Raw genomic sequence first — 72089 nt, forward strand, 5'->3', positions numbered from 1 at the left:
AGTGTGAGTGACTGGGTGATAGACTTTGGTGCTACTAGGCATATTTGTGCCAATAAAACTGATTTAATGTTGTATGAGAGCTCAAAACTGATTTAATGTCTTACACCCAAGTCAATGAGGGAGAAGAAGTGGTGTATCTTGGTGATTCAAGAACTGCTCAAGTTCTTGAAAAAGGAAAAGTGTTTCTCAAACTCACATCTGGAAAAACTTTGGTCTTAACTGAAGTGTTGCATGTTCCTAATATCCGAACCAATTTGGTTTCAGTGGGATTATTAGGAAAAGTGGGGTTGAAAGTTTCGTTTGAATCTGATAAGGTTGTGTTAACCAAGAACAATGTTTTGTGGGCAAAGGATATTGTAATCATGATTTATTTGTGCTCAATGTTTCTCAAGTTATGAGTGAAAATACTAGTACTTGATTGTTTTTTTTTTAAGGCATGTTAGAGTTGGAATCATGTGGAACAAATGTTTTCTTTTATGATAGAGTTGAAAACATATGGAATAAATAAGAACTTTCTTCCTTGTCTCTCTTCGTTGTTTGATATTTGTTAATGAATTTTTACGATATTAGTTTATTTTAGACTACAGTAACTTTAGACTTTAAAAGTTGTATTTGACCAAATGAATGGCTTTCATATAACAGCAACCAAAACTTTGGAGCATTGTATGTTATGCCTTTGAAATAATTTATTTGTTATAAATGTTTTTTTTTATGAGTAACGTTATAATAGGTTATTGAATCTGCAATCGTCACTACTAAAGAACTGCCAAATATCGATGGATAAAAAACCGACGGGCTGCGTCGGTTTGAAAAACCGACTCACTGCGTCGGTTTTTTGCATTTCTATTTTTTTTTAATTATTTTAATTAGAAAACCGACGGCGACGTCGGTTTTTTTGGCAGAATTTTGAAAATATATTTTCGCCAAAAAAAAACCGAAGTCCCACATCGGTTTTATTAAAAAAAATAAAAAATAATTAATATAAAACTGACGGACAATGTCGGTTTTATTTTTAGAAATATTTTAAATAATTTGCAATTCATTTTGTTTTTTAAAAAATTAATAAACAATTTTTTTAAGAAACCAATGGACAGGGTCGGTTTCTATTTTTTTCAATTTTTTTTGGTCAAAATCTGGTCAACATTTTAAAAAAACTGACGGACAGGGTCGCCTTTGTCCGTCGGTTTTTTTTTTTTTAACAAAATGGGCAGATGGGTTTATTTCCCATTTCTTCTCCTCTTCCCAAACAAAACTCCCCATTCCCCTAAAACCCTACCCGCCGCCCCAGCCCCGCCGCCCATTTCCCCGCCTCCCAGCCCCGCCGCCTGCGCAGCCCGCTCCGACCTACCTTAGACCCGTTTTTAACTTAATAAATTGAGGTTAGTTTCTTTTAAATTAGGGCTTTTAAAATTCTTTCAATTTTAGTTTTATTTGTAGATTTTAGGCCTAATGTTAGTCTATTTAGCTTTGTTAAACATCATTTGCAATGTTATTAATGTTGAATTTGTGAAAAAATATAAACTTTATTTGACTAGTTTACTTTTCATTTTTTTTTTTGCTTGAGATTGTGCTATATTTTATGTCCATTGTCAATGTATTTGTGTTAACTTAGTTATCATTGTTTGTAATATTATTGATGTTGAATATGTGCAAAAATGTATACTTTAATTATTTGACTAGTTTATTTTTTTTGGATTGTGCTTTTTGTTAGAATCCATAAGTTATTAGAATTGTTATTGATCATTTCAAATTAGAATTGGTTGAGATTGTGCTTTTCAAAGTTAGAATTGTTAAGTTATAGTATTTCTATAACCTAAAAACTAAAATGTAGACTTTATTTCACTAGATTTACTTTTCAATTTTTAGAATTGGTTGGGATTGTGCTTTTCAAAGTTAGAATTATTAAGTTATGTCAGAATTACTAAGTTATAATATTTCTATAACCTCAAAACTAAAATGTAGACTTTATTTGACTAGATTTACTTTTCAATTTTTAGAATTAAAGTTAGCATCCATAAGTTATTAAAGTTAGAATTGTTATTGAGAATTCAAAGTTAGAATTGGTTGGGATTATGCTTTTCAAAATTATATTAAAGTTAGAATCCATAAGTTATTAAAGTTAGAATTGTTATTGAGAATTCAAAGTTAGAATCGGTAGGTATTGTGCTTTCTTAAGTTATTGATGTTCAATTTGTGAAAAAATGTAAACTTTATTTGACTAGTTTATATATATATATATATAAATATATTTGCTTGCGATTGTGCTATTTTTTATGTTCATTGTCAATGTATTTGTGTTAGCTTAGTTAGAATTGATTGGGATTGTGCTTTTCCAAGTTATGTTAAAGTTAGAATCCATAAATTATTAAAGTTAGAATTGTTATTGAGAATTCAAAGTTAGAAATGGTTGGGATTGTGTTTTCTTAAGTTATATTTTAAATTAGAATTCTTAAGTTATAATATATTTCTATAACCTCAATAATTTGTGGGTATATTTTTGTAGATGGATCGTATGTGGATGTATAATATGAATAATAGTAATCGTGTGGGTGTACATGATAAATTTGTTGAAGGTGTTGATGGGTTTATCACATATGCAATGTCACTTCACCCTTTTCAAAATGAAGGGGTAATTAGGTATCCTTATTCTCGTTGTCGGTGTATGAAGTATTTGAAACCGGAAGCGGTTAGGGTTCATTTATATAGTCGTGGGTTTAAGCAGAAATATTATGTTTGGACTGATCATGGAGAGACTGATGGGGTCAATGGTATATTTTATAATATGGTTGTTGGTGAAAGTAGTGTGTCGCATAAATATAGTCATGTCCAATATGATAGAGTTAATGATATGGTTAATGATGCTTTTAGCATACAGTCTGGGTTTGAACTTGAGCAAATTTTTTAGGAACCTCCTAATGAAGAAGCAATGCGCTTCTATCAAGAATTAGAAGAGGCTAGTCGTCCACTTTGGGTAGGGAGTCAGCATTCTAAGTTGTCTGTTGCAGTTAGAATGATTAACATCAAATCAGATTGGACTGTTGCTAAAGCTGCTGTGGACTCAATGATTAAGCTTGTGGGGGAACTAGTTAGTCCGGAATTCGACATACCTAAGAGTTACTATGAAGCAAAGAGATTGGTTTCCAAATTAGGATTGTCGTATGATAGAATTCATTTTTGTCCAAACGGTTGTATGTTGTTCTATAAGCAAGTTGCTGATCTAAATGAATGTAAATTATGTGGACATGCGCGTTATAAGCTAACAGCTAGTGGGAAGATGGTTCCAATTAAGGCGATGCATTATTTACCTATTATACTTAGGTTAAAGAGGTTGTTTGCATCGCCGAGTTCTGATTATCTATTCTTATATATCATTTTTGGCAGTCGTGAGGGCTTATGGATGTTTACGTTCTGTCTTGGAGTTTATATGTGTTCAGGATGAGTATGATGACTAGCGTAATGAGTGGTGCTCAGTAGTCTGCTCCGGGTACCCATCATGGCCCCCTAGTCGGGTCGTGACAAAAGTGGTATCAGAGCAGTTCCGTCCTAGGGTGTGTCTACGAGCCGTGTCGAGTAGAGTTTCGTTTATGCGTGTGAAGCGCGCCACACTTATAAACAAGAGGATGCGGGGCATTTAGGAAAAATGAACATTCTTCTTCTTATTAGATCGTGCCACAGAGCCATGTTATAAGATTTTCTCCTCCCTAATTGTGCGTTATGATTTCAGCGATGCCAGTAAAGAGAAAAGCTGCAGCCGCCCAGAAGGGCCGGGCTACGACAGAAAAACGGATGGAAAGGGAGCCACCAACAAATGTAGAAGAGGGTAAGTATCATAATGAGGCTCTATCTAATACCTCTCACACTCCGCCTATTCTAGAAGAACAAGAGGGGACTTCAGCTCCGGCTCCTATGCCTCCAGTTCCTCCACCGGGTGCTTCGGGTCAACAAATGACCGAAGCTAGAGCTAGAGCCCATGATTTTATGAGTTTAAATCCTCCAGAATTTTTTGGGTCAAAGCCAGATGAAGACCCGCAAGGTTTTATTGATAAGATGCTGAGAACGTTGAGAATCATCCACGCCTCCGATACTGAATCTGTGGAGCTGGCATCTTATAGACTCCGGGATGTGGCGATTCTTTGGTATAATAACTGGATATCTTCATAAAAGGAAAATGCATCTCCCCCGATTTGGCAAGAGTCTGGCCCGACGGACCTCGTGAAAGCTTTTATTGGTCATTATTTGCCACCCGAGGTCCGTCGGGCCAGAGCTGATAAATTTTTGAATCTTAAGCAAGGGAATATAAGTGCTCGAGAGTATAGCATTCACTTTAATTCATTGGCTAGGTATGCTCTGACTATGGTGACGGAGATGGGAGATAGGGTACATCGATTCGTGAGTGGCTTAGGGCCGTATTTGTTCAAAGATTGCTTGACAACTTCATTGCAGGAGGGGATGGATATTTCTCGTATTCAGGCCCATGCCCAGAACTTAGAAGAGCAACAACATCCGCGCCGAGGCGAGCGTGATGTTGATAGAGGACAGAGCAAGAGGGCCAGATCTGCTAGCGGTGAGTATAGAGGGGGTCAACAACAGTATTCCAGATATTTGGGTTATTCCGCGACTAGTGCACCTCCTCGGTTTGCGGGCAGGAGATTTGATCGCCCTATTTATTCTAGTTTGGGTCAGAGTTCGAGAGTCTCAGGTTCTCAGTTTGGAGGTAATCCTATCCAGCGGAGACCACCGGTGCTGTGATGTAGTTAGTGCGGTAGATTACATTCCGGTCAGTGTCGCCGAGGTTCAGATGCTTGCTATGCCTGTGGTCAGGTTGGGCATATGACGTGAGATTGTCCATCGGTGAGTGGTAGAGTTGGGGTTCATCCCACAGGGTCAGCAACGTCTTCTTCGTCTGTGCGCCCGATAGGGCAGACTTCCCCGATTCCAGCAGGCCGTGGTAGGGGCAGAGGGGGAGCATCCAGTTTAGGTGGCACCCAGCCCCGTATTTATGCTTTAGCCGGACGCCAGGATCTTGTGTCCTCCCCGGATGTGGGTACAGGTATATTATCCATATTCTCTCATGACGTCTATGCATTGATTGATCCGGGTTTTACGCTGTCTTATATTACTCCTTATATTGGTGGTCGTATTGGGGTGAAACCCGAGCAAATTAAAACTTTTGAGGCATCCATTCCCGTTGGTGATCCCATAATAGCTAAACAAGTATACAAGAATTGTGTAATTATGGTATGCGATCGTCAGACTAAAGTTGATTTATTTGAGCTGGAAATGTTAGATTTCGATGTGATAATGGGTATGGATTGGTTGGCTTCTTGTTATGCTAATGTTGATTATAGAATGAAAACAGTCCGATTCCAATTCCCGGGAGAACCCGTACTTAAACGGAAAGGTAATACAGCGTCTCCCAGAGGTAGGTTTATTTCCTACCTTAAGGCAAGGAAGATGATAGCTAAAGGCTATATTTATCACCTAGTCCGAGTTCATGACAACGAAGCAAAGCCACCGACTTTTTAATCCGTTCCGGTAGTGAATGAATTTCCGCAGATGAACTTCCAGGCCTTTCTCCGGAAAGAGAGATTGATTTTACTATTGATGTGTTGCCGGACACCAAGCCTATATCTATTCCCCCTTACCGAATGGCTCCTACAGAATTGAAAGAGTTGAAGGCTCGATTGAAAGATTTGCTTGAGAAGGGATTCATTAGGCCCAGTTCGTCACCGTGGGGAGCACTTGTTCTATCTGTAAGAAAGAAAGATGGTTCCCTACGAATGTGCATTGATTATAGACAGCTGAATAAGGTGACGGTAAAGAATAAATATCCGCTTCCAAGAATCAATGATCTGTTTGACCAATTACAGGGTGCCAAATGGTTTTCCAAAATTGATCTGAGATCGGGGTATCATCAAGTGAGAGTTAGAGAAGAAGATATTCCCAAAACAGCTTTCAGAATGAGATATGGCCATTATGAATTTTGGGCTATGTCATTCGGGTTAACTAATGCTCCGACGGTGTTTATGAATCTGATGAATAATGTATTCAGGCCTCTCTTAGATTTGTTCGTGATCGTGTTCATTGATGATATTCTAGTATACTCTCGGACCGAAGCAGAGCATGCAGACCATTTACGCATTGTCCTTGGGATTCTTCGGGCTCATGTTGTATGCTAAATTTTTGAAATGCGAATTTTAGCTGAATTCTGTGACTTTTCTGGGCCATATCATTTCAACTGACGACATTCGAGTTGATACTCAGAAAATAGAGGCTGTGAAGACTTGGCCAAGGCCTACAACGCCTACAGAAATCCGTAGTTTTCTGGAATTGGTAGGTTACTATAGAAGATTTGTGGAAGGGTTTTCCTCTAGAGGAAGCTAACTCAGAAATCAGCGCCATTAACGAAGCTAACTCAGAAATCAGCAAAATTTCAGTGGACTGATGTTTGTGAACGCAGTTTCCAAGAATTGAAGGATAGATTGACTTCAGCCCCAGTTCTAACACTCTCAGAAGGTCCAGATGGTTATGTTATGTATTGTGATGCCTCCGGTATTGGGTTAGGCTGTGTGTTGATGCAGCACAGTAAGGTCATTGCCTATGCTTCCCGGCAATTGCGAAAATATGAAAAGAACTATCCAACCCATGATCTTGAATTGGCCGCGGTTGTTCATGCGCTAAAAATGTGGAGACATTACTTGTACGGTGTACATGTCGACATTTATACAGATCACTAGAGTCTCCAATATATTTTCAAGCAGAATGAGTTAAACCTACGACAAAGGCGGCGGTTAGAACTGCTGAAGGATTATGATGTGCGTATTTTATATCATCCAGGGAAGGCAAATGTAGTAGCTGATGCACTTAGCCGCAAATCAATGGGTAATCTATGTGAGGTTCCTCCAGAGAAGAAAGAATTAATTCGTCAGCTCCACCAGTTAGCCAGCCTCGGAGTTCGTTTAATTGGTTCAGGCAATGCAGGAATCGGTATTCACAACCCAACTGTTTCATCCTTAGATATGGAGGTGAGGGAGCACCAATACGAAGATCCCTAGTTGAGATACTATAGGGATACATTGTATGAGAAAGAGAAGTCACCATTTGAAGTTTCTATAGATGGAGTTCTTAGGTACCGAGATAGGCTATGTGTTCCAAATGTTGCAGGATTACATCATCGGATTCTAGAAGAAGCTCATTACTCTCGATATTCTATTTACCCAGGAGCGACAAAGATGTATCACGACCTTAAGCTAATGTATTGGTGGGATGGAATGAAGAAAGACATAGCAGAATTTGTAGCTCGATGTCCAAATTTCCAACAAGTGAAAATTGAGCATAAAAAACGAGAAGGGTTGTTACAAGCCATGGATATTCCAGCCTGGAAATGGGAAACGATCAACATGGGTTTCATTGTAGGTTTTCCTGGCTCCCGAAGCAAGTATGACTCCATATGGGTGATCGTGGACAGACTGACGAAATCAGCTCACTTTCTTCCAGTCAGAACCACATATTCAGCAGAAGATTATGCAAGGTTATATCTTAAAGAGATAGTGCGATTTCATGGTTTCCCGATATCTATTATTACAGATAGAGGAGCACAATTTATAGCTAAATTCTGGAAGTCCTTTCAAGAAGGTTTGGGTACTCAGGTAAGGCTTAGCACAGCGTTTCATCCATAAATTGATAGGCAATCCAAACATACTATCCAGACCGTGGAAGATATATTGCGGGCATGTGTGCTAGATTTCGGTGGTAGTTGGGATGACTAGTTGCCCCTTATTGAATTTGCATACAATAATAATTATCATTCCAGTATTCAGATGGTCTCGTATGAAGCTCTATATGGGAGGAAGTGTAAATCCCCAATTGGGTGGTTTGAAGTAGGATAAGTACAGCTAATAGGTCCCGAGTTGATTCAACAAACGGTGAAAAAGGTTAAGGTTATCCGAGATTGATTAGTGACAGCCCAAAGTCGCCAGAAATATTATGCGGATAACCGTCGGTGAGACTTAGAATTCAAAGTCGATGATTGGGTATTCTTAAAGGTATCACCGATGAAAGGCGTGATGAGATTTGGTAAGAAGGGAAAGTTAAGTCCTCGATATATTGGACCTTATAAGATTACCCGCAAGGTGGGTCAAGCAGCTTATGAGCTGGACTTACCTCCAGAACTTAAATTAGGCCACCCAGTCTTTCATGTGTCAATGCTCCGCAAATGTGTTGGAGATCCTACTAGAATCGTGTCAGTTAATGACATTCAAGTTACAGAAAAGTTAGCTTATGAGGAGGTACCCACTTCCATACTAGATCAGGCAAGTGCGGAAGCTCAGAAATAAAGAGGTAGCTTCAGTCAAAGTCTTATGGAGAAATAATAACCGAGAAGAAATGACTTGGAAAGCCGAAGATAACATGAAGTCTAAGTACCCACACTTGTTTCCACCCCCGGAAGATATCCAAGATGAGACGTCAATATTATGAGGTATGTATGCTTTCTTTTCATGCTTTTGGTCGTGTGTGGCCATAATTTCTTGCTAGTTTGTTGTAGCCCTGTGAGGCATTGTTATTGTGGGTTGTTGTGACAGGATGGCAGCGCCATATTACAGGGAAAACTCTGGGGAAATTTTTGTAAAATTCCCGAGAACCTAACATTCGAGGACAAATGTTTTTAAAGGGGGAAGAGTGTTATACCTCAAAAATTTCATGTCGTCATATAGTAGATAGACTAACTCAGGGTAAGATGTGGATGATGTTCCTATGAGTAAGAAGTAGTGCGTAACGGTTCTAATTAAGATTCCAAAGACATTTGAGGCAAGAGGAGAAAGTTCGTTGAAGAATGTCAAGCATAAGTCGTGTTTTCAAAAACAAAGATTTGCAAAGTACCGAACTAATGTGGACTTAATGATGTCTTAAAGAAGAGTTATGATGCCCCTTAGTGTCACACCTCTATCAGGAGTATGACGGGCTCCGACCCGTAGGCCGGGAACCACCTGACTTATCCGTAACTTTGAACATTATAAACATAACTCAAGGAACACCTGCATGAAAAGGCCCAGCATAGAAATATTCGATCACTCAGCGCATATGTTCATATGCGGACCGGCAAGGTTTCCATAACATAACGTATATCATAAAGCCGACAAGGCTAACAGTAAAGTAGTAAGAGCTCAAAATAAGGCCGCCAAGGCCACCAACACATTATACAAAAATATGAACCGGTGGAGCTATAAAATATTTAACTGTACACACACGTCTACGAGCCTCTACATAGAACACAAGTGATCATAAAGACAATACCAAATAGAATGCAGCTCCGAAGTAAGTGGAGTGCTCCTGAGAATCCGCTGATAGGACACATACGGGTCAGATCCGTCTCCCTGCCTACCTGCGGGCATGAGCGCAGCGTCCACAAGAAGGGACATCAGTACGAATAATGTACTGAGTATGTAAGGCATGAATACCAACATAATATAGATATGAAAGGTAACATGGAATCAGAGAGATAACCTGTACATCTGAATGCCTCATAAGATGGATGTCATGCATGCTTAGCCTTTTAAAAAAACATTTCTATACATATACATAGTACCATGCTCGGCCATTAAGGCTCGGTGTCATATATATAGTATCATGCCTGGCCATTAAGGCTCGGTGTTATCATCATTAGCCCGCGTCCGGGACAATATCATAACATGCCCACTGCAGTGGTGTGCACATCTACGTGCCATGCCCGGCTGACTATAGCGCTGCGCGGTGTGAGAAAATACATACATATATATAAAGCATGCATGAGAGCCAAATAAAAGCTATAAGTACATCGGAGTGACGTAAGGTCGGTAACCTCCGATTATATTATGGAATAATCATCATCGCTCTATCTCACCTTGAAGGAACAATTATTATAAGGCGAGTTCAACAACAATGAATAAAAATCAAGAAAATCACGAAAATAACTCAACATTTTCATATTCACATTGAAATCATAAGCTTGGGACTTTTAAACATGAAATCATCATCATCGTCGTAATCATCATAGAAACATTCTCATCTTTAACATCGTCATTCATATTGTAAAAACATGTCCGTTGTTGTTGTCATAAAAGCTTATAGAATCATAAATCTTTGATTCGAAAGATAGGGACATTTTGGAAAATATTTATGGATTATCAAGAAAGAAGTCATGCCTTTGACTCATAAACTCTATGAATCATGAATTTCTACCTTTTGGGAATAAAAATATTCTTGGAAAACATTTATGGATTCACATAAAGGGATCAGGGGACATTTGGAAAACACCTATTGGATTCATATGAAAGGAATCATGCCTTTAGAAGAAAGGGAATAGCCTTAACATACCTGTTCAACCTCCAGTTATCCACACTTATTCGTCCGAATTCGAGACTCTACATTTAAGAGGATTCACACTATCATTAGACTCATCATAGTATACTTACAATAATCTTTCAAGTCAAACTACTCTATATTTTGCCGAAAATCGGGCAGCATCTCCCCTGTTTATATGCCTAGCCCGAAATTCTAATTCAGCAACCAACAACACCAACAACAATACCAATAGTAATAACATCATTTCCAACACCAACATATGCCATAAAACATTCCACACGCTGTTTTGCAACTTCTATAACTAACCAACTTACTATACAATTATTTAACCATTCTATCTTCGCGAATAAACCGGTATTAACGTAATTAGAAGGAGATTCATACCTTATTCTCGTTGAAATAGCAATATCTCCAACATCCTCTTTGAATCCATGCTAGAATCCACCACACAACAATGCTAGAATCACGACCACGCGCTATCCGAACCTAAACTAATACTCCGTCAATTAAAAATCACTCAATTTTATGATAGACTCACCTCCCTCATATGTTTTCTGGGTTTTTTCTAGAAAAATCTGAGCAGAATCTGGTGAAAAAAAGGAGTTTTACCCTTTATATAGGGTCAATTTCGGGTCGGGTTCACTGTAGCATTTTACTATAGCAGTATTGTAGCACGCGTTTCTGCTTTATCAGCTGAACTTGTAACATCCATAATTTCTCTACTCCGATGTCCTATCGATGAGCGATTTATTGCGTTGGAAACTAGACTCGACGAACTTCATTTTAGGCTTTTGAAACACCTTAAAACTCCTAATATACCTGGAGATATATCCCTCCAAATTTGACCCAAAATTTTATCCTTAATTCTGCCAACTTTTTTTAAATTTTTGACAAACTTATTTTCTTTGATTTGCTTGGTCCTGGAATCTTTTAAAACTCCCCCTACATGATATTTATCATTTGTTATACTTGATAATGGTCATGTTCTTGTGTTTTCAAGATTTATGTTTTCAAGATTTCCCTTCCCGGTTACGACTTACAAGATCATAATTCATCCTTTACTTAAACAATATACTTAATAATGCTTCGTTCCTCACACTTCAAAGTTGTTTTACCTAGCCATAGCTCGACATACTTACATTCAAATTTAACTAGTGCTTCTCCGAGGTACGGGGTGTAACACTGAAAGTGCAGGGTGTAACACTTAGATTGTTAATGAAGTATTAAATTAAACAAGTGCCAACAAGGTTCCATAAGAATTGGAGGCAAAATGGGTCGATGAGGACAAGTTTCGAGAAATTGTGGATTGTACGGTCCTTTATACGGACCGTATAATTTATACGGCCCTGTAACGACCCATTTGGTCGTCTAGCAATTTTAGACCTAATATTCCTAAATACATCCTTTCCGTGGCCCTATTTTGGTGTTTATAGCTTGCGGTGATGGGTGACTCGGTCATTTAATTGACGGGTAAATTTTTGTATATATACTTACTTAATGTGTGTGAATAGTTTATTCATAGGAATATTATTTACACCCATATAAGGTATAAGTTGGTAAATATATTATTTGAATTTTAAAGTAAACAAAGTGGTTAAGGGAATAAATGAATTAAGGAAGCTACTGTGATAAATAATCAGATTAGGCCCACACAACTTCTCCTTGGTGGCCCATCCATGGAAGACCTACTACATAGAGTCTAAATTCATTAACTGCATAGAAAAGAAAGAAGCCTAGGAGCAGTTGAAAAATAAAAGACTGCGCACAAACTCTGCACAACAAGGGAAAACATAACCAATTGCAGGTAAATTATTCAACCCAATTCCCGTGACCATGGAATTAAATTGCTGTACTCGTAGTATTTTGAAAAAAGGTAATCATTAGGTTGATGAGTAGGCTACACGTTTGGCTGAAAATTGAGAAAATAGTAGTGGAATGTTGTAATTATTATGGGTAGTACGTGTATGCAGTGTACTATTGTGGAAAGATATTATTTTAATACTATTTAGGGGATTGAATTCATTATTTACCTTGGGTTCTACTGGTTTCAAAATTTTACGGAGGGAGTAATAATTTTGGATAAATAATTGATAGTAATTATGAGGTAGTAATGACTAATGATTATGGTTTCATGTATAATGGCTTAAGGGTTGATAAATAATGTTCTTAAAAATTGTCTCTGGTTTCGCGAAGACTGCTCTCAAAATTGCTTATGGTTTCGTCTTCGGTCATAGTTATTAGGTTAGCAAGTTCCATTTTCTTTTTTTCTTATATATTTTGGATATAAGTAATTGAATATTCGACTATTGGATTCTATGTACACCTTTAAACTCATGGTATTTGCGTCATGGAAAGTGAGATGTTAATCCTATATTAAGATTTTGGGGTAATTGAAGGTTTCGAGTCCTAGTCCTATATATATATATATATATGAGAGTTTATGAATTGTGAGCCCATTTGTGGATGGAATTGTAATTTATTAAATAGAATATTTAATCGTTAGATTTCGATCGTTCGGAAGCATTCCGGAAGGGTAAAGCTCAAGTTTGATTATTCGTGGATCTCGTTCGGCTTCGAGGTAGGTTATGGCTTACCTTTTTTGTTAGACTTCGATTAGCGAAACATATGTATAGTTAGATACTGTCGGAGAAAGCATGTACGGTTTCGGGTACGAAGTTGGGATGGACTAGGTTGGTATTGTTGACTGATTTATGGGCTTGTAGCCTTATATGGTTGTGTTGTGACTTGATTGGAAGTGATGATGAGGAATAGAGTATACGAGGCCCGAGGTCCTTACCGGAATCGTGAGAGTACACGAGGCTCGAGGTTCTTACCGGAATCGTGAGAGTAAACGAGGCCCGAGGTCCTTACCGAGATCGTGAGAGTGGTACATGGACTTCGCGGGTCCCCCATGGGTCATGGCTGTTGGGCGACGATCTACACTACCATAGCATGTGTGTACGAGCATTGCATTACATTGTATTATATTGTATTGCCTTGCGTTGTGTATTCATTCTTCATACCATCCTTTTATGCCTTGGATTCTGTATATGTCTTTCTATATTTGGACTGATATAGTGGATTGTGATTTGTACTTGTACTTGATTGCGAGCATGTCTATCCTTCGGTTTCTTCTTGTGTATATGTTAGCTAGTTGTTGTCGGCCTATGATACCTACCAGTACTTGTGTTTGTACTGACCCTACCTTGCTACATTCTTTTTTAGTGCAGAGTACGAGATCGGTACCACTTCTGCACCTCGACATTGATCCCGAGGCTATTTGCGGAGTTTGCTAGGGTGAGCTTATTGGACGAGTCCGCCACCCCTGGGACTCTTTCTTTACTACTTGTCTTACTTTGATCCTTAGACAATATTTCTAGTTTTGAGTCTCATGTATTATTCAGACACGTTGATCAGTGGCCCTTGTACTATTTCTGACCATTTTCCTTGGGTGGTATTTAGAATCGGGAATTCCGCACTTGGTATTTATAATATATGTTAGACTCTTCATTAATTTCGCTTTATTTAGTAATTATTGTTGTGTAACTGATTAAGGGAAAGGTTCTTCTATTGAGGTGGGATATGGTAGGTGCCCGCACGACTTAGCGGCATTTGGGTCGTGACAGGCCTATATATCTGTCCGTAGAACCCTCCCAGAGGAGGATGAGATTCTGGAGGAAATATACGGTCCAATTAGACGGACCGTATAATTAATACGGTTCGTATAATAGGCCGTAGATTTCGAGTCGGGCCAGATTTTATTTTCCATATATGCACCCACACAGCGCTTGGTTTAACGTCACAGCTCGACGTGATACCTCATTGGATGCTAAGGTCCGGTGCCATGTTTTAACCAGTGAGCATCAACAATTTTGTCACCATCAACCATCCAATGGTAGTGCTTGACCCGACGACCATTGACTCTGAAAGTACGCGTCCCGTCATCGGAATTTAACTCCATTGACCCATTGGGTGACACACTCACCAAAGTGAAAGGGCCGGACCACTTCAATTTCAACTTGCCCGGAAAGAGTTTCAACCTCGAATTGAACAGCAACACCGAATCACCCGGTTGAAAATCTCGCTTCAGAAGTTTGACATCATGATAGTGTTTCATCCTTTCCTTATACAAACTAGCACTCTCATAGGCATGATGCTGAAACTCATCCATTTCATTCATTTGAAACAACCGCAGCTTGGTTGCTTCGTCCCTGTTGACACCCAATTTTTGTCCCTTTTTTATTTAATTTACTCGGATTTCTAAATTTACCGACGAGCTAAATACTTTATTTTATTGCTACTACTATTAATATCATTACTTTTATTTTTAACATTATTAGCATTACTTTGTCACAAATTTTAAACGGTTAGTCATCGTTTCACTTTGTGGGTTTGAAACTCGTTAAATTAATTACAAGACAATGCTTTGTTAAATCATTATTTTTCTATATATTAATTGTCTTCACCTAATATATTTTTGTACTAGTTAAAAGCCCAAGAATAACTAAATAGAGGAGGAAGGATCAACAATTTTCAGCTAGATTATTGGCCCAAAATACAAATACAATATTATTCCCCTACCCAAATAATCACTCCACTAACCCATATTTTCGGATCAACATCTGAGCCCAAATCAGTCCATTACCCGACTCAATCTAGCCCACTAATTACCCAACCCATCTGGCCCAAATCATTTACCTCACTACCCGGCCCAATCCCTTATCTTTACCCTAAACCCTAATCCCCTTTCTCTTTCCTCCTTTCTTCTTCATCCGCGCCTCCCTCACCTCTCTCCCGCTCCCCTTTCTCTTTCTTCTTTCTCCTCTTCTCTCTCTCTTCTCCTCACGCTCCTCTCCACTCACCGTTGTCCCCCACGCCTCACGTTCCTCTCCACTTCCCCTTGCCCCCCACGCCTATCTCATACGCTCCTCTCTCTTTTTTCTTAAACCAAAACGAAATCCTATAAATCTGTGGCAAATTGATTCTTGAAGGGACAGAGATCGAAAGCCCAGGTTTGGAACCCCGAAAACCCCCACAAACACAAGTTTTAATCAACAAAGACAGCGAATAATTACTCTATTTCCCTTTCATTTTCTGTTTAAAACTTTAATTTCTTTGATCGATTTCGAGATCGTCGTGTTCGAGTAGATTCGAGGCCTCGACACCCATTTCACTGCACCTACAAAAGGTCAGTGTGTTCTTTTTTTATTTCGAATCTAAAGTCTGTGATGTGGTTCGTGTATGTTTTGCTTCTGTTAGGCTGAATGTCAGTTTAATAACTTAGAGTATTACGCATGTTAGATTTTAGTTAGTTTAATTTCAGTTCTTTAATAATGTTTGTATGTTTATGTCTTAACTTGGTTTGGCCTGTTATAGTTTAATAAATTTATAGCATCTACATGTGTATGTCTAGTTTTAACTGAGTTTAATTTCAGTTTTTGTTAGTATTTAGATATTCGCATGAGTTCATATTTTGACAGTTAAGCCGAAGGTGTTTGTTTTCTAATTTGGCATGTTCGCACTGATGAGCCCTGTTGGATTAGTTTGGCCTCCTATTAGTTTTCAGTCGAGATGATTTTGCGTTTAAATCCGATATACTCCTCGAATCACTCTTATGTTAACTCAACTCTCGTGGTTTGATGTTCATGTGTGTTAACTGCTTTGTGGTTCTCCATTTGTTCTTTTCCTCTTCTCGTCGCTCTGAGAATAAACTGCTCAACCTTCTGCCTATGCTACCTGTTAAACATTTGGGTTTGATTTTGCAATTTGGATCATGTCTTACAGTTCCTCTTATCTGAATTGCTTGAGATTATTTACTTGTGTCTCCATGTTCTAAAAAACTGCTTAGCCACTGCTTTGTTGTCACATTTAGATTATGCTAAACCCCTGCATTATAGTAGTTGTCGAATCCATAAAGTACACAATTCGTTTGTCTAATTTCAGAGTCTGTCAGCTTGACCTAACAGCCTGCACAGGTTCGAAATGTGTTTCATACCTTGGCCTTTGTTTTCTAGTACACAATTCATGTATAAACTCTATAAGTGCATTGTGTTCAATTAAGTTAGTACTCCCTTGATGCTGTTTCTATTTTGTTGAAATACCAGGCATCTCCATTTATGGTTTGTCACTGCCTCATGCTGCTTTTGCATTCCTCCTTTCTCATCTTTGGGTCCAAAATTTAGTTTGATGGCCAGTACCTTGTCCCCTTAACCTGTGTCTATCTGCTGCCCCATGTATAAAATAATTAGGCTATAATGATGTGTTGGTCAGTTGACTGTAATCGACTTAAAGGGGTTAAGGGAATGTTCGTTTGAATGTATAGTGTTATGGGATGAAACTTTGTAAAGGGTCCATACCTTTCTTTTCTAGAACCTGTCTTAGCATGGAATAGGAGTGCTCTCTCTCATCTCATCATGAAGCATAAACCAGTGACTTGTATGAAGTTTAAAATATCAATACATTGCTTTAGTGGAGTCGGTTTGCAGGCCACTGAATGCTCATTAATGTTTCTCTCTTATTGCGTGTGTTTCTTGGAACTGAATTTGCATTTGAACTAATAGCTATATATCTGCCTAAGTCCAGTTATATTTGGTTTAGCTAATTGGGATTAATTACCATTTGCCGGATATGAAATGCTTCTCTTTGATACTCAATGTTCTGCGTATTTATTTCCTGTTTCCTTTACATTACTGTATGATTTTCCTTTTAAATCTGCTTGCTGTTCCTTGCTTGTGTTCTCTTGTTAATCATCACTTTCTGCATTGCTACTCTTCTCTTTGCTGTTGCTCTGTTACTTTGGCTCACAGTCCACTGCATTTTTACTGCTGTTCTCTCAGAATCATGATTTAGTTCTTCAGGCAATTCGACTAGTCTCATCTCCGTTGGTTTCTTCACTGGTGTTTATATTAATGCCAGTACTTATCTGCTCAGCTCATATTTTGTGGCTCTATCGCTGTCTGCATAACTGCCACACATTTGTTTCAACCCCAGTTCCATTTCTAAAAATAAATTTTGCTTGCTTTGAGTTTGGTATGACCAGCTGTGTATTTTATCCTTTATCCTCAACAAGTTCCAATCCCATGTCTCTGTTCTTATCAACCAAACATATCTAGATTCTAAGCTAGTTGGGGAAATGTTGACACTCCCTGGTGATTCAACACTCTTAATCTTTAAGCACTCAACAAATACCTGTAATCTGCCAGTTTCCTGAATGCAATAGAACATGTTGGCGAGGATAACAGTATTAAGAAAGAAATTTTATGTGTTTAGCTGCGATCAAATGATAATCTGCTTTTCTTTTCGCTCCTGTTTCCAACCCCTCTATTGTTGACACTCAATTGGGACAAGATTGTCACTTGCATAGTTTTGCCTTGCTACTATTGTTGTAATCTGCTGAACTTGAAGATTCTGGCTGCATTTTTTTACCACCATTTCAGCATGAAATTTGTGCATTTTGAAAGTTTCAGCTAGTCTACTATGAACTGTGGCTGTTTGTTGTTTGCTATGAAATGTTACTACTTTGATAAAATAAATGCTACGTTTTAAGGAGAAATTAGCTGCCTACTGATTTGTTCTATAAAAGGAATAGATATTACATTCGATAGGTCGAACTCACCTATGGATGAAATGGTCACCATAACCTTCTATACATTCTTATGAGTGTGTGTACATGAAGTATGCTTAAAATATACATAGAATATGCAATCTGTTAATTTGTTTTTTTTGAGTTCATATTTCGTATGTTTAACATCATTCATCGATCGCATACTCATCCTTTTCTTTTTATTTTTTATGCATGAACATCGCATACGAGTCCAAGCGACTCGTCATCTTCTCCCGCATTTTGGCGTTAGGCTAAAAGCCCAACATGACCTCCTTCCTGTCCAGCCCCTGTCCGCAGCAAGACAAAAACAAAAGAAAAAGAAGAAAGAAATCTTGGGCCAAAGACCAACAGCCGCAGATGGCAGCAATCCTAAAATGGGCTGAGCACATTTAATCATCTTTGCTCCTTTATTTTCTACCCTTTAACTTGTATTATTTGACTAACACTTTTTCTTATTTTGTTTTTCCTTAGCTAGAATGAACCTTAGAGGCATTAAGGGGTTTAGTTTAGTAATGGGTAGTTAACTCCACAAATTACATTCTCTTCTATTTATGTTCTAAACTATTTATAGTATCTATAATATTTATTTGGAGTAATCGATTTTCAAACAGCATGCCTACACATTTCTTGGTTTAAAGGAATCATTTTTTCATTCTTACCATCTTAGGATTTTCAAAATATCACAAATTTCACTAATGTTAGCTTATTTTGAGAAATAAAAAAAGGGGCAAACTAGTTTAACGGATAACTCTTTCACTTTAGTTCATTTCAAACACTTGAAATACACATTTGTTAAACATTAATATAAATCTTGCAATAACTCTACAAATGCATTTTTATTTGTTAGTTAGCGTAATTCATATTCGGAATACATATGAAACATCACTCATCCCATTTCTTTTGGTTTATTATAATTAAACTCTTATTAAATCACTACATTTTCTACAAGTATTATTTTAAACATTACTATTATACTTTCGTTTAAAAATCAACAACATTTATAAGTCGTGTTTACGAAGTAACATTAGGAATATTCTTTTATACAACTTATTATTTTTACATGTCTTATTTCTAATAACATTATTACCTTTTACTTTAAAAAAAACTTTAGCTATATTTATAGGTTATTCCCCAAACATTTATAATATCATATTTACCCTTAGCCTAATTAATCATAAGTCCGGTCGGTTAACCATTGTTAATGGGTCTTAAAGGATTCCTAATACCTTCCCTTTAGACTAATTGAACCCTTACCTAGAATCTTAAGTTTCGCAGACTTTAAACAGAGCTAACTTTAAAAATAACTTTAAATAAATTTAGGTGTCCTAATTCACCGTAAATAATTAGGTGGCGACTCCTTAAAAATAACAAAACAGGAATCTCCAATATGTCGTACTTCTACTTTAATCCCGAGGTTAAAATGGGGTATGACAGTCCCAATTCATGTTTAATTTTTTTAATGCCCGCAAAGCCTTGTGTTCGAGTTCAACAGGTAAATGACAAGCTTTACCGAATACCAACCGGTAAGGGGAAGTACCAATGGGTGTCTTGAAAGCTGTTCTATAAGCCCAAAGAGCGTCATCAAGCTTAGATGACCAATCAGTTCGGTTTGCATTAACCGTCTTTGCTAAAATGCTCTTAATCTCCCGATTTGAGACTTCAACTTGCCCACTGGTTTGGGGGTGGTAAGGAGTTGCCACCCCGTACTGCACTCCATACTTCTCTAAGAGATTAGCGAAATGCTTGTTGCAAAAGTGAGTGCCACCATCACTAATGATTGCCCATGGAGTGTCAAACCTTGTGAATATGTTCCTTTTGAGAAACTTGGTGACACTCTTGCCATCATTGTTGGGCAATGCAACAGATTCAACCCACTTGGACACATAATCAACCGCGACAAGGATGTATCGCATACCACGAGAACTTACAAAGGGGCCCATAAAGTCGACGCCCCACACATCAAACAGTTCAACCTCCATGACAAAATTCATGGGCATTTCGTGCTTCCTCCCAATTGATCCTTGGCGTTGACATTGGTCACAAGATTTCACCATTAAATTAGCATCATGATAAATGGTGGGCCAATAATAGCCACATTAAAGCACTTTGGCTGCTGTGCGGTTCCCACTGTGATAACCGCCCATGGGGGAGTCGTGGCACGCCTTCAAGATGTCCATGGTATCAGATTCGGCCACACATCGTCGAATGATGTTGTCGGCACAAGTGTGGAATAAATAGGGCTCATCCCAATAGTGTTGACGACTATCTCTCAAGAATTTATTCTTTTGGTAAGCTTTGACATCGTCAGGGATAAGACCCGTCACCAAAAAGTTGGCGATGTTTGCATACCAAGGGGCAACATCACAAGTTACATCCAAGAGCCTCTCATCCGAGAAAACATCATTCAACTCAAGATTTCCACTTGGCATCCCAGCTTTCTCAAGTCGAGATAGATGATCCGCAACTTGGTTTTCACAACCCCTTCGATCTTTGACTTCAAAGTCAAACTCTTGCAATAACAAGACCCAACGAATCAACCTTGGTTTGGCATCCTTCTTTGTCATCAAGTATCTCAAAGCCGCATGATCTGTATGAACAACCACTTTAGATCCAAGTAGATAAGCCCGGAACTTCTCAAACGCATAGACAATGGCTAGAAGTTCTTGCTCGGTGACCGTGTAATTCATTTGAGCTCCATTGAGGGTCTTGCTAGCATAATAAATTGGGTGCATGATTTTGTTATGCCTTTTCCCAAGCACTGCACCAATAGCAAATCCGCTTGCATCACACATGAGCTTAAACGACATTGACCAATCTGGAGATACAATAATTGGAGTAGATATGAGCATTTCCTGCAACTCATTAAACGCCTTAAGGCATTTCTTATCAAATGCAAACTTAGCTTCTTTTTCAAGGAGCTTACACATCGGGGTGGCGATCTTGGAGAAATCCTTGATGAATCGCCGATAGAAACCGGCATGTCCTAAGAAACTGCGAACCCCCTTTACAGAGATTGGTGGAGGGAGTTTGGCTATTACATCAACTTTTGCTCGATCTACCTCAATGCCCTTTTCAGAGATTTTATGGCCCAAGACAATCCCTTCTGTCACCATGAAATGACATTTCTCCCAATTAAGTACAGGTTTGGTTTCCTCGCATCGCTTCAATACCTTGCCTAGATTGGCAAGACACTCATCAAAGGAATCACCAACAATCGAAAAATCATCCATGAAGACTTCCAAGAAAGCTTCCACCATATCTGAGAAAATAGACATCATACACCGTTGGAAAGTAGCTGGGGCATTACATAAGCCGAAAGGCATGCGGCTAAACACAAAAGTGCCATAAGGACAGGTGAAAGTGGTCTTTTCCTGGTCCTCTAATGCAATGTTGATTTTATTGTACCCCGAGTACCTATCCAAAAAGCAGTAATACGCTCTTCCAGCTAGCTGATCAAGCATTTGATCAATAAAAGGCATAGGGAAGTGGTCTTTACACGTTGCGGTGTTCAGCTTTCGGTAGTCCATACACACTCTCCATCCGGTAACTGTCCGTGTAGGAATCAGCTCATTCTTGGAGTTAGGAACAACGGTAATGCCTTCCTTCTTTGGCACACATTGTACCGGACTAACCCATGGACTGTTTGCAATTGGGTATACAACACCCGCATCTAACCATTTGATAATCTCTTTCTTGACCACTTCTTGCATAGGAGGGTTTAGCCTCCTTTGATGCTCAACACTGGATGAACTATCCTCTTCAAGCTCAATTCTATGTTCGCAAATACCTGAGGGAATTCCCCTAATATCTACAATAGTCCACCCGATGGATCTGCGATACACCCGCAATACTTCAAGCACCTTTTTAGTTTGATCCTTATTCAGCAAAGATGAAAGAATAACCGGTAAAGTATTATTTGGGCAAAGAAAAGCATACTTCAAATGAGAAGGAAGTAGCTTGAGCTCAAGTTTTTGAGGCTCAATAATCGAAGGCTTAGCTGGAGGAATGGTTCTTTTATCAAGATCGAGAGATAATTTCTTCGGCTCATAAGAATACGAACCCCGGCCAATGAGAGAATTAACTGTTTCGATATATCCCATCATGTCATCCGCCTCAAAGTTCACCAAAATAGTTGAAAGTGCCTCATCGAAGTGCTCCTCTTCTAGCTGATGCTCCACCGCTTCGTCTATCTCATCGAATGAATCGATGACAGAAATGCTTTCATAAGCACTAGGCAACTTTAACCCTTTGCTAGCTTGGAAGGTTACTTCTTCATCATTGACCCAGAATTTTATTTAATTCCTTTCCGAGTCCATTAAGGCTCTTCCGTTAGCAAGAAATGGCCTCCCCAAAATAATTGGGACTTCTTTGTCAACCGCACAATCAAGGATGACAAAATCGGCCGGTAATAAGAATTTCCCCACTCTAACAAGGATATCATCAACAACCCCCACCGTTCTTTTGATTGTTCTGTCAGCCATTTGGAGACGCATGTTTGTTGGTTTAGGTGTTCCCAACCCAGATTGCTTATATATGGCTAGTGGCATCAAATTAATACTAACTCCATTGTCACATAAAGCACGAGCAAAATTATGATGACCGATGGTGCAAGGGATCGTGAAAGCCCCAGGATCTCCCTTCTTTTCAACATTTGATGATGAAATAATAGAACTCACACGGTGGGTGACTCCCACCGTATCATGCTTGACTGGCCTTTTCTTTTTCAATAAATCTTTCAAGTATTTGGCAAATCCCGGCATCTCCTGCATGCGTCTAGGAATGGAACATTCATTGACAACCCCTTCAATTGGTCGTAGAATCGTTGGCACTTGGCATCCTCCGTTATTTTCATCAATCTTTGTGGGAACAGAGAAGGAGACTTATAAGTTTGAGTTAAGGGTTTGATTGCCCCCGTGACCTTACTCTTTTGAAAGCTTTCTCCGGTGGCTTTTTCAACACTTGGCTCCTCGTCACCCTTTTGAACACTAGGGTGTGCTTCCTTCTCTTTTTTCCACAACAATAGGCACTTCAACTGGTGCCTCTATTTCTTCCTCGACCTTTTCTTCAATAATCTCATCAATAGTCGGCTCGACACTGACAGGTTCAACCACTTTCTGTTTTACCGCATCAAGGATCTTTCCGCTTCTAGTGGAAATAGCTTTGCATGATGCAATGTGATCGCCTCCACTACTCCTTGGGTTCGGAACTGTGTCGCTAGGAAGGCCCCCTCTTTGAGGTGGGTGTTGCTCACGAGAGAGATCTCTCATTTGTGACTCAAGTTTATGAATCGAAGCGGTGTGAGAGCCTACCACTTCGGTCAAATTTTCCATCTTCTTGTCACTCTTTTGCTGGTTGTCCAATATCTTTTCAAGCATAGATTCCATCCGAGAGGTTCCTTGATCATTGGAAGGACTTTCTCGCCAATTCTGAGAGTTTGATGTACGGCCTTTTGGTGGAACATAGGCATTTGAATTCCGATTACCATAATTGCTATTGTTGTAATCCCTTCTGTCCGAACCTCCATATTCATTTCGACCATATTGATTGCTTTGTTGTTGGGGTCTCCATGGCTTTTGATAACCCCCTTGAGGGTGATCGATATAATTTGCATCCTCACGTTGTGGCTGTCCCTCGAGATAAGCTTCTTCCGAGACTTGGTACATTCTTGGAGTATGAGGTGGCATTTCTTCGACAACATTCACACTCTTAGCCTCTTTCTCCGTAAGCCTCTTTGATAATAAATCCACGGTGGTTTGCAATTGAGCGAAAGCATGATCTCGCTCATGATTTTCTTTGGCCACCGCGGCAATAGAGGGACTACCATAAGATAGGATTTCACTATCACTAGAATGCCAAGCTTGGTTGTGGGTAGTAAGCTTGTCGAGCAACCTGGTGATGTTGACAAATGATTTGTCTACGAAGCATCCCCCAGCTGCAGTGTTGACAGCAATTTGATTCATGGTATCTAACCCCTTGTAGAATTTCTCGGTGAGGATAGCATCCGGAAATCCATGAGTCGGAGATTGAGTTAGATAATATTTGAAACGCTCCCATGCTGCATATAATTGTTCCCCCGGAAGTTGTTTGAACTCAAAGATCTTGTCCCTAAGCTCAGCCTTTTTGCTTGGTGGAAACCACTTTTTCAAGAATATATTGGCTAACTCGTTCCAGGTATGAATAGTATTGCTGGGGAGCTTTTCATACCATTCCCTTGCTTGGCCAGCCAAGGAATATTTAAAAACCCGTAACCGCAGTGCATCAATAGGAACAACACCTTGAGATTGTTGAGAACATACATGCACGAAATTCTTCAAGTGTCGAAGTGGACAATCCTCCGAAGAATTTCGAAAATAGCCTTCAAGTTTCAATAGCTAATAGATAGAACTATCAATTTTGAAATTAGCATTTCCCGTTCTAGGAGGAACTACAGCAGAAGCATAATCAGCTTCGTCGATGAATTCCGCAAATACATTCTCATCCTCCTCTTCTTCTGGTGCAGGATGGTTCACTTGGATTCCCCTTTGGTTTTCTTGATTGCGATTGTGTCTTCCTGCCATGTTCACCTGGTTCACTACAACAGCAAACGAGGTGTGATGGAATAGAAAAAGTTTTAAAGAAGAGTACACAACAATCAGTAATTTCTCAACCGTATTCCCCGGCAACGGCGCCAAAATTTGATACGCTCAAATTACACCTTTTAATGGCGTAAAGCGGACGTTGTCAAATATATTAACCCAACAAGGTTGGGGTCGAATCCCACAGGGAATATGGAGAGAAAAGAGTACTAATCGTATGTGATACCAGTCTTTAAATGCTTTAATCCTATTCCGGATAGTTTGAATTGATTGTTGAATAATGTAATTGAATACTTTGACTTAAAATGTAATTAATGTGAGAGAGAGACTAAGGTTGTGTTCCCCAATTTGGTTAGATATTATGCTTCAGGTTTCAATGTGATATACTTCTAATGGTTGTTCTATGAATATGCGCTTGGTCTCTTAAGGACTTCTTAATGTTTCCCAACAGTTAAGTAGTATTTCCTCTTTATGATTCTTCCGAATATAAAAGAGTTACAATCGAAGAGCGACCACTAATGCCAATTTAGACTTATTCTTATTCCTAAGTTAGTCTATTAAACGAGGGTTAACGCCTCGAGTCATTGTTATTCAATCTTACCAATATTGACTCTCTTTCCCAAGAAAAGTCAATATAATGGCTTCGGCTAATGCTTGCAATCATTACCCAACGTTACAACTCAAAGATAGAATAAATAACAACAACCATTATGCATATATCAATAATAGAAACCCATTCACATAATACCCATCATGGGATTCACAACCTTAGAATTGAAATTAGCTACTCATAATGTTTCTTGACAGAAAAAGCTTAAAGACTAACATAATACACTTACAATGCTAATAACAGATGGAATGAGAGTGAAGTTGTTGCCTTAAATGCTCCAACAACTTCTAAGATTAAAGACCTAGGGTTTAAGCCTCCAAAATAAAATCTGAATGATGAATTAAAACCCTACATTAAGTATTTATAGAGCCAAAAATCGCGCCAAGTTTCTGGATAAAAATGCCCTTACGCCGCATTGTTACGGACCGTAACCTGTGTTACGGTCCGTCCTTCAGTTCGTCATTTGTCAGCTTTGATGTTACGGCCACCATGCGAAGGCCCGTAATCTGTGTTACGGTCCGTCCTTCTAAGGCGTAACTTGTCGATTTACTTGGCAACTCTCTGGAAATTTGGCTGATGTTACGGACCGTAACATGAGTTATGGACCGTAACATGAGTTACGGACCGTAACACTGATGGTTTCATTGAAAACTTTCTGGAAATTTAGCTGATGTTACGGTGATAAGTTACGGACCGTAACACCACACCGTAACACTGATGGTTTCAATGAAAAATTTCTGGAAATTTAGGCCCTGTTACGGTTCAATGGTACGAACCGTAACATGAGTTACGGATCACGTTACGGTCCGTAACATGAGTTACGGACCGTCATTTAGCTCCAATTTGTCCGTTTTTCAGCTTTCCATCTCATTTCCGATCCTTAGTTAATCAACCCTATAAAACACAAAAATATCATAAGAAACAATGTAAAAACACTTAAAAACAAGCAACACTTCTAGTTACAAAGGAATAAAATGTTCCAAAATTCACGGCACATCAACGACCCTTCTCCTTATTTTTCATTTCCCACTTCTTCCACACTCTCAAAAGTCCTAGAACCTTCTTCCAAGTATACCAAGACAAATCTAAGATGAAATCAAAGATCAAACACCGAAAAGTAGTAGAATCAAGTGCAAGAATGCTAGCTAGGGTTGATGGAAGCAAGGGATCTCTTTGGAATTGAAGCTAGGGTTTTCTTCAAGTGCACCATTTCCATCTAAAACTCGTTTTTACATAATCAAAGGTAAGTTTTATGATCATTTCATGTTATTTAGCATATTGAGGGGTTGAAAGATTACATACTCAGTACAATGTTCGTACTGACGTCCTTTCTTTTTGGACGCTGTGTTCATGCCCACGAGTAGACAGAGAGGTGGCTCAGATTCATAGGAGTTTATCAGCAGACTTACAGGAGCACTCCATTACTTCAGAGGTGCCATTTTTGAGATATTATTTTGTGTATATATTTGGGCATGACGGGGTCCTGTCCCGTCCTTATGTCACATTACTCTAGTAGAGGCTCGTAGATGCGTATGTGTGGGTAGTAGATGCTCCGTGATTACTACATTGTATATTCTTGTATATCATTTTTGGCAGCCGTGAGGGCTTATGGATGTTTACGTTCTGTCTTGGAGTTTATATGTGTTCAGGATGAGTATGATGACTAGCGTAATGAGTGGTGTTCGGTAGTCAGCTCCAGGTACCCGTCATGGCCCCCTAGTCGGGTCGTGACACATATATTCTATGTTTTCCCATTGGTTGTACGATTTTGTAAGTGTGGAAATTCATTGCATAATTTCAATTAAATGTAGGCTATATATAAGTTATTGAATTTTAATTTTCCTCCTTATTATATAGGTTTATCATACATGAGAACATTCCCAATTTGTGAAAGATATAGCTCTTGGACCAGGCAATGAAGTTATGACAATGAAAAAGTACATTGTTAATGGTTACAAGTTTCAAACCGAAGAAGTTTCTCAATATAAGAAGACGAATAATAGTGGAGTGTGCATTAAAGGCGATGCTGATGGTAGCAGTGTAACTGTTGATTATTACGGTGTGCTGTAGGAGATTATACAACTTAAGTATCCAAGTTACCCTAAGAAGAAGATAACATTATTTCGGTGCAAGTGGTTTGATCCAAGCCAAAGAGGTACAAGGGTGAATCGTCAACATAACGTAATTGAAGTCAAACACACAAGACAATACAATCTCTATGATCCCTTTATAATTGCACAAAATGCTAAGTAAGTGTATTATGCTCCATATCCTTTGCGTAGGGATAAGGATGATTGGTGGGTGGTTATAAAGACTAAGCTTGTAGGGAGGATTGAGGTCGATAATGCATTAGATGTGGCGTATAAAAATGATGTACCAGTTGTTCATCAAACGGTGGACACAGAGTTAGAAAATAGTCTGGAACATCCTCAACACATATTAGAAGAAGTTGATGAAAATGATGTAACTATCATAGAAAATGTTGAGGAAGAATCGACCGATGGACATGAAACAAGCGATGGGGAAGAATCATCTGATGAAAATGAAACAAGCGAGGATGAGTGGGAGGATGCCTAGTTGCATGTTAGTTTATTCTATACTTGATAATAACACAATTCTATACTTGTTAAATTTTTATTCTAACGTTATTAACTTTCTGTATGCAGATGTCATCAGGTGAGAGTGATCAAGGTAGAGGTAGAGGTTGAGGTAGAGTTGGAGGTACTAGTAAGAGAAAAGATAAGAGACCTATAGATCCTACAGCTACTACTAACCAGTCCATTCCCTTCGCTCCACATAGGCAGTCTACTCCGCCTCTTTTTTTTTTATGTCTAGCTCTTCTATGTAGGCCCAGTCTGGTCAGTGGGTCTTTCAGCCGGCACCACCTCAGCCGGCATCATTTACCCATCCTACTTTTATACCTACACCTGTGTATTGCCCACCGCGTGGCAGATCTCCTAGCACATCAGCCACTTTGTCTCCTTCTCCTTCTCTAAGTGGTACACCTTCCAGTGTATCTAATTTGCGCCTTAGAGATAGCAGCTCTGAGCCTGAGTCACTGCCATCGAGCCAGTCTCAGACCCATTTTCGTCCTCCTGCACTTGCACCGGTTCCTATACAAGCACCGGTATATCACAGTTTATAGCCGGGAGATAGATATTCGATCGGTCGGATTTTCATCGTGCCTGAGGGAGCTGGGTAAGATTGTCTTTTATTAAGTTTTCCTAAAGTTTTTTTTCATCTTAATCTTATATGCGTTAAATTTTTTAACTACAGGTACTATCCAGATCACGAAACTACAAAAGCCTTGCTGGATGTTGTTCGGGGGCTTTTTGGCGATCGGTTTTATACTTCATGAGGTGAAATCCTATATGATACTCGACCGGCTATGTTTAGAGAGTTTAATGTATGCATCTTAAATACATCAAAACACCCCTAAACTATATCCAAAATGTCGATATCACACCTAAACGATACGAGCGACCTATTACACACCTTAACATCTTAAAAGTGATATTTTTTTACCCCTCCAGAGCTGATGTGGCATAAATAAAATTTATAATTCAAAAATAGGCAAGTGAAGTCAAATTAAAATTTTTTTTTTTAAATTATTCCTCCACCACCACTGCCCCCCCCCCCCCACAACCCCACCCCACGCCACCCTCATCTCTTCCAGCTTCAAACCACTGCCACCGCCACTGCTACGCCGCCCTCCCTTCTCCTTCACCTTCACGCCACCCTACACCCTCAAACCCTTTTTCTTCATTTCACCAACACCACCCTCCCCCCCCCTCTCCCTCCCCACCGCCGTTCTCCTCCCCCTCCCCGGTCAAACTATACCACCAAAGCAACAATCCTCCATTGGTATACTTGTGAAATTTTCATTGACGTAACGTTGATAGCAAATCTGTTGCTCTAATCTACCTATAAAATAAAATGAGAAATATTGAAGAAATTTGCATCAAATGGGAAATTTTCTTCATTGTTGTTAAACAACAATGAAGAAATTGCACGGACTGCCCTTCAAATGGGCAATGAAGAAATTGCACGCACTGCTCTTCAAATCAGAAACAATGAAGAAATTGCACGAACTGCCCTTCAAATGAGCAATGAAGAAATTGCACGGACTGCCCTTCAAATAGGCAATGAAGAAATTGCACGCACTGCCCTTCAATTCGGAAACAATGAAGAAATTGCACGAACTGCCCTTTGGGGGGTGGCGGAAAGGTGGAGGAGAAGGGGGTGGGGTTGGGGGTGGCGGGAATGTGGAGGAGCAGGGGAGGGGTTAGGGGGATGGTTGAATAAAGAAGAGAAAGTTGCACAAAAAAAATTATAATAATTTTAAAAAGAAAAAAGAAAAAGTACTGAAAATACGTGGCGCTGATGTGGCATGCGCGTGTGGAACACCACACGCTGTGAAAGTGGTATAATACCTTGCAGGGTGGTCTTAAATTCACTTTTAAGATGTTAAGGTGTGTAATAGGTCGCTCGTATAGTTTAGGTGTGATATCAACATTTTGGGTATAGTTTAGGGGTGTTTTGATGTATTTTGCCTATAAATCATCTAACATTATTCATTTGATTTGCAGATGTATTGTACATGGGATCCAATGGACAATGATAGGGTTGCTGCGAACTTTGAGAGGAAGGGGAGTGCAAGGTTGTCTGATTGGTTTTCGATGGCTAGAAGGTATATAAGGAAGCCCTAATGGTTAAACGTCGAACAGTGGGAGAAACTTAAGGCATATTGGCGAACTGCTGAGTTTATCACTAAGTCTGAGCAGGCAAAGGCTGCCCGTGCATCCCAGAAAGGTGGCTCTTTGCACACTGCGGGTGCAAGAACTCAGGGGCACGAGGCTAGGACAATGGTAAGTAGTTTTATACTTTTAAAGTTACCTACGATCAATATATCATTATTGAGTTATTAATTTTATCTTTAACTTTTTTTTTTTTTTTTGCAGAAAAAGGCTACGGGACAAATGCCGACTCAGGATCAGCTATTCCTAAAGACCTACACACACAAAAAAAAAAAAAAGTAGGAGTCGGATCCAACCGTATGGGTTGAGGATAGGGCTCGTGATTCCTATGTAAGTAATAATTTTATTAATTAAGTAATTATATATAAGTTTAATTATGATATATTGGTTATATACTAAGTTTCATTTTTTTAATATACAGACGCAATTTATGGATGATGTGAACTAGTACAACCAAACTCAGCCTGAGCAGCCAAGCCGTCCTCCACCAGAATTAGAGATAGATTTTTGGTGTAGAACAGTTGGGGGAGTACAAAAGGGTAGAGCGTACGGCCTCGGCCCAAGGAAAAACTTAAGTCGCCTTCGGTCAGGATTGCTAGGTGAAGAGTCTTCTCGACAAGCCGAGGGAGTTGATGGTGTTCAGGTCGCAGCTATGGCGCAGCAAATTGCTGAACTTAATAGGAAATTAGCTGAGACTCAAGCAAAAAGAGTTGAGGAAAGTAACTCCATGAAAGCGAACCTTGAATCGCTCATGGCACAAGTTAAAAGCCACATGCATTTGGTGTGCCCCCCCCACCCCCCACCCCCCACCCCACCCAGAAGATGATGATGACGGTGATTACGTATCCCAGACACCGGATGATTAGTTGTAGTAGTTTGGATTTAATAATGGACTTATGTTTTATGGAATTATGTTAAAACTAGTTAATGGTACTTTTGATTGACATTTAAATATTTTTGAACTTTGAAGGTCTATTTAGATCGTATTTGATGTGTTTAGATAGTGTTTGTTGTGTTTTATTATTACTTAGCGTGATTTTATGTGTTGTAGCTCTTTTAGAATTGATTTGGAGCATGTTAATGCTAGTTTTGAGCAGCTTTTGGTACTAGTTTTTGTGCAGGTGTGGCTATAGAAAATGCAGCAATTTCATGCAGGAAATTTTCCAGAAAAACGACGCAGTCCGTTGATTTTCTTGAAATTAATTCTGGAAATTTTCCAGAAAATCAACTCAGTCCGTTGGTTTTCTGGAAATTAATTCTTAAAATTTTCAAGAAAACCGACGCACTGTGTCGGTTTTTTATTTAAAATAAAAAAAATTAAATAAAAAACCGACGCACTTCATAAAATTTATATTGTTTTTATTTAAGATAAAAAAATCAGAAATTAAAAAAACCGACTCAGTTCGTCGGTTTTTTTTTTTAATTATTGGATAAAAATCGACGGACCACGTAAGCGCCGCATTCCGTCGCAAAAAACCGACGCGGTCCATCGGTTTTCAAAAAACGACTCTATGTAAACCGACAAATCGTAAAGGGTCGGTTACCCGTCGATTTTTTCCGTCGATTTTTGGCAGTTTTTTAGTAGTGCGTTTTAGTTTGTATCTACTTAATTTTATTTTATTGTTTTAATATGATAATTAGGTGAATTCTCATTTCCTTTCCTTGGTTGCCATTGATCACTAATTTAATACTACTTAATTGATGATATTGCAATGTGAATATGTGGTTTAGTGTTCTAAAAAAGGTTACATCTTTTAGGATGATATTCTCCCTTATAAATTTATGTATATGTTATTTTGTTGAATAACTTTAAATGCATTTGAATGGCTTTAACAAAATTAAGTATTGGGTAGTAATGTTATCAGAACATGTTTCTATGAGAACGTTAATATATGTTCATTTCTTTTCTACTTGTCTTTGACATGGTTTGGTGTATAAATTTTTATGTCATGTAGGAAATAGGATACTTCTCTGAAAATTATGGAAAGATTATTGCTCAGACTGAAATATTTGAAATTGTGAGGGTGTGTTGGTAATGTTACACTAAATATAATGATGTTTTGTTGTACTAGAGAGTACAATGATGCTAAGTGGATCTCAAAATTCATCGATAATAATGTGTTTATTCTTGTAGGGATGTCTTAACATGGAAAATTGGGAATCAACTAAGCAAAATCTATTGTTGGTTGGTAATGAGGATGAGCGGTTAAGAAACTGCTTAACGAGTAGTTAAATGGAAAAAAAAAATTAACAACTTTTGTGTCAACACAATGTGATAGAGAAGTTGTTGAAGATGGAACTATTTCCATGAGTTATGTGAAATCTGAGGTGAATTTGGCCGATTCACAGACTATAAGAAACATCGAGGGGAATGAGATTATTTTTTGTCAATGTGAGAAGATTAACAATGATGGTAACTCAAACTATGTGATTGGAGATCCCATGAATTAGGTTCATATGGGTAATAACAAGTCATTAGTTGATAAAGTATGCACTATTAAATTATGTCTCTCCTATGGTGTGCGAATATAGTGCAAGCCTGCAAGGCAAAGTGAGGTTGAACTATAAACTCTTAATTCATTACTATATTCTTTATAGGAGGTGTATTGCTCTACAGAATACACTTTATAGGTGGACCTATATGAGTGTGGAGTGGTGTTGATGCTATGAAATTGTGATGGATTTCTAGAGCACTTATGAATACTAGGACACGCGCATGACCTCTTAGTGCAAAACCGCGATAACGACAAAGATTGTGCGAGTATAATGTGGTAGAATAAGATCCTAGGCTTACAGAGGAATTCTTGGTTCATAGAAGTTCTAAATTTCACCAATTGTTCTGTAAGTTTAATCTTATTTTATCTAGGTCAGGTTCATAGTCTACGAGACACCAGATTCGACGCATTGTACTCATAAATGTTTAACCCAGCAAAACTTCTTATTTTATTATTTTTGAGATATATGGGGGATTGTTAGAAAAATATTATTTTCTATTTAATATCTCAAAAATAGAAGGAATATTCCTAATGTCTGCTTTGAAATAAGAGTATTAATTTTATAGTTTATTAGCCTTAATGGCAAATTTCTTAATGAGAGAAATTGATTGTCCCAAACGTTTTGTAACTAAATTTTAGTTAGCCTTTATGGTTGAATTTGGTCACCTTTTACGGTCTAGATTCATTCCTTAATTCTTTCTTTATGAGTATTTGATATACTAATAATATCAAATATCTGTAGCTGTCAACTTTTTGAAATAGTAACTGATGGCAAACGTTGATATCCTTGACACTACAAAAAAAAGAGGTAACCTTTTTAACGGAGGGTATTAATACCTCTGCTAATTACATCAATTTACAAAGGTTAAAAAGGCCCCCACAAAATTATGTAATTAGCGGGAGTTGTAAACCTCGACAACCTTAAAAAAAGAGCGCCAAATTATAATAATTTAACGGAGGTTTATAACCGCCGCTAGGCACATAATTTATTGGAGATTTAAACAACTTATAATAAAAAAGGGTGTTAACCCAGTTCTCTCTTCATTCAGAAACTTAACCCGTTCTCTCACAAATTACACTTAGAAAGATTCAAACGAAATCCAATTCATTTTTCCTTTTCTCATAAATCTCCAATACGTATTGTGCTCTAGTAGAAATTGCACTCACAAAATTTCCTTTTCTTCAAATATGTAGAGATTGCTGCTTCAAATCGATAATATCATTGACTTTTGGTCTAAAGGTTCGTAATTACCTTTATTATTCATTAATTTTGGTCTTACTGTGATGAAATTTAAGGGTTTTTTGAAGTTTGATATTTGAGATTTTGCAGATTAGAAAAGAGAGGATTTATTTTTAACTGTTGAATGTTGATTTTCTTTTCTTCATTTTTCTACTATCGTAAGCAATTTGGCGTGTTGATTTCTGGTTTTTAGAGGTTAGTGAATTGAGTTGTATGAAATTTTCAATATAAATTTGAAAATATACATTTCAAACCCTAGATCTCAGCTCTCTTTCAGTCTTCGAAATTTAGAATTCGATTTTAGCTTTCTGCTTCAATTTACTTCATTTTTTCGCATAGATATTGTTCGATTTCCAAGCATGTTCGATTATTTGTGTTGATTTGGGTACAACTTGTCATTTGCTTGCCTTCTAAAGCTCTAGCTGATTGAGTGTTTTGTGTTAGTTTATTTTTGAAGGAAATCTGTGTTGTTTCTGTAATGTATAGCTTGTAGAGGATTGATTGAGGATTTGTAGTTTGAATATTTGAAAACTACAATTCTGTAATCTTGATTGTGGTCATTTCCTTATCACTTAGAAAAATATAGAGAATTTAGTGCATACTGCTTCTGTTCTATTGAAGCGATTACTGGTTCTGCTTGAGATTACTTATTTTGTTTTTTCCCCTGAATACTTCTGTTTCTGCCTTTTTCCCCTTTCATATTTGGAGACTTACAGTTTTGTAATTTGAGTATGTTTCATAGTTAATATTCTGAATATTTGAGAGCTCCAAAACCCTTCTCCAAGCATATTCCACTCAAACTCAAGAGAAAACAAAGATCAAATAGCAAGAATCAAGGTATTCATGTGTTGGAAGGCTCGCTAGGGTCAGTAAACTTTAAGAATAACTTGGGTATGGAAGCTAGGGTTTCCATATAAGTTGATAGCTTGCTCCAAAGCTCATTCTTATGAGATAAAAGGTTAGTTTTCATGCTTATTTCATGTTATCAAGAATGCTTAGTTGTTGAACAACTTGGGTAGAAGGAGAAAGTAGAAGATGAGGCTTAAATGTAGTTTTCATGATACTTTTGAGTAGTAAGCCAACTTCAGTCATGATTCTTAGTATGCTATGGATATAATCTTGCTATGATGGATATTAATGTTGACAAGGAAGTATTGTATAAAATTTTGCAAAGGGTAGATGTGAAGTTGTTGATGTGAGTTGAATATGAGAATGAATTTTGGAGACTTAATTGAATATGACTACTTTAGTATGATGTTGTGGATGTTATTATGGTTGTTTGGGAGTTTTTTTGCGATATAGTGGAAGTTGATGAAATAAGGGAAATGTTGTCCAATTTTTGTTAGTTCATGAGTTGCTCTAGTTTGAATTCAATAGAGTCTTTAAGACTTAACCATGGTATGAGTCCTTTTAAATGTAGATTTCTCAAGCCTTGGCGGTGAACGTTAGATAGTTGGGAAGACAATGAGGTATGTGAGGTTAACCCTTCTTTCTTAAGGCATGATCCCGTCATTGTATACCCTCATGTGAACTCCATATTGTCTTCCAAGATGACTTCATTCTTAGAATCACTAAGGTTCATGATTCTTGATAATCTCATGATACCATTGGGCTCATCCTATAATAGTTGATCCTTTAAGGAAGGATATAATGAAGTAATGATGGCGATGATGATGTTGAGGATACGTATGTACCTATATATATATATATATATATATATATATATGAAATGGAAGGTTCCCATTAGAAAGAGGGTAAGTAAATATGACGAACGTCGCTAGAGGTATAAATGGCCCTATCCTCCCATGACTCTTCTATCTTATGTTATTTCTCATGCTTCCATTATGCTATTGATTATTCTTTATATACTCATTACATTATTCGTACTGACGTCCTTTTGTTTGTGAACGCTGCGTCATGCCCGCAGGTGGACAGGGAGATAGACTTGATCCTTAGGCTGTTTATCCATAGATTGCTTAGAGGAGCTCTATTCGATCCAGAGCTGCAGCTGTGGGTACTATTCTTTTGTGTATATATGGGTATGGCAGGGCCCTGTCCCGCCATTATGATGATGTTTCATACTCTTCTTAGAGGCTCCTAGATAGTCATGTATAGTAGATGTCTTTCGCCTTGTCGGCTCATACTTTTGGTAGATATTATTTTGTTAAGCCTCGCCGGCTTGTGTATATGTATATGGGCGTAGTTGTTGAGATAAAAGTGTTTTAGCCGTTGGAAATAGTATTGTTGCGGCATAGAATTTGTTGATAAGCCATGTGGCTCACCTAGATACAAATGTGAATATACGATGAGAGGTGCCTGGTGGGTTGGCTCCGGGTGCCCGTCATGGCCCTCCGGTTGGGTCATGACAATTTGTTTTCTATCTCATTAAGGAGAACTAATATTTTCTCTTCATATTTTGAAAGGTTTATCGTCGCACTTAAAGTTAATACTTTCCGATGGATAAATCTTGGATTAAAAAGCCAGGGAACACCCCTGAATACGTCCTTGGTTTAAATCGATTTTTGGATTTTTCATTTACGAATGTTGTTGTTGGAAATAACATAAAATGTCCTTGTCCTACATGTGGATGTACAAAGTGGCAAACCATAGAAACAGTGTTTAATCATTCGATTGACGAGCCATTCCCTTATGTCACTTAGGCTATTCACGGTGAAAGAAATGTACAGCATAATGCTAGACACTTTGAGGTTACACATGATACACTGCCTCTTAAAAATCTTGTAGAACTTTTGATCAATGAAGCATACGGGGGATTAAGACACAAAGGGCATTGATGAAGGTCCGACACAAAAAGTGGATGGAGCAGAAAAATTAAATGATGAGCCATCTACAAATAACAAAGATTTTTTTTGAGTTGCTTAGAGATGGAAATCAAGAATTATATGAAGGGTCTAAGTACTCAAAGCTAAATTTTTTATTAAAACTGTATCACATAAAGTGTTTGTATGGGCTAAGTAACAAGGGAATGATCATGATACTAGATTTGTTAAGGGATGCATTTAAATTTGCCCGGATCCCTAATTCTTTTTATGAGGCCAAAAAAACCATCAGTAAGCTTTGTCTTGATTATCAAAAGATAGATGTTTGTCCAAATGATTGTATGCTATACTGGGAGAATAATGCTAATGAGCAAACATGCAAGTATTGTCATACTTCTAGATAGAAGCCTAATAAGAAGAGAAATGAACATCTTGTGATTGCTACGGGCAAGAAGAAAACCAAGAAGTGGAAAAGTTTTGCGTTACTTTCCATTAAAATCAAGGTTACATAGATTGTTCATGTGTTCTAAGACAGCAGAGTATATGAGATGGCATGTTGAGAACAATAACAAGGATGGGATCATGAGGCATCCCAGAGATGGTGAGGCATAGAAGAGGTTCGATTCAACTTTTACTGAATTTGCATCTGATCCCCGAATTGTTCGATTAAGCTTAGCTAGTGATGGCTTCAACCCTTTTGGCAAGATAAGTACTACTTATAGTATTTGGCCAGTTGTTTTGGTTCCATATAACCTTCCTCATTGGTTGTGTATGAAACAAGCTAATTTTCAGAGAGCTACATGATAATTCTCTTGATGTCTTTTGTCAACTATCTTTACGGCTGATATAAAGAAGAAAAGAGTTCATTATTTGCTAGTTATAATTTGGAGTTGATTGTGTTCTTTTGACCGCTACTGATCACATCTTCGTAATGTATTCACAAATCTCTCTTCTTCTTTTTTTGCAGCCGAGTGACGCAGCTAGCAGCTAGCGGATCCATGGATGCAGGAAGATTTCTAGCTCTAATAATCCTGCAAAGGTTAATTGTTGCTTATCAATATCATTTTACATCTCTTGAAATTGAAAATCATTCAGCACGTGTAATACAAATGTTACATGTAGTTAACTACATGCATCTTTGGTCAATAATTGCAGGCACTTGATCTTCCAGTTGAATAGACCTTCGATCAAACAATCTACTGGGAGCAGAATAGTTTAGCGGATAGGATGGCTCAAATAGGAATGACAACAGCTGATACTAATAGGTTTTCACTGCATGTTTTTGCGGAACCACCAACAAATGCAGTGGACATACTTACTGCTGATAAACTAGGAACTACATTCCTACGAAAAGATAGTCCCTGGGATATTAACTTCTTTTGTTCAACTACAACACTTGTCTACTTTGCTAATGTAAATAGTTCTACTGCTACTACTCAAGTTGTAACTTCTGCTACTAGTCTTTTGCAATGTAACGTGACTGCTGGGTTAAACTCCCAACTATATAATCCTTAGTTGTGTTTAATATGATTAGTATTTTGGTGTTGACCCATACTATTTCGAGATCTTGGTTTTGATAGTCTGTTTCAGCAAGAGTACACGTTGTTTACTATGCTATTTCGAAAGGTTGTTTCAAGTAATAATATATTTTAAGCGGTAGGGGTTAAAGCCCAAACAATAGAAGTAAATTGCGGGAGTTTGTAACCTCTGTTGCACCCAAAACGTTCTATAGGCTGAAAGTTAATTGCAGAGGTTGAAAAGCAATTTGTGGAGGTTAGTAACCTCCGCTATTTGTTGTCACGGAGGTTGAGAAAACCCGCGCAGTAATCTTCTGCAAATTGACTGTGTCAGCGTTAACTGCGGGGGTTTGGTGAACCTCCGTGACAGCAAATAGAATTGCTTTTTCATCCTCCGCTAATTGCACCTTTTTTTGTAGTGTGAATAGCATTAAGTGCTATTATTTGTATTCAATTCCCATGTTATCTGCTGACTATTTTATTAGCTTTGATTAGCCTCTATGGCTATCCATTCAAACGTTCAGTGATTTAACGTCTTAAGTCTATAAATTCCAATATCTTTGACTTCATAGGGTATACACAGAAAGGCAAAAAAAAAAAACATTCTTCTACTCCTCACTTTCTTTTGCTGGGTTTTATAAAATTGTTTAATCTTTGTTAGATTCTGGCCCTTAGTTTTATACTAGAAGAGCTTGTTGAATCCTGGGGAATACACCTTAACCGGTCAAAATATCCTTAAAGACAGTGTCTTAATTGACACGCCTCAAGTTCCGAATATTTTCGTGATTTCCAAGATATTTTTTCCAACAAGACTTTGATAAAGCTCAATTTCAGATCGGAAGATTTGAAAAAGAAAGAAAACGAAGAAGTAGCAACGGAAGTTTGTTAAAACTAGCTAAATGGTGTCATTTCTACAGTTCTCTTAATATATAGGCAATTCATGATTTAGATTTGATTGGTTCAATCTTTAGATTCTTAGTAGGCGCTTGGTCATATGATATGGAGTCATGATTTCATATTTTGATTTCAAATCAGCATTTGTTTATGTAATTTGCACAAAATTTTAATTTCAACTTCATATCATGATTTCAAATCCCAAATTCTCCAAAAAGGCATGATTTGGGATTCCAAATCATGATTTCAATTTTTTTTAAAATGTAAAACTTGACCCATAAGTTTATATTTATAAAAAAAGATCCAGAAGTTGAAAGATATATTTACCTACCATGTTTATCAACCATTTTATCAAATTTTAAAAGATATGCAAGTTGGTAAAAAATTTACTCTTACCAACCATTTACCAATTGTCCATACCATGTGGGGGATTATATTAAAGAGGAGTTACACTATAACTCATTTTCAATTTTTTTTTTTTTATTGAACTAAAGTTCGATCAATTGATGTTGTATTTTTTAGTAAGGTCTTCTAGTAGCATATTAATTTTGTTATATGAACTATGATTTGCTCATGTGATAAGATTGTATAAGAATTGAGAAAGTTTTGATGGTTTTCACAACTTGTAGGAGTTTTATGTTTGTGAGAAAAAATACAACGTAATAAATCCAATGGCATGTCCAAACAAAACTTCAACTTCAAATTATCATGATTTCAATTCACTGATTTTATATCATAATTTCAAATCATGTCCAAACGGCTCCCTAATAAATAGGCAATTCATGATTTAGATTTGATTGGTTCAATGTTTAGAGTCTTAGTAGGCGTTTGGCCATGGGATTTGGAATCATGATTCCATGTTTTGATTTTAAATCAGTGTTTGTTCATAAATTTGCCCAAAATTTCAACTTCAACTTCATATCATGATTTCAAATCTCAAATTCTCCATTCCAAATCATGATTTTCAATTTTTTAAAATGTAAAACTTGACCCATAAGTTTAAATTCTGTAAAAAAGAAAAAGATCCACAAGTTGGTTAATACATTTTTTAAATGTAAAACTTGGCTCAAAGTAACAATGTTGGTTCGTCTTCTTGGTCATCTGATGCTCGACGTGAAGAGATTGTCCGTACCTTGTAGAGGGTTATATTAAATAGTAGTTACACTACAACTCATGTTCAATATTCTCTTTTATTGAACTAAAGTTCAATCAATAGATGTTGTATTATTTAGAAATGCTTTTTAGTAGCGTATTAACTTTGTTATGAACTATGATTTTCTCATTTGGTAAGATCATATAAGAATTGGAAGAGTTTTGATAGTTTTAACAACTTGTGCGAGTTTCATGTTTATGAGAAAAAAATAAATTAAGAAATCCAAATTGCATGTCAAATAAATCTTCAACTTCAAATCAGGTCTAGGCCTTACTGAATCTGTAATACTTTTGGAAGTATGCATTTAGAATTAAATATTTGTTTAAATATTAGTAAGTTTTCAAATATATATATCTACGCTATAGAAATGTTAAGTTCAATTGAACTGATTAAACTCAAGGTACTTTCTTAAATGGTTACTCAACTTTCACTTTATCTCACTAAAGTCAATAAACTATTTTTATAAGAAAAAAGCTAAGTCAAGAATCTTCTCAGAACTTTAGAAAAATAGATCAGCATAGTCCAAAATCCAAATTCAGTTTTGAACACTCTTAATTTCCTTCCATGAAGAGAATCTCTGTATACACCTCCAAATTAGGTTATAATCACGTTAATTTACACAGTACGTAAATGGTAATCTTACTACTCTTATTTACTAGGAGTATCTATCCTAACTTTCATCCAATCTCAAATTTGTTGTTATAAAATGTTTGAGGCAGAGGTGGAGCCAGAATATTTTAGTTTGTGATTCTAACCACAATTCTTTTTTCTTAGTGGGTTCTGAATAAATCATTTGTACATATTAAACGAATTTTAATACAAAAACAAGGACTAAGTCCGAGTTACTGAATTATGTTGAATCCATAATTATCAATGTGGCTCGGCCCCTGGTTCCAAGCAGTGCAACTTCAGATTCTTGATACCAACTCAAAGGAAACATATTCAAAAGTATCTGTAAATGTTATCATATTTTTTTGGTTGTTAGTGTAGAGAATATTAAAAAAAAAAAATTGTGACAGAGTAAAAGATCTTTCATATATAAAATAACATTAATCAGAATATTTAACCATGCCATAACAAGAAAGTACATCAACTGAAAGTGAAGGAATCAGAAATACAGAAAACCAAACATAGCGAAAATTAAATAAGCCCCTTCTCTAGGAGAAACACTCTTTTTTAAGGGGTAATGTACACAGTGAAGTGTGTAATTGTTTCAACACCATCAGTTGTATGTTGATCCACATGAGGCATAGTCTCAATTGTAGCATAACCTTTTGCATTCTCATACTTCCCAGTACCTCCAATGATAGCAATGTGAGAAATCGGTGTCGCGGTCCTGTGAATTCCAAAGAAGCTAATAGTATCATCCACTTCATGTTCATGTCCATGGAACAGAGTTGTCAAAGCTAGCGTGTGGCTCGTCCCATCGGACGAGCTTGTCAGGTAAAATCCTTGTGCTCTACCAAGAATTGATGATCCCAATTCGTGCCCTTCGGTTATTTCGTTGTCCACGACAGTTATGGATCCGAACATGAGTTGTTGAAGGGAAAAACCATTAGGAAGTTGCCCAGCTGAGACGAAAGGTTGGTTGTCCTCACTATTGACAATGTTGTTGTTGCCCGTGTTTTGGAGGACGTTGTTGGATTGTTGTTGTCCGTTTAGGCCTGCTAGGAAAGGGTAGTTGTTGCTGTTGACGATGTTGTTGATGTTGTTGAGGGGAACTCCACCGTCTATTGGAAAGACGCGATTGTTGGCCTTGGAGAAAGGTAAATTGTTGGCATCCAAGCTGGCTACAATTCCTGTGACTACACGTCCCGAAGGGTGCGTGCCACCTAGAATGTCATGCATGAAGAAGGAGAATTTTGAGTGGTCCAAAACAGGATTTGCCACAGTAGCACCAGAGGCAGCTGCTGCTGCTCCGGGTGCCACGTTAGCAACAGGTGCTTCTCCAGTGTTATCTGTTGCTGCATCAGCAACAGGAGCTACTGGAGCATTAGGGGCCACGACAGGGGCCATGTCTGGCTCAGGTTCGGCTGGCAAATCTGCTGAAGGAGCTATGGGCTCAGGTTCGACTGGAGAATCAGCTGAAGGAGCCACCGTGGTTGCAGGAATAGAAGAATCATCATCTATTGGTGCCTCGTCCGAGTTAGGAGTGTTGGCTGTAGCCGGGAGGTGGCCACTTGGCAATGTGGTGGCCGGGGCCACCACAGGAGCCACAACGGGTTCATCTGAGCTCACTTCATGAAGGATTCTTGCTGAATTAGCATAGTCAAATGAGAGGGCTAATAGCAAAATGCAGAAGGTGGCTTGGAAAATTTTGACCATTTTTGTTTGTTGCTTTGATGATTGATGAGAAGAAGCAAATGAAGAATTAAGCTTAAGCAGATGCTTGGTTGATGAGGAAAGAATGTAGGCTAATTGGGTATAAATAGTTTGGTTACTTCCTGTTAACTGGAGCTGATGAAATGGTTTTGGTAAAGTGTTTAGTAGCAAAGTACAAAATCCTTAAAATAAGTTCAAGGCATTAGTTTTGTTGTACTTATTCTGTTAATGCTTTTGGTTGATCACGTTGGCAGTCGTAGTACATGATCATAATACTAATTTAGGAATAGAGGCGAGTTAACAAATTCGAACCATGAATAGATCCCCGTGAAACAAAGGTCTAAAAAATTATGACTTGCTAATTGCTGTTTATGCCAGAAGAATTAGTATTAGTGTTAAAAAGGAGTTCCAGGACTCCGACATCAGAAAAGAAATTATTCCACGTCGGTTGTTTATATTAAATCATACTTCATATTAGTTAATTAAATAATTAATTGATAAACTCATTGACTTGGGGTAAATGGGGGTGAGTTTAATTTTTTTCATCCTGGCATCTCCAAGAATTGCAAAAAAGAGCTACTACTTTTTATTTCTTTTTCAGTAGATTTTTTAGAAGGAAGTGAAAAATGGGAAAAGCTCAACTACTGTTTAATATGAGTTGGAGTTGTTAACGGCTTAATGAAGTGGTTTACTAGTGGACTTAACAAATCCACAAAAATGCATCTTATATTAGTTGATTATTTTATCTAAAACCTGGCCTAACGTTGAGTAGAAATAAAAATAAAATATAGTAGAAAGTTAAACAACCATTTGATCTCAATAGATTTGATTTAGTCTATGAACTTGGATTGTCATAAATTCAAAGAATTATTTATCTAAATTCTAAAACTAATTGGCATGATAGTTGGTAAGTAAACTTGTGAAGCTTGTTTTACCATTAGTTTTGAAAGTTCTCACCGGTTAACTTCTATAAAGATCAATCTTTTTATCAAGTGTAATTTCAATATTAAATTACATTAATTTATTCAAAAAACACTAATCTCCAGCATAACCACATTTTGTATACCATAATAGCTCATTAAAACACTAAAACTCTAGCATTTCTTCATACATAAAATCAGAATAAACTACTGTGGCATCCCATTGATGATAGATCATACATGTTTAATAAAAACAAAGGTCCGTAGTAGGTAGTAGAGAAGTCTAATATAAAAATTTATGTCATTGTGTATATCAATTCATTAAACTTCTGTTTTATACAGTATTGCTATCTTAGCCTTGATCTTGTGACAATATAACCATTGATCTCAAAGTTTACAACGTACTAAAGCAAGTTGGAGTATTCTTTGACATTATATATGTCTAAAAAGTTGTGTTCATCTTTCTTTAAGTTTGCTTGGCTTCCAAGAGATGGTATATTTTTCTGATATAATTTCCTTTCATGTGATATGAGGATTACTTGGTCCCTTTTTAATATCCTCACTCACCATGATTTTCTCACTTATTAACCGGTGCATTTGGAGGTCGATGCGGGATAATGACCAGTCTATCTCTTCTCACATATTATCTTCGACGTGTATTACTAATTACACCTTCCAACAAAGCTGATCATTTTTAATCTTATCTAATTTTATCTGACAACGTACAACACATCCATCTTAGCATTTGCATCTCTAGGATACTCATTTTGTGAAAGTTTTGGACATTAGCAACCCGACATACATTTTCATATAGCATGATGGTCTTATACTTGTTCTATAGAACTTGTATATCAAATTGATATATAAGCATCCTTCTATTACATAATACTTGTATCACTTTTCCATTTCTACCATCCAATTTTGTTTATATGTGTAACATTTTCGTCTAGCATTTCATTCTCTTAGAACTACTACCCTAGAGACCAAATATATGAATTGTTTGAGTTTAGGCACCACAATCCCATCTAATCTCGCTTCAACCTCACTCTTATTAAATTTGAAGTACATATATCGAATCTTACTTCTACTCATCCTAAAATCATCACTCTCTACAATGCTTCTCCTAATACTACTAACACTAAATTGTTTGAACAGCCATTCTACTCCAACCGCTCTAAGACATTTTCAAACTTTTATCAGAATACTATATGGACCACAACTTTTCTACGTATATTTTTCATGATATTTTTTTCCTCTACTAACTTCACTCTATCAAATTGTAACTAAGGTTTCTATCGTGCATATTTGAATGGGGATCAAAATATTATTCTCGAGTTGAACAATTAGGGTCCGTTTGGTCAGGGATAATTTTCACTTCATTTTTTCGAAATAGTATTCCGGAATTATTTTTGCACATAGAATTGTTATAATTTTTTGGAATTCAACTTAAAGTTTAATTTCGGAAATTCCGAAATTCGAAAACTCCAAATATCCGTTTTCACATTTTCACTCCGAATCACTCACAAAAATTCAACTTTTTTCCAAGAACACAATTCCAATTCTCAAATACTACCTTTTTTAAATTTCACATTTTTTTATGTTCAAACATCCACTTAATCAAACAAGCTCGAAAAAAAACTCCCTCCGTTTCAAAATGTTTTGTCTGGTTTTGAGTCTTTGACTTGGTACGGAGTTTAAGAAAGTAAAAAAGACTATTGAATCTACTGGTGTTAAATCAAAGATATGTTGAATGTATCAAAATGTCCTTCAATCTTGTGATCTTAAACATGCCATGTGTAAAGTTAAAATTAAATTTGCCAAAAAAAGAAAGAGACATTTTCTTTAAACGAACTAAAAAGGAAAGTAAGACGAACATTTTGAAACAAATGAACTAATGAAAACAAAAAAGAAAGGGTCAAAAATACCCCTCAACTTTGAGAAAAGGGCTAAAAATATTCTCCGTTACGAATTTGGGTAAAAAAATACGCCTCCCGTCATTAAAGTTTTCAAATATACTCGTGTCTTAACGGAAAACCTCAAATTTCCAAAATAGCCCAATTTCATTTTTTAAACCCGCTTCAACTAAAATTTCAGGCATAGTTATTGTTGTTGTATAACATGTTCATCTATTATTTCATTCTCATAGAACAGCTAGCCTAGAGGCCAAATACATGAATTGTCCGCATTTAGACACCACAACTCCGTCTGATCTAACTTCAACCTCACTCGATCTTATACAAATTAAACTTGCAATGTATATATCCAATCTTACTTCTTATCCTACAATCATCACTCACTACAATGTTTCAACACTTCTTAGCATACCATTAAATAATTTGATAAGTCATGCTACTCCAACCTCTTCTAGACATTTCCAAACCTTCATATAATATCATTTGGACAAATGCTTTTCTACTCCACATATTTTTCATGATATTTTTTTATGGGAGAAGGTGCAAATATACCCCTTAACTTTGCGATTTAGAGCAGATATACTCCTCGTTACAAAAGTGGTGTATATATACCCCTGCCGTTACAAAATGGTGCAAATATACCCCTGCCGTTACAAAATGGTGCAAATATACCCCTGCCGTTACAAAATGGTGCAAATATACCCTTTTCGCTGACGGAATTTTCTTTTAAAAATCATTTAGGTTATTTTTCAATTATAAAAAATGTCACGTGACTTTAAAAAAAAAGTCTACCCATTTTTTTAGAAGACATACTTTTCTAAAGCCACATAGTAATTTTTTTTTTGGTGGGTCGGACCTAGTTCGTTTAAGAAAATATCTCCTTGGCTTTAAAGAAATAAAATAAGTCTACCCATTTTTTTAACGAATCAGGTCCGACCCACCAGAAAAAAATTACTATATGACTTTAGAAAAGTATGTCTACTAAAAAAAATGGGTAAACTTTTTTTTAAAGTCACGTGATATTTTTTATAATTAAAAAATAACCTAAATGATTTTTTTTTTAAATCCCGTCAGCGAAAAGGATATATTTGTACCATTTTGTAACGGCAGAGGTATATTTGCATCATTTTGTAACAGCAGAAGTATATATATACCACTTTTGTAACGAGGGGTATATATACTCTAAATTGCAAAGTTGAGAGGTATATTTGCACCTTTGTCCCTTTTTTATTTTACCTCAACAAACTTAACTCAATCAAGTTGTTACTAAATTTTTATCGTACTCATTTGTATAAAGATTCAAGATATTATTCTCATAATTCGAGTCGAACAATTGAAAACCAAAAAGAATCAAAAAATGAAAATGGAGAAGAAAAAAAAGGGATATTTTAAAAAACATGCAACTTTTGAAGATATTTACGCTAAGTAGCCCAATATATAATGTTTTAATATAACATTATGCCTCGGGAGAAAACATTATACATAATGTATGAGCCTTGTATAACTACTATTATTAATAATAAGCTAGAAGCTCTCAAGGGTATTGTCGGAATTTAGAATTTTTGGTGCTTTACAGATACTGTACCAGATTGCTTTATAGATGTACTTTTGCACTCTTGGACAAAAACACCACTCCATGTGTCAGCCAAAAAATTTAGCTTGTGTACACCGTAGGCCCCATTTACTTTTCCCTGCAGTTAGTTGGATTTTCTTGCACACTTGTGGACCCAATCTCTTGTTTTGCCCATCAATTTCATTTCTCTTTACTGTTGTGTGCCTGACAAGTATGAAAAAAAAAATTACTTTTTGGTATTTAACTAATCATGTGTAATTAGAGTATTCAAGTGTTAGCCTCTGTCGGTATTTGATTTTCACTTCAATTATAAATTTTGTGCATCATATACTTTATATGATAATTGATTTATTTTCCTTGAAATTTAGTGCACAAAAAGTTATAAATGTTAGTTTATACATGTATTAGTAGAGACATTTTAAACAAGTCACCGAGAATTAATATGTTTAACTTAATAATTTGAATTCTAAAAGCTCCTCATATAATTGGAAAGGTTGTCGCGTTCATTAAGCCAATACACAGTATAACTAGTCTCCTCCATTGTTCAAATTGTATGATTTTACAATTACTACTGTATAATTGAAATTATTGGTTCTGAAAATGTTAAATTTACTAATTTTTGCATCGCAATAAAGAAAACTTAAAACAGAAATTGAAAAAAGGAATCACATAATATGAAGTATTTTGGTTTTTCTTTGTTTTCTTGATGAAAACGTATCGTTAATATTATTCTCATTGAGCAAAATATAAAATTGCAAGTAAATAAAAAATTATGTAGGACTACAAAAATATAAAATTGGAGCATTATGTGCAATTGGGCCCGTGTTTTTAAATATTTTCTAAATATTTTGAATTGTTAACCGTTACTTATACTACTTTTGTGTGGTTTCTAAATATGTAATAACAATTTTAAAAAAATAAAGATTCTAAGTCTGAATTCACACCAAACATTAGTTAGTTTGACTCTCGTAATCCGAAACATGGCAATTTTTTTGAAACGGAGGGAGTATCATTTACTAATATTCTTGTAGGATCATTAGGTTAATTTGTGTAAAATTTTAAAGGAAGGTTATATATTATAGAATAGATTTGAAGTTATTGGAATTTTTTGTTGTTGTGTTAGATGATTCTAGAAGATGAAAACACGAGTTTTGTTAATATATGTGAAAATACAATACATTATTAAAATTTTAAATGAGTTCAAGATAAACACAAAATGAGTTTGAAGTAGGGCAGAGCTAGAGTGTCAACAACGGTTTCTATCGAACCCAGTAGCTTTGCTTCACAAACTTTATATTTAAACGATAAATTATTAATTTAATACTGAATAACTTAAAAAATAAGAATTCAGAACCCATAAATTTCAAATGTTGGCTCTACATCTGAATTAAAGTAAATAATTTCATTAACATTGAATGTAAAAATGTTAAGAGTAAGCCCGGGTCTCATGAAACTAGTGGAGTGAATATATTCAAAAAAAGGGCAATTTGCACGATTGAGCAACACCCTCTTGTCATCGGAATTCAACTTGAAGTTGAATTTCAAAATATTTGGAATTCAAAAAACTCTAAATACATGTTTTCGCATTTACACTCTAAATCAGTCACAAAAATTCAGCATTTTTCCAAATTATATTCATGTCCAAACATAATTTCAATTTTCAAATACTACCTTTTTAAATTTCACATTTTTTATGTCAAAACATCCACTTAATCAAACAAAATGCTCCTTCTATTTCAAAATGTTTGTCTGGTTTTGAGTTTTAACTTGGCACGGAGTTTAAGAAAGTGAAGAAAACTTTTAAAACTATTGGTCTTAAATCAAAAAATATATTGAATGTACCAATATCCTTTAATCTTGTGGTCTTAAACATGCCACGTGAAAAGTTGAAATTTAAAGTTGCCAAAAAAGGAAAGTGACATTCTTTTTTAAACAAACTAAAAAGAAGAATAAGACAAACATTTTGAAACAGATAAACTAATGAAAACAAAAAGGGAAGATATTTTAAAAAAAAGGGTTTAAAAAATGAAATCAAGTTATTTTGGGGATTTGAGAATTATGTTAAGATAAGGATATTTTTGAAAACTTCAATGACAAAGTAGTCTTATTGACCCATATTCGTAACGAAGATATTTTTAGCGCTTTTTCCAAAATAGAGAGGCATTTTTTACCCTTTCCCCAACAAAAAACCCCATAACTCACGAACCGCCTCTTCGGGTCAACCCGATCCAAAAATAAAACCCCATCGCTCACCTCCATCTCTATCTCTATCTCTATGTTTTATTTATTTATTAAAACATAGAGATTATAGTATTCTTACATACCTCATTAACATAACTGAAAAGATGTTATCTCATCAACCGTTGTATTCCATCCATGCTTGCTACGATTGTTTTCTCGTCTTGACCTTTTGATTCACATTCTAATTTGTATTCTCCGCAAAATTATAGTGTAAAATATCCTTAAGATTGTTGGAAATCTTACGGAAAATACTTGATCACGAACCTTGTCGAAATGTACTTGATCACGAACCTCGCAGGAAATTCTTGAAAGCTTGATGCATGTCAATTAAGACACTATCCTTAAGGATATTTCACCTGGTATGAGTGTATCCTCAGGATTCAACAAGCTTTTCTAGTGTAAAACTAGGAGCCAGAAGCTAATAAAGATTAAATAATATAAAACCTGATAGATTATGTAAATATTTTGTAATCTCTTATTTTAGGTTAGAATATTTTGTAATATTTTATACTCTCCTATTATAGGCAGGATAATTTTTGTATATTAACCAATTCAAGGAATGAAAGGAAACTACGGAAAATAATTCTTTCATGGTATCAGAAGTCTAGGGTTTTCTTTTTTTCCCTCTCCTCATTTAGATCAGCAACTTGCTTATAGAACAACATACAACCGTTTGGACAAAAATGAATTCTATCATACGACAATCCTAATTTGGTAAGAGGCGCTCCTTCGGGGGACAAAGAGCTTGAGGTCACGGGTTCGAAGTGCTGCAGCACGCAGCGAACTGGTGTGATTTCCTGCCTACAATAATGCAGTGTACATGAGCAAGTCATGGAGGGCAACCCGCAGCATGCATGGGTTACACCTGCGGATCCTCAAACACAAGTCGCCTTTTTTGTGAGGACCCCACTGCCTGGGTCGCCCAGGACCGGTGAGTAGACCCCTTGCGGGCCCCCTCCATGACATGCATGCTTGACATACTCAGGTATTGTATGGACAGGAAATCACACCAGTTCGCTGCGCCCTGCAGAGCTTCGAACCCGTGACCTCAAGCCTTTTGTTCTCCCAAAGGAGACGACTCTCACCAATTGGGCTGCAGCCCAATTGGTGAGGAGACGGCTCAATTGGTGAGAGTCGTCTCCTTTGGGAGAACAAAAGGCTTGAGGTCACGGGTTCGAAGCTCTGCAGGGCGCAGCGAACTGGTGTGATTTCCTGTCCATACAATACTTGAGTATGTCAAGCATGCATGTCATGGAGGGGGCCCGCAAGGGGTCTACTCACCGGTCCTGGGCGACCCAGGCGGTGGGGTCCTTACACAACCTTTGCTGCTTTGTCTCCTTCTTTTTGGCATGATCAATTGGGTCACCCGGGAGCGTCAGTTTTGAATTCTCTTAGGATCAATAAAAGCATTGAATGTAATAATTCTAGTTCATCTAGTATTTGTCATTCTTACGTGCTTGGAAAACATATTAGGTTGCCTTTTGTTTCGTCTAATTCGAACACTTGTATGCCGTTTGATATTATTCATAGTGATTTATGGACCTCTACTGTCTTAAGTTCCATGGGTCATCGATATTATGTTCTTTTCTTGGATGATTTCTCGAAATATTTGTGGACGTTTCCCTTAGCTAGGAAATCTGATGTCTTTGCTAAGTTTTTAGAATTTCGGGCCCATGTCCGAACGCATTTTGAACGAGAAATAAAAAATGTCCAATGTGATAATGGGAAAGAATATGAGAATAATGATTTTTGGCGTCTTTGTGAGTCGAATGGGATGTCTTTCCGTCTTTCTTGTCCTCATACGTCCTCACAAAATGGGAAAGCCGAAAGGAAGATTCGGTCTATCAATAATGTCGTGCGAACTCTTCTTGCCCACGCTTCTCTTCCACCTTCATTTGGCATCATGCATTGCAAATGGCAACTTACCTACTCAATATTTTACCAAGCAAGTTATTGAACCATAAGTCTCCCCTCCATGCTCTATATCAAAAGGAACCTTTGTACTCTCACCTTCGGGTCTTTGGGTGTTTGTGCTACCCTCTTTTCCCGTCAACTACGATTCATAAGTTGCAGGCCCGGTCTACACCTTGTGTATTTTTGGGGTACCCATCAAACCATAGAGGCTACAAATGCTATGACTTATCATCAAATAAGATCATCCTTAGTCGTCATGTTGTTTTTTATGAGACTCGATTTCCTTTTGCTACCTTTCCTACTCCTCAATCCCATACATACGATTTTTTGGATGAAGGGATCTCCCCTTATATTTTTCATCACCTCCAAAAATCGGGACTTGCCCCCTCCCCGCCCACTGCCCAGCCGACCAGTGCTCCGCCACTGCCTCCCGTCACCACTGCTGGCCCCACGGTACTGCCCACCCCAGCAAACCTGACTACCAGCCCCCTTCCCCAGGCCACTGTCCAACCGCCTATCCCCACTCCCCGTCCCACCATGGTCACCCGCAGCCAACGAGGTATTGTCAAGCCTAAACGTCTGTTTAACTTACATACCACGGTTAAGAAATCTCCTCTACCTCGTAACCCATTGGCCGCTCTTCGTGACCCGAATTGGAAAATGGCTATGAATGATGAATTTGATGCTCTTGTTACGAATAAGACGTGGGATTTGGTCCCCCGTCCACCTAATATTAATGTTATTCGTTCTATGTAGATTTTTACTCATAAGGAAAAGTCTAATGGTGATTTTGAGAGGCATAAAGCCCGACTTGTAGGTGATGACAAAACTCAGTAGATTGGCATTGACTGTTGTGAGACATTCAGTCCGGTGGTGAAACCGACAACTATCCACACTATTCTTAGTCTTGCTTTGTCAAAGCATTGGCCTATACATCAACTAGTTGTGAAGAATGCTTTTCTTCACGGTGAGCTCAAGGAAACTGTGTACATGCATCAACCAATGGGTTTTCGGGATCGCACGCATCCTGATTATGTTTGCCTATTACGTAAGTCTCTCTATGGGCTTAAGCAGGCTCCCCGTGCTTGGTATAGACGATTTGTAGATTTTGTGTTTTTCATTGGCTTTTCTAACAGCAGGTGTGATAATTCTTTGTTCATCTACCATACGGGGACTAAAATGGCATACATTTTACTATATGTTGATGATATTATACTCACTGCATCCTCAGACGCTCTCCGTCGTTCCATCATGGATAGGCTTGGTTCCGAATTTGCTATGAAGGATTTAGGTCTTTTGAATTATTTTCTTAGCATTGCTGTGACCCGTCACAAGGGGGGCATGTTCCTCTCTCAACGTAAGTATGCCGAGGAAATCATTGATCACGTGGGTATGTCATCTTGCAAGCCCTCTCTCACTCCGGTTGACACAAAACCGAAGGTCAGTGCTACTTCGGGTGCTGCTTATGAGGATCCCACTCATTATCGTAGTCTCGCAGGTGCTCTTCAGTATCTCACTTTCACGAGACCCGATATTTCATATGCTGTCCAACAGGTGTGCTTACATATGTATGATCCAAGGGATGATCATATGCATGCTCTTAAGCGGATTGTGCGGTATGTTCAGGGCACTCTTGACCATGGATTGCATCTCTATCCCTCATCGATCACTGACCTTGTCTCCTACACCGATGCGGATTGGGGTGGCTGTCCGGACACTCATCGTTCTACGTCAGGGTATTGTGTATTTTTGGGTGACAACTTGATTTCTTGGTCGTCAAAGCGACAACCAACTCTTTCTCGGTCTAGCGCTGAAGCAGAGTATCGAGGTGTGGCTAATGTTGTCTCTGAGTCTTGCTGGATTCATAATCTTTTATTGGAACTACATTGTACGGTTCGCAAGGCTACGTTGGTATATTGTGACAATGTGAGTGCCATATATCTGTTTGGTAATCCGGTGCAACATCAACGCACCAAACATATTGAGATGGACATTCATTTTGTGCGTGAGAAGGTGGCGCGGGGACAAGTTCGTATCCTTTATGTCCCGTCCCAATATTAGATTACAGATATTTTCACTAAAGGTCTTCCTCAGGTCCTTTTTGAAGATTTTCGTGACAGTCTCAGCGTTCGGAAACCTCCCGTTTCGACTGCGGGGGTGTGATAGATTATGTAAATATTTTGTAATCTCTTATTTTAGGTTAGAATATTTTGTAATATTTTATACTCTCCTATTATAAGTAGGATATTTGTCACGCCCCGAACCATGGCCTGGACGTAACACGGCACTCGGTGCCTGACTGCGTGTGACCGAGCGAACCACATGGCTTGCTGAATCATCATGATACATACATGAGCGGAAATATAACGTGAATGCATGATGAGCCTTTATAAAACGTAGTAAGTCATAATACTTAATAAAAACACTTGTTTAAACATGAGTGCGGAAATAACATGAATGAGCCAAAAATGGCTATACGACTCCGAATGTCTGACATAACATAACTGACTTGTCTAGTCTATGAAACCTCTATCATGAGTCTGACTGGAAAACATACTTACTGGGACAAGGCCCCCAGCGTACCTTCAGATGCATAACTAAGCATAAAACAAAAGTTGACTAAACCCCGAATGAGATGGGGCTCACCAATAAGCTGATACGAATGCTGTCTTACTGAGCAGATGTGTCGTCCTGTATATCAGTACCTGCATCGTGAAATGCAGGCCCCCGGGCAATAAAAAGGGGACGTCAGCACATTGAATGTACTGGTATGTAAAACAACTGAAAGAAATAACATGGGCCATGGAATAACATGATAAGAACTGAAACTAAAAACCTGGACATGAACATGAGTGCATACATATATATATAAAACATGGTAAAAATATCATAAGTAGGGAGAGCAATAACTTATAACCGATCCATGGTCTGGTGCTTGCGTCCCGCCAGCAGAACACTCAGTCCTTGCCAGGGAACATGAGATTTAATAAAATATGAAAGGATCCAGTCATTATGAGAGATCGTCCGGGACATGGGTGGAGCGATCCTCATCCTACGGTGGCTACGTAGTTTTAGGCTATCTGAAGCCCTCCTCGGTAATTAATGCAACTCCCAAAACATGAACATGAAAATAGTGGCACTTGCTGCCCATGGTATATCATGAATCGTAACTTGCTTGTACATGGTATTCATGATCATAACTTGCTTGTACATGGTTTTCATGAATCATAACTTACTTGTACATGATTTTCATAAATCATAACTTGTAAATATAGTTTCATAAGATAACTTGTCATAGTCTTGCAAAACATGTTTTTGATGCATGAGTAATAACAATAGTTCATAATCATATATATATACTTGATTGAAAACATGCTTGTAACTTGCTGGATGAAATCATAAAGTTTCATATAAACATAATGAGAACACATGAGGAAGAATTCATGATTCATGGATTTAGCTAGGATTCCTAATATCCGTAATGGAATATTAGGAATACAATAACGAACATAGATACAAAATTCATGTACATACATACATAATTACGGGCTACCAATATGTTGGGTTTAATGCCCTAGGATTTGAACTTCATATATTTTACGAAACGAATCATGGGGAAGAACGTAGAGATTCCCACATGTGGATGGAAGTTCTACATACCTTAACTTTCCGCTTTTGAGCGTATCACAATGTCCTTCAACCCCTTCAACTTCAATCTATAGCAATACAAGTCATAGGGATCCTATATTAGCAACAATATCCATGTTTTGTTCATCTAAGCATTTTATCAAACACTTAGTGGGCATGAAGCTCTATAACCCTCATTAATGGTGTCTTCTTCACCCAATCTCCATTCTTTTACTTCTAGCTAATGCTAAAATCTCAATTAGATGTAATTAACATCATTCTTCATCACCCATATGAATACAACAATCCCAAATCAACAATCCAACAACTCTAGCATAGTTCATATAATTCTCTTCATCCAACCCAAATATTATTCTCCCAAGAATTCATCAATTCACAACTATAAATGATTAGGGATAAAAACATTACCTTTTTGAAGTCCAATCCTCTTGAATTCGGGTTCTAGGGTTTCCACATCCAACAAAAATGTTCCAATCCTAACTCTATGGATTAGAAGAGTTTTACTCAAGTTAGAAAGGGATTAGGGACTTAAATTCAACTTAGAATCATGATAAAAACTTACCTTGGAAGATCTTGAGGTTTGGGATTTGTTGTCTCTGAGTTTAGAGAGAATTTTCGTGAATGGGGTGTTGGGGAAATAAACCCCAACCCCAAATATAACAAGAAAACGCGTAAACCCGACTTTTGACCCGAAAACGTACTTAACGGACCAAACGACGGTTCAAACGACGAACCGTCGATCAGATCGACGGAGCGTCGATCTGCTCCGTCGAATTGGTCAAATTTCCAGTGAACAATGCACAATCGACGGTTCAAAGGACGAACCGTCGATCAGATCGACGAACCGTCGATCAGATCGACGAAACGTCGATCTTCCCGTCGAAGTCACCCATTTTCCAGCGAAGACAGGCTTCAGTAAAATGGGCATAACTCTTTGCAAAAATGTCCGTTTGACCTCCATAATATACCGTTGGAAAGCTATTTCAAAGGGCTACAACTTTAATCAAGGATGTTTTCCCAAATTCCAAATTAATAATGGGGTTATAATCGTTGGAAGTATGACCTTCTATAAACTCTCTTGCAAACATGTTCCGTAGAGTGGTTTTCAACTTTGCTTTGCCCAAAGACATTTCTTATGACTTAATTGGTTTTCAAAACACTTCCTATAATCCTCATATTGGTTCCATTATATTATCATCTTATGAGTCAAACTTTCGTCCGAAGTTACGAGGTGTTACAATATTTTTGTATATTAACCAATTCAAGGAATGAAAGGAAATTACGGAAAATAATTCTTTCAAAACCGAGCAAAAGAAAATATGAGAAGAAGAAAGAGATTTGTTCTTCATTTTTTACTATTCACAATATGACCACACAAGATCACACATATAAGCCAAAGAGATGATTTCTTAATCTGCCAAAATCCCAAAGTATTTAAGAGGAGTTAAAAGCCATAAAGGCCAATTGGCCATAAAGCTAACAATTTTAATTGTAAGAGAGACGTTGGGCAACAGTAATATTTGACCAAAAATATTTGATAGAAATTAGGGAAATTAATGAAATAATATCTATTCTTTTTTGAGATATTAATATTATTTTTCAACGCATATTAAACAAATTTCAATACAAATACAAGGTATAAGTCAAGTTACTGAATTATGCCGAATCCATATTATTACTGTGGCTCGGCCCCTGGTTCCATGTGTTGCAGTGCAACTTCAAATTCTTGATACCAACTCAAAGGAAACATATTCAAAAGTATCTGTAATTGTTATCATACTTTTTTGGTTGTGAGTAAGGAGTATTAAAAAAAAAAAATTGTGACAGATTAAAAGATCATTCATATATAAAATAACATTAATCAGAATACTTAACCATGCCATTACAAGAAAGTACATCAAATGAAAGTGAAAGAATCAGAAATACAGAAAACCATAGAGAAAACTAAATAAGCTCCTTCTCTAGGAGAAACACTCTTTCTTTAAGGGGTAATGTACACAGTGAAGTGTGTAATTGTTTCAACACCATCAGTTGTATGTTGATCCACATGTGGCATAGTCTCAATTGTAGCATACCCTTTTGCATTCTCATACTTCCCAGTACCTCCAATGATAGCAATGTGAGAAATCGGTGTCGCGGTCCTGTGAATTCCAAAGAAGCTGATAGTATCATCCACTTCATGTTCATGTCCATGGAACAGAGTTGTCAATGCTAGCGTGTGGCTCGTCCCATCGGACGAGCTTGTCAGGTAAAATCCTTGTGCTCTACCAAGAATTGATGATCCTAATTCGTGCCCCTCAGTTATTTCGTTGTCCACGACAGTTATGGATCCGAACATGAGCTGCTGAAGGGAAAGACCATTAGGAAGTTGCCCGGCTGTGACAAAAGGTTGGTTGTCCTCGCTTTCGACGATGTTGTTGTTGCCTGTGTTTTGGAGGAGGGTGGTGGATTGTTGTTGTCCGTTTAGTCCTGCTAGGAAAGGGTAGTTGTTGTTGTTGACGATGTTGTTGATGTTGTTGAGGGGAACTCCACCGTCAAGTGGGAAGATGGCGTCGTTGGCCTTGGAGAAAGGTAAATTGTTGGCATTCGAGCTGGCTACGATTCCAGTGACTACACGTCCTGAAGGGTGTGTACCACCGAGAATGTCATGCATGAAGAAGGAGAATTTTGAGTGGTCCAAAACAGGATTTGCCACAGTGGCACCAGACGTAGCTGCTGCTCCTGGTGCCACATTGGCAACTGGTGCTGCTCCAGTTGCCACAGTGTTATCTGTTGCTGCATCAGCAACAGGAGCCACTGGAGCAGCAGGGGCGACTACAGGGGCCGTGTCTGGCTCAGGTTCGGTTGGCAAATCCGCTGAAGGTGCTATTGGAACGGTGGGGGCGGGCTCAGGTTCGACTGGAGAATCAGCTGAAGGAGCCACCTTGGTTGCAGGAGTAGAAAAATCATCATCTATAGGTGCCTCGTCCGAATCAGGAGTGTTGACTGTGGCCGGGAAGTGGCCACTTGGCAATGTGGTGGCGGGGGCCACCACAGGAGCCACAATGGGTTCATCTGAGTTCACTTCGTCAAGGATTCTTGCTGAATTAGCATAGTCAAATGAGAGTGCTAATAGCAAAATGCAGAAGGTGGCTTGAAAATATTTGACCATTTTTGTTTGTTGCTTTGATGATTGATGAGAAGAAGCAAATGAAGAATTAAGCTTAAGCAGATGCTTGGCTGATGAGGAAAGAATGTAGGCTAGTTGGGTATAAATAGTTTGGTTACTTCCTATTAAGGGGAGCTGATGAAATGGTTTTGGTGAAGTGTTTAGTTGCTAAACACATAATCATTACAAAAGTTTTAAGGCATCATTTTTGTTGAACCTACTCCGTTAATGCTTTTGGTTGATCATTTTGGCAGTAGTAGTATATTATCATCATACTACTTGAGAAATAGGGGCGAGTTAACAAATTCGAACCATGAATAGATCCCATCGAAAAAAAGGTCTAAAAATTTACGATTTGCTAATTGCTATTTATGCTAGAGGAATTTGTATTTTACTATTAAAAAGGAGTTCCAATTGCTAGTGAAGAAGGGACTCCAGCATCAGAAAAAAATTAATCCACATTGGGTATTTATATCAAATTCATACTCATACTTCGTATTAGTTCATTATAATTAATTGACAAACTCATTGACTTGGCTTAAGTATCGGGGGTCAGTTTAATTTTTTCATTCTGGCATCTCCAAGAATTGCAAAAAGAGCTACTACTTTTTATTTCTTTTTCAGTAGATTTTTGAGAACGAAGTTAAAAATGGGAAAAGCTCAACTACTGTTTAATATGAGTTGGAGTTGTTAATGGCTTAATGGAAGTGGTTTACTAGTAGACTTAACAAAAGTGCATCTTATACTAGTTGATTATTGTATCTAAAACCTAGCCTAATGTTGAGTAGAAAAAAAAAAACTATAGTAGAAAATTAAACAACCATTTGATCTCGATAGATTTGATTTAGTATATGAATATGGATTGTCATAAATTCAAAATATTATTTATCTAACTTCTAAAACTACATTGGCATGATAGTTGGTGAGTAAATTTGTGAAGCTTGTTTCACCATTAATTTTTAAAATTTTTCACCGGTTAACTTCTACAAAGATCAATCTTTTTATCGAGTGTGAGTTCAATATTAAAGTACTTTTACATTAATTTATTCAAGAAACACTAATCTCCAGCATAACCATTTTGTATACCATAATAGCTCATTGAACACCAGGGGTCGTTTGGTAGGAAGGATAGGATGGGCTGGATTATTAATCCAATGGGATTGAAATTAATCATATGTTTAGTTGGTGGATAACTTTTTGATATCCCATCCAATCCCATGTAGATGGGATAAAAGGTGGGATTAGTAATCCCTCAGAAAGGGTAGAATTAGTAATCTCATGTTGTCCCACCCAATCTCATCTACATGGGATTACTTATTCTCCTATCAAAATCAGAATAAACTACTGTGGCATCCTATTGGTGATAGACCATACATGTTTAATAGAAACAAAGGTCCGTAGTAGGTAGGAGAGATGTCTAATATAAAATTCATGTCATTGTGTATATCAATTCATTAAACTTCTGTTTTATACAGTATTGCTATCTTAGCCTTGATTTTGTGACAATATAACCATTGATCTCAAGGTTTATAACGTACTAAAGCAAATTGGAGTATTCTTTGACATTATACATGTCCAAAAAATTGTGTTCCATCTTTCTTTAAGTTTGCTTGGCTTCCAAGAGATGGTATATTTTTCGATATAATTTCCTTTCATGTGATCTGAGGGTATATCCTCACTCACTATGATTTTATCACTTATTAACCGATGCATTTGGAGGTCGATGCGGTGTCACACCCCATTTTAACCGGGTTGATTTAGGGAGTATGACGTATTGGTGATTCCTGTTTATTTGTTTCAAGGAGTCGCCACCTAATTAATTTAATGGTGAATTAGGACACCTAAATATTAACTAAGGTAAAGTTAAAACTAAACCTCCGTTAATGGTCTGCTAACCAGTGTGATTCTAGGTAAGGGCTCTATATTTTCCTAAAGGGAAGGTGTTAGGCATCCTTTAGAATCCGTTAACTACGGTTATCCGGCCAAACTTAGGTTAATTAATTATATTGAAATATAATGTTTAAATTTTAAAATGATTCACAAATGTTTCTAAAATTTTAAAAGGAAAATAATATTAGTGAAAATAAGATTTACAAAAATTTAATATGAAAGAAAACTTGAAATTCCATTTTTTAAATAGGACTTATAAATACCGCTAAGACTTTAAATGAAAATACTAATGATATTATTTGAAATAATACTTGTAGAAAACATAATAATGTGCGTAAGAGAAGATTCTAAAAATTAAATGAAACTTGAAATTATCGACGAAGCCTTAAATAAAAAATAATATTTAATAAAATTTATAGGAAATATGATAATTTGCATGAAATAAAACTTATAAGCATTGTTAAGATAAAAATGTCATTTAAAGAAGATTTATAAATGTGGCTAAACTTTTACATAAAATGTTACATAAGATTTGTATAAAATGTAATAGTTTGCATATAACGTGATAACTTTCAAGAAAGAGGCTTATCAAATTTGGATCTTTGAATAAGATTACGTCATATGAATATGGTGATAAACTTATCTTTGTAAATAGGATACAAAAGAAGGGAGTTTTATTTCTCTTTCTTTATCCGCTTTGTTTAGCCAATTTCAGTAAAAATATATATATAATTGAGTAAATTTTAAAAATGTTTATAAAATATACTCGGATTCATATTTTGTGTATTAATGACATTTGAAATTTTAAAATAGTAAGGATAAAATATGATTCTTTATCTTAAGTATATAATCATGTTATTTTGCAAATTAATTGTTCCAAATAAAATAATATTAGACATTATAAACAGTTTTAACATAAAAAGAAGAGAATGAACTTATGGAATTGATTGTTAGCTTTCCTTAACTAGCTATCCCTTACTAAACTAAACCTATTAATTCATTAGGATTTATCTAGGTTAACAAAATAAAATAAACAAAGAGTTAGTGGCATAATACAAATTAATAAGCACAAAATAAGTGAGGAATCAACAATTTAAAATGGGCTCAGCCCATTAAAAGAAAATGCCGCAAATCTGTTGTTGTCGCAGAGACCACGGCTCAATATTTTTTGTCTTCTTTACTATGATCAGAAACTGGACAGAGGGGGATAGTATTTCGTTGGGCCTTGGCCCAACACCGAATGCAAAAGGAGATAAGTTCCTCGGACTCGTGTGCGAGGGTCATGCAAAAAATGAAAAGAAGAGAAGGAATTAGTATCTAATCGAGTAATGAGGTCAAACATACAAAATGGAACTCAAAGTAGATCAGCGGGTGTGTATATGCTATGTATATCTAAACATGAAATGGAGACAAAGAGAAAAGAAAAGGGCTTAACAACTAGATAAATAAGCACACTATAAAAAAAACTCGAACATGTTTCAAATGTATTTCTATACTTAGTGGACTGATCAGTTAAGAGATAAAGTGGAACAAGCCCGAACGCAACAGCAACAGCAAGCCAACAATATTGCCTGCTCAAACAAACACCTATGTAAACTAAACAGCTATGACCAATACTAATGTATTACAGGCCAGCACATATTTCAAACAAGTTCACTAGCACATCCTTGGCAAATTAGGGTCATTTAAGATTAAACTTTCATCTAGATATATCTTCAGATTAGCATAAGAAAACAAATAATGAATGTTTATTAAAGGATCAAGACTCATCATTCAGTCTAAACAAACTTAGAACAGTTTCTATATCAAACCAAATGAAGACTCTTGGAAGTAGCACAATTCCTTACAATATCGAATTAAGTGTATATGGAAAAGTGTAAGGGCACATAAACATAAGGTAAACCAGCTTCAAGACATAGCATAATACAATAGAGAAGATCAACAGCTATGGCATTTTGCATAGATCATGTGGATTTATTCATACAAGACCTTCAAACAGGCTTAAGTAGCTTATGCATAGCCCAAGTAAGTGTTCTTGCCATTCTTTCCAAGCAAACAGTATTCTTTTTGAAAAACCTTTCCTCTTTCCAGTTTTAAGCAAAGACTACAAATCTTTCCAATTACCATATATCATCTAACTTAATCAATTCTAACAGGACAGTATATGGATCATAACTAAGCAGGTCGAAAAACAAAGTAGATTTAAACTGGATTCCATAAACTTTTAGCATATTAAACTAAATTACCCAGTTTAGGACAAACAACTTTTAAAGTTGAACAGGTAAAAAAAGAAACTTACACCAAACATATAATGAACTAAATTAGAGTGACTGAAGCAAAGTCTTTAGGGATATTTAATCTCAGGTTAAGGATAAGAGATTTTATTTCATAAGAGAGGGTAATTCATGACTAATTAGTAAGAAGATGTGATTTCAAATTAGGAGTACAAACACACCTTGTAGGAGGTCTATTCATATTCATCTAAACCAACCCTTAAACCACCTTATCTCTTTTAAACAATGCCTAGGATTAGATTTCACTGCATGGTCAGGCTCAATATTGTAACTAACAACTAACTAATTGGGCCCTTTTCAAGGTGGAAATAAAATCAGCAACCATATGTCTTAAACGTAAGTCATCATTCTTATCATAATACCAAACTGGATATGCTTTTCTCTATGTCACAATCTCAGCCTTCCATACTACTATATCATTACTGAATTACATTACACACCCTTATAGAGGTATTCTTCATTAACATAATCTGGAGCCAACAGAAATCAGTCGCAGATTTAGCTACTAATCATGCCTAATCTAACATCAATACTTAAACAAGATCGAATACCACACCAAGCTAATCATCCAGATTTACACGGCAATATACAACTGAAAACATCTAACATGATTGACTCACACATAAGTATCCAAACATCATTTCAGACGAATAGAAACTATGAATTTTACCTCAACAACAGGTTTAATATACTAACGATCAAACTAATTCCACTCTCATGTTACATCGAACAAATAGATAACGAGTGAATAGAGTTGAACAAGAATGATGGTCTAACAACAAACTATCATGCCAAACTGAAATGGATTTACATTAACATACAAACATAAAGGGGATTGTTTACCTTCCTCGAGTGCAGCGAACTGAGTTTTAAATCTCCGATCTACACTCGATTACTATGAAATCTAAGCTTGAATCCACTCAGACCCGCAACGGTAACAAGGGCCAAAAAATAAAAAAAATGATTTGGTATCTCAACTGAACCTCGAGAAATGTTTTTAGAGCAAAAAGAAGGTTGTTCTTCTCCTTTAAGGCAACTGGAAAACTTTAATTCTTGGGGGGATTTCGTGATTTTTCGAATTTGAAACCTAATTTCTAGGGGATTGCTGAGACTAAAAACAAATTGTGTTTTGGGGAAATTTTATGAATCAAAGATCTCATTCTTGGGGGGTTCTCAACGATCCGAAAAAAAATCCTCCACTTCTTCAGGTAACTTCGTGAACCCCCAAAAATCCCCCCTATACTTGACTTCGACAACGATTATATATAGGGCGATCTTGGGTTTGAGCTAGGGTTTTCGTTCGAAAGGAAGAGAGAGAGGAGCGTGGGGGACAAGATGGAGTGGTGTGACGGTGTCGGAACAGTGGAGGCGTGGGTGTAACGTGGTGAAGTTGAGTGGAGCAGAGGGGGAGTGGGATGTCAGAAGCGTAGTGGAGAATGTCAGACGCGTGGGGTGGAGGAACGTGGGGGGGAAGAGGGTTGCGGCGCTAGGGTTTTGGAGGGTTAAGGGAAAGGGAAGAGAAGATGGCGAAAAGGAGGTGGTGGAGAGGTGGCGGCGATGGGGAGGTGGAGAGGCGACGGTGGGTGACGAAGATGACGACGGGGAAAGGGGAGGGGAGCGATGGAGGTGCGGCGGAGGTATGGAGGAAAGTGATGGGGAAACCCTAAAAGGGTTTCCTTATTCAGCTGAAAAATGAATTGGACCCGGTCCATTTGTGGACCGGGTCAAATTTTAGATTGGGTATTAAAAGAACGGACTAGTAAATTAAACATGGATTATTCTAAAAATTGAGATCAGAGATATGGGCTAGTCCAAAAATATTTAGGAGTTAATCGGACTTTGATTTGGGGTCCGGTAAGTCAAAATACGGACTAAGTGCAAAAAAATAGTTTGGCTTCTAAATTTAAATAAAAGACCAGTTTAAACAATTTATGTTAAATATTGCTCAATATAAAATATGCGATCATTAATGCTCAGATAAAAATGGCGTCGTAATAGCCGTGTAATAATATTTCGAAAATCTACAGTAAAATAAATACCATTATTTAATTATGCAAAGATAAAATGCGATGTGTGTGCGTAAGCTGGCAAAAATGTCGAAATGATAAAATTACGAATTATAATAATAATAATGATAATAAATGATGATGATGAAGGCTAGTAACTGTAACAGAATAATGAAACGCTGGTATTGATATGAGGCTAATAATTATAAAAAAAATATAAATATTTTTATTTTTATTTTCCAAAAATATTAGAAGCGCAAATAGGTATTTTGGCAGAGAGACGGGACAAAATTGGGTGTCAACATGCGGGATAATGACCAATCTATATGCATTTGGAGTCGATGCGGGATAAGGACCAATCTATCTCTTCTCCCATATTATCTTCAACGTATGATACTCACACCTTTCAACGAAGGTGATCGATCATTTTTAATCTTATCTGATTTTGTATGCCAACGTACAACACATCCATCTTAGCATTTGCATCTCCAGGCTACTCATTTTGTGAAAGTTTGGACATTAGCAAGCCGACATATATTTTCATATAACATGACGGTCTTGTACTTGTTCTATAGAACTTGTATATCTCATTGGTATATAAGATCCTTCTATCACATAATTTTTGTATCACTCTCCTTTCAACTATCCAATTTTGTCTATATGTGTAACATTTTCACATAACATTTCATTCTCGAAGAACTACTGGCCTAGAGACCAAATATATGAATTGTTTGAGTTTAGGCACCACAATCCCATCTAATCTCCCTTCAACTTCACTCTTATTAAACTTGAAATACATATATCTAATCTTACTTCTACTTATCCTAAAATCATCAGGGTACAGTGCTTCTCCTAATACTTCCTAGTGTAACACTAAATTGTTTGATTAGCCATGCTACTACTCCTACCGCTCCAAAAAAAATTCAATTTTTTATCAGAATACAGGACCACAACATCTCTACTTATTTTTTCATGATATCTTTTTTCCTCTACTAACTTAACTCTATCGAATTGTAACTAAAGGTTTCTATCGTACAAATTTGAATGGGGATCAAAATATTATTGTCGAATTGAACAATTAGGGCCCGTTTGGTTAGGGATAATTACCCCTGAACTTTCGCCGAAGTTGCTACAACACACCTTATCTTTTCGGGGGTCCTATTACCCCTGAATTTGTTTAAAACGGAATAGTTACCACCGTGAAACTGAATATCTACTTTCTCATGGGAGAGTGACATACACTTTCCTTGCCACATGTATATTTAATTATTTTCTATTTTTTTAATTCTTTTCGCTTACGTGGCATTTTTAAAAAAAATTGAAAATTGAATTTTCTTTTAAAAAAATCTGAAAATTTTATTTTTATAAATCCATTCAAAAAAAAAACCCTGAAAACATGGATCTTTTTTAAAATATGGAAAACTTGATTATTTTTTTAAAATTCCTTAAAAAATCTAGATTTTCATGATTTCATTTTCTTAGGACACTTTTATTTTTTAAATAAAATCTGGATTATAATTTTAAAAAATCTGGAAAAGGTATTTTTTCTTGTCAAAATGTGAAAAAACTAAATTTTTATAAAATGTGGAAAACCCGTTTTTTAAACTAAATCTGGAAAACTAGATTTTTTTTTCATATATAGAAAAAAATCAGTTTTCTAGATTTAAACCAGATTTTTTAATAAGAAAACTCAGTTCCATATTTATTTTCTAAAAAAAAATGGATTTTTCATATTTTTTAAAAACAATTCAGCTTTCCATATTTTAAGAAAATACAAATTTTTAATTAAAAAAAATTAAGTTTTCCACATTAAAAAAAAAACAGTTTAGAAAAAACATTAAGCTTTAATGATATTAGGTGTAATTAAATGTAAAGTACTCAATTAAAAAAATGACACGTGTCAGATTTTATGCTTCTCACTCTCCCAAAGAGAGTGAAATACACTCTCCTTGCCACGTCAGCGCTTAGGGTGGTAAATTATTCCGTTTTAAAAAAGTTCAGGGGGTAATAGGACCTCTGGAAAGGTAAGGTGTGTCCAAGCAATTTTGGCCAAAGTTTAGGGGGGTAACAGTGCCTTATCCCTTTTTTTTTTTTTCGGAACTAGTATTCCGAAATTATTTTTGCACATAGAATTGTTATAATTTTGTTGGAGTTCCACTTGAAGTTTAATTTCGGAAATTTTGAAATTCGAAAAACTCCAAGTACGTATTTTCACTTTTTCACTCCAAATCACTCACAAAAATTCAACTTTTTTCCAAGAACATAATTTTAATTTTCAAATACCATTTCGCATATACTACCTTTTTAAAAAATTTCACATTTTAAAAAATTGACATTTTTATGTCCAAACATCCACTTAGTCAAACAAGCTAGAATAAAAAATTACTCCCTCCGTTTTAAATGTTTGTCTGGTTTTGAATTTTGACTTGACACAAGATTTAAGAAAGTAAAGAACACTTTTAAATCTACTACTACTCTTACATCAGAGTTATGTTGAATGTATCAAAATATCTATTAATCTTGTGGTCTTAAACATATCACGTGAAAAGTTGGAATTAAAGAGTCGTAAAAAAAATAAAGAAACATTTTTTTTAAACGGAGTAAAAAGAAAAGTAAAACAAACATTTTGAAACAAATAAACTAATGAAAACAAAAAAGGTAAGATATTTTTTAAAAAGGGTTTAAAAAATGAAGTCGGATTATTTTGGAGGATTTGAGGATTTCCATTAAGACATGAGTATACTTAAAAACTTTAATGACGGGTGGATATTTTTGACTTAAATTAGTAACGGAAGATATTTTTAGCCCGTTTTCACTCACGAACCGCCTCTTCGGGTCAACCCGGTCCAAAAATAAAACCCCAATCACTCACCTCCATCTTTCACACACACACTCGCACTCTCCTCTAGGGTTTAAGCAAAAAGCACTTCATTTCCCAATCTACTCCTCAAAAAACCCTAAATCCCCAAATTTGACCTAGGGTTTTACCACAATGTATCTCTACAGTTTAACTCTCCAAAAACCCACGGGAATACTCTGCGCCATCAACGGCAGTTTCTCCGGCGGAAAATTACAAGAAATCGTCGTGGCACGTGGCAAAGTATTAGACCTAATCCGACCCGATGATAACGGTAGGCTTCAAACCTTGTTATCCGTTGAAATATTCGGATCTATACGTTCTTTAGCTCAATTTCGGTTAACCGGTGCACAAAAAGATTATATTGTAGTCGGGTCGGATTCGGGTCGGATAGTTATATTGGAATATAATAAAGAAAAGAACTGTTTTGATAAAGTACATCAGGAGACTTTTGGGAAATCGGGTTGTAGAAGGATAGTTCCGGGTCAGTATTTGGGTATTGACCCGAAAGGTAGAGCTGTTATGATTGGTGCTTGTGAGAAACAGAAATTAGTGTATGTATTGAATAGAGATACTGCTGCTAGGTTAACGATTTCGTCGCCATTAGAAGCACATAAGAGCCATACGATTACGTTTTCGATATGTGGGGTTGATTGTGGTTTTGATAACCCGATATTCGCTGCGATTGAGCTGGATTACGCGGAGGCGGATCAAGATCCGACGGGTCAGGCTGCGAACGAGGCGCAGAAGCATTTGACGTTTTATGAGTTGGATTTGGGGCTTAATCATGTTTCGAGGAAGTGGTCTGAACAGGTTGATAACGGTGCGAATTTGCTCGTGACGGTTCCCGGTGGTGGGGATGGTCCGAGTGGTGTGCTTGTTTGTGCGGAGAATTTCGTTATTTATAAGAATCAGGGACATCCTGATGTTAGGGCTGTTATTCCGAGGAGGGTAGATTTGCCAGCGGAACGTGGGGTTCTGATTGTTTCGGCTGCTATGCATAAGCAGAAGTCGATGTTTTTCTTTCTTTTGCAAACTGAATATGGAGATATCTTTAAGGTGACTTTGGATCACGATAATGACAGGGTTAAGGAGTTAAAGATTAAGTATTTTGATACGATTCCGGTCAGTTCTTCTCTGTGTGTTATGAAGTCAGGGTTTCTGTTTGCTTCGTCAGAGTTTGGGAATCATGCATTGTATCAGTTTCAGGCGATAGGAGATGACCCGGATGTTGAAGCTTCATCGTCGACGTTAATGGAAACTGAAGAAGGTTTTCAGCCTGTATTTTTCCAGCCAAGAAAGCTGAAAAACCTTGTTAGGATCGATCAGGTTGAGAGCTTGATGCCAATCATGGATATGAAAATCGTAAATCTTTTTGACGAGGAAACTCCACAAATATTTTCACTTTGTGGGAGGGGTCCTCGGTCTTCGTTGCGTATACTTAGGCCAGGTTTAGCTGTTAGTGAAATGGCCGTGTCACAGCTTCCTGGTGTTCCAAGTGCTGTCTGGACTGTTAAAAAGAATGTTAATGACGAGTTTGATGCCTATATTGTTGTCTCTTTTGCAAATGCAACTCTTGTGCTTTCTATTGGTGAGACAGTTGAAGAAGTTAGTGACAGTGGGTTTCTTGATACTACTCCTTCCCTTGCTGTTTCATTGATCGGTGATGATTCGTTGATGCAAGTTCATCCTAGTGGAATAAGGCATATTAGAGAAGATGGTCGTATTAATGAATGGAGAACTCCTGGAAAGAGAACTATTGTCAAGGTTGGATCGAATAGACTTCAAGTGGTAATTGCACTAAGTGGAGGGGAGCTGATATATTTTGAAGTGGATATGACTGGCCAGTTGATGGAAGTCGAGAAGCATGAGATGTCAGGTGATGTAGCTTGTCTGGACATTGCCCCTGTTCCTGAGGGAAGACAAAGGTCCCGTTTCCTTGCAGTTGGATCATATGATAACACTATTCGTATCTTGTCGTTGGACCCTGACGACTGTATGCAGGTTCTGAGCCTTCAAAGTGTATCTTCACCGCCAGAGTCTCTCCTTTTTCTTGAAGTTCAGGCCTCTGTTGGTGGAGAGGATGGTGCAGATCACCCTGCCAGCCTTTTCCTTAATGCTGGTTTACAAAATGGGGTTTTATTCAGGACTGTGGTGGATATGATAACTGGGCAGCTTTCAGATGCACGTTCACGTTTCTTGGGGCTTAGAGCCCCTAAGCTCTTTTCCATTGTTGTGAGAGGACGGCGTGCTATGCTCTGTTTGTCAAGTAGACCATGGCTAGGTTATATACACCAAGGACATTTTCTTTTGACACCTTTATCATATGAGACTCTAGAATTTGCAGCCTCGTTTTCATCCGATCAATGTGCAGAAGGTGTGGTAGCGGTTGCTGGGGATGCATTGAGGGTCTTCACGATAGAGAGATTGGGTGAGACTTTCAATGAAACAGCTATACCTTTAAGGTATACACCAAGAAGGTTTGTTCTTCAACCCAAACGGAAGATGGTGATAATGATTGAGAGTGACCAGGGAGCATATACTGCAGAAGAGCGTGAAGCTGCCAAAAAAGAGTGCTTCGAGACAGCTGGGAATGGTGAAAATGGAAATGCAGAACAAATGGAGAATGGCGAAGATGAGGATGGTAATGATCCACTATCTGATGAACAATATGGTTATCCTAAATCGGAATCGGGAAGATGGGTTTCCTGCATCAGAGTCCTTGATCCAAGAACAACACAAACCACTTGTCTGCTAGAGCTTCAGGATAATGAGGCTGCATTTAGCATATGCACTGTTAATTTCCATGACAAGGAGCATGGAGCTCTGTTAGCTGTTGGTACTGCCAAGGGCCTTCAGTTTTGGCCCAAAAAGTCGTTCGAAGCAGCATACATTCATATATACAAATTTAAAGAAGATGGGAAGGTCCTAGAGCTTTTGCACAAGACACAGGTAGATGGTGTGCCTCTTGCACTATGTCAGTTCCAAGGAAGGTTACTGGCTGGTATTGGGTCTGTCCTTAGGTTGTATGATTTGGGGAAGAAAAGACTCCTCCGAAAATGTGAGAACAAGCTATTCCCCAACTCAATCACAGCTATCCATACCTATCGTGATCGGATTTATGTTGGTGACATGCAAGAGGTATGGTCATTGTAAAATATTCTGCTTTATACGTAATTGCTGTAGTAATTTACATTCCCTCTGGATACTATTTATTTGATGTAAATTGTAGCTGAGAAGTGTCCTGCGTTCTAGTCTAAAGACATAGTTTGAATCTAATGACTGGGTTGGGGAAAAAGAATCTAATGAGCATCGATAATTGAGTATTAATTGAAATTGCGGCAATAGAAATGATTGGAGGAAATGTTGCTAAGTATGAAATGATTTATAGCGTTTAGAACATTCTGCATTAAATTGAATAACCTCATAAAACTAATTAAGTTCATATATTCAAATAGCCTGAAAATAATATCCGTTTGCTATGTGACCGAAGTTTTTTTAATTATAAATCAAAATTGCCACATAGCATAACTATTTGAAAGTTTCTTTTCCCCTGCACTGGAGTAGCACAATGAAGCTTGGCTGCATGATTATATGTTGTTAGCCAACTTGCTAATTACGAGCCCGTTTGGATTGGCTTATAAGTTGGCTTATAAGCTGTTTTCAGCTTTTTTGAGTGTTTGGCTGGCCAGCTTAAAGTCATTTTATGCTTAAAATAAGCTCAAAAAAATAATTGGACCCATTTGACTTAGTTTATCTAAAGCAGCTTATAAGCTGAAAACAGCTTATAAGCCAAAAAAAATAAGTTGGACTACCCCAACTTATTTTTTTCAGCTTATAAGCTGCAAACAGCTTTAAGCTGTAAGCCAATCCAAACGGGCTCTACGTCTATAGTTACCTGTGATTTTTCTTCTGATAATACTAATTTACTACAGAGTGACTGAATTGGCCGTTTAAACCTATAGAAAGTAGACTGATGGATGGGTTAGATAATTTCTAATAGGAACAGTTCTTCGGATTTCTTAAAAAATAGTCTTCTTTGATGTCATATTTTATGAAGTTTGATAACTAATCTGTTCCAATTGTTCACTTCTTGCAGTCATTCCACTACTGTAAGTATAGACGTGACGAAAATCAACTGTACATATTTGCTGATGACACGGTTCCGAGATGGCTAACAGCAGCACAGCATGTAGATTTTGACACTGTGGCTGGAGCTGATAAGTTCGGGAATATCTACTTTGTGCGATTACCTCAGGACGTCTCAGATGAGATCGAAGAAGATCCTACTGGTGGAAAAATAAAATGGGAGCAGGGGAAGCTGAATGGTGCCCCAAACAAGGTTGAGGAGATAGTGCAATTTCATGTTGGTGATGTGGTCTCTTGCTTGCAAAGGGCATCACTTATTCCAGGAGGGGGCGAATGCATAATCTACGGGACTGTGATGGGAAGCGTCGGGGCAATGCTTCCATTTACCTCGAGGGATGACGTTGACTTCTTCTCTCATTTGGAGATGCATTTGAGGCAGGAGTTCCCACCTTTATGTGGCAGGGATCACATGGCCTATAGATCTGCCTACTTCCCCGTTAAGGTAGGCTTGTACTTGCTCAATCAGCTATTTCCTTGATGTTCCAACGCGAAAGGTTCTAGTTACCTACTTAGTTTGACATCCTGATAGGCAGCAGAGGTGAACTAGTGTAGTAAATGAATTACTTTTGAAGCTAACTTTGACGCTGAAGTGTAACTGGGGTTTGTCTTTAGCTACTTTACAAAACTTGGTTGGTAGGAAGGTAAATTAAAATGTTTAACACATTAAAATCTCTACTTATTCCAGAAAACAAAAAAAAAACAAAAAAGAAAAAAAGTTTGATCATCAAATCCTTGACCAGTTTTGGAACAAGAAACGTGCTTGTGCTACATGGATTATAAGTGGTTGCATCCTCCAGGCTTATCCTGATAAGTGCAACTTTGTCATGCTTGGATATGTCTTATAATTTTTGACAATGAACTATTTAGTGGGCTTGTGAATATTCACGTTTTCTTGATTTCACTATTTTGAAGTGTTGTACATGCTAGGGGTGGGCATTTGGTTCTTCGGTTTGGTTTTTTCAAACTTTGGTTCAGTTCTTCGGTTTTTGGTTATGGAAAAGTGTGTACCGAACACTAATTTGGTTTGGCTTTTCTCAAGTTCGGTTTGGTTTTTCTAATTCGGTTTTTCAGTTCTTTATTTCTATTTTTAGTATGATTAATCTCGCTACTTTATGTCGAAATCAACAACACAACAACATTTACTACTGTAGCAGCAAGAAATCAGCATTGTGCACTGCTACTTGTTTGAAAATGTGCAGCCATAGTATGTATAAAATCAGCTGCTGCCTGCTTGTGTCTACGAGATTCC

At 37.1% G+C, this 72089-nt stretch overlaps 4 protein-coding genes and 1 non-coding gene across 8 annotated transcripts in view; 3 read left to right on the forward strand and 2 right to left on the reverse strand.

Annotated features, from left to right (window-relative positions):
* Positions 1-23950: 23950 nt before the first annotated feature.
* Positions 23951-24057, forward strand: LOC132616289 (small nucleolar RNA R71). The gene has a single exon (XR_009573080.1). It is a non-coding gene; the product is annotated as a small nucleolar RNA R71 (small nucleolar RNA).
* Positions 24058-40985: 16928 nt separating this feature from the next.
* Positions 40986-42345, reverse strand: LOC132615087 (dirigent protein 9-like). The gene has a single exon (XM_060329640.1). It carries the CDS (start codon positions 42288-42290, stop codon positions 41142-41144), a length of 1149 nt encoding a protein of 382 aa, XP_060185623.1. The 5' UTR covers positions 42291-42345; the 3' UTR covers positions 40986-41141.
* Positions 42346-51850: 9505 nt separating this feature from the next.
* LOC132613354 (uncharacterized mitochondrial protein AtMg00810-like) lies at positions 51851-52909 on the forward strand. Its single transcript, XM_060327369.1, has one exon. The coding sequence runs from the start codon at positions 51851-51853 to the stop codon at positions 52907-52909; it is 1059 nt and encodes a 352-aa protein (XP_060183352.1).
* Positions 52910-56412: 3503 nt separating this feature from the next.
* LOC132615493 (dirigent protein 24-like) lies at positions 56413-57699 on the reverse strand. The gene has a single exon (XM_060330099.1). The coding sequence runs from the start codon at positions 57645-57647 to the stop codon at positions 56478-56480; it is 1170 nt and encodes a 389-aa protein (XP_060186082.1). The 5' UTR covers positions 57648-57699; the 3' UTR covers positions 56413-56477.
* A 9009-nt stretch (positions 57700-66708) lies between these two features.
* Positions 66709-72089, forward strand: part of LOC132614423 (spliceosome-associated protein 130 A) — a 7360-nt gene continuing 1979 nt past the window's right edge. For all 4 annotated transcript variants that reach the window (XR_009572296.1, XR_009572297.1, XM_060328877.1 and 1 more), the window contains exons 1-2: positions 66709-69832; positions 70791-71282. Coding sequence is in view for 2 of the 4 variants with exons in the window: in XM_060328877.1 (XP_060184860.1) it covers positions 66827-69832; positions 70791-71282 (3498 nt within the window). In the remaining 2 variants the exon portion in view is untranslated. The remainder of the gene's footprint in view (positions 69833-70790; positions 71283-72089) is intronic.

This window comes from Lycium barbarum, chromosome 10 (assembly GCF_019175385.1).
Source record: "Lycium barbarum isolate Lr01 chromosome 10, ASM1917538v2, whole genome shotgun sequence".
NCBI lineage: Eukaryota > Viridiplantae > Streptophyta > Magnoliopsida > Solanales > Solanaceae > Lycium > Lycium barbarum.

Excerpts from the sequence above, each read along its gene's own strand:
- LOC132615087 (XM_060329640.1), bottom strand. The coding sequence starts at position 42,290 with ATGGTCAAAATTTTCCAAGCCACCTTCTGCATTTTGCTATTAGCCCTC.
- LOC132615493 (XM_060330099.1), bottom strand. The coding sequence starts at position 57,647 with ATGGTCAAATATTTTCAAGCCACCTTCTGCATTTTGCTATTAGCACTC.
- LOC132613354 (XM_060327369.1), top strand. The coding sequence starts at position 51,851 with ATGGGTTTTCGGGATCGCACGCATCCTGATTATGTTTGCCTATTACGT.